This window comes from Balaenoptera borealis, assembly GCF_965194805.1.
Source record: "Balaenoptera borealis genome assembly, contig: HAP1_SCAFFOLD_1286, whole genome shotgun sequence".
Classification (NCBI taxonomy): Eukaryota; Metazoa; Chordata; class Mammalia; order Artiodactyla; family Balaenopteridae; genus Balaenoptera; species Balaenoptera borealis.
In genome coordinates this window covers 1-72,089 of record NW_028122933.1, presented here as the reverse complement: position 1 = coordinate 72,089, position 72,089 = coordinate 1, and the positions used below count along the sequence as shown (strand labels likewise).

The window sequence follows — 72,089 nt, the reverse complement described above, 5'->3', positions numbered from 1 at the left end:
ACTATCACTACTTCCTGAGAAACCCAAAATCAGACAGTTGATGATGGCTGTAAGGACTGAGCAGTTTTCCACTCTTCTCTATTAACTGCCTGTGCTCCCATCTTGGGCACAGACGGGCAGAAGAGCCAAGTGGTGTGGTTCAGAGATTGTTCTCTAGGCTGGAAGCAACCTTCTCCCTGCCCTGTCTTTCCCTTCAGCCTGCACTCGTATTGACTTCTATGCTATTTCCTAGACTGGAAGCATTTTAGAACTAGGAGGCCCTTAGAGAACTTCGATGTTCTCAGTCTCATTTCGTGAGTAAGGAAACTGAGGCTCAGAGAGGTCGGGTTGACTTGTTCAAGTTCTCTCATTATGTTAGTATCATTACCAGGTTTCAGAACCTAAGTATCCTGACTTCCTTGCCAGGACTCCACTCTGAGCATGATACTGCCAGAAAGCAGGAGAAATAGAACTTATAATATAGGCATTTTTTTTGTCCATTAGAAAACAGTACGGCTATTACCATTGTCGTCTTCGGTGTCTCCCTTTGCTTGTGCAGTTCCCACGCTATTACCTAGAGGTGACGTACAGCTCAGTCCAACTGGTGAATTGAAAGAGTCATTTTTGCCCTCTTCAAGCCCGGTTTCTCATCCTACCTCAAAATGATTACCCGAAAGTGGATTTCTTAAGTGCTTTTGGAAAGGGAAAAGTTATCTGATTACTTCAGATTCCTCACCTGTAAAGTGGTTATAACACCACCACCAATAATAATAGCAGTAATAATTAATAGATGAATAAGCTGATCTATTGCGTATGATTTATATGGAGGAAGATACAATAAGTTCTAGAAAGACAAAGAAAAATCATGACAAGCATATTACGTTAACGAAAAAGAAATCCATAGATATTAATGAAAACTGGGGTATGTGGCAAGTATCGAAGCCTAATGAATTTACTGACAAATGGCATTCTGTACTATCCATGCAATATTATGAAAGTGAATTTTGCCCACTCTAGTTTAGTGAATACTATTAACCAGAAAACACGATGGAGGTGATAGAGGTGAATGAATTCCTAGCCAATGCATACAGACAGAGAAGGTATGTCAGTAAAAAATGCATAACAAGCAACAGAATGCAATAAATGTGCATGTATAGGTAGCCACAACACATATAGACAAGTATTTCAATGAAAACCGGTACGAAGCAGACAGCAAAATAATAAGTGTAAAAGAGTTTCATTATTGTGCTCCTTCATATTTTTACCCAGCAAGTAAGAGGTATTAAGCCTAGGAGAAATATATATTTCAATGAATATAGCTTATATAATAAGCAGAAAGGAAGCTTAAAATGTATCAGGAAGGTTTTTGGATTTATCCTAGAACTTAGATTAGAATCATCTTCAGCATCCAAGAAGATGGCATCCCAAAACCTCAAAAAACCATCATGCCTAGAATCCAATTAAAAAAGATTTTCAAATGTAAGAAAATCCACAGGACTCCACAATATGGTTTTCGATAAACGTGGATGTTTGTTTGTTTTGTTTCTTTGGCCGCGCCGCGTGGCCCTGGCCGTGAAAGCACCGAGTCCTAAGCACTGGACCGCCAGGGAATTCCCTAAGTGGGGGGAATTAGAGATGTGGGGCTTGACTTTTTCTTCTTCTTCTTCGGTAGCTAAGCTCTACAAGCGAACGATGGCTGTTGATCAATGTGCTCTCTGTGTTAGGAAGGAAATAACTGTAAAAATGAAAAGCAGCCTTGCCTTAGAACCTACATATCACACCAAGGAAAATAGTCCTTCTGATTCAATTTAGAAGATATCACTTAAAATGTTGAATTGGTGAAATGTCTACCTAGTTTAAAAATTAGAAAGAATAAAACACTGAAAAGCAGCCCCCTAGATAACCACTGTGGTTGCTTGTTTATAGGAGGCATCATTTCTAAAACGTATTTCTAAAATGTTTATATTCAAAACTGTCAAGTGGCCAACTGTATTCAGAGAGGCAATAAAAGAAAGAAAACGGAGTATGACTTTTCTGATAAGCTGCCTTTCCTGGTGATCCCCTGTTCTGGCCTTACTTTCCTTCTTAGTCTGTTAATGTAAGGGTTTGCTACCATCAACTTGGTTTTGCCCTGCTCTGAGCAGGTTTCCCTCTGTGCTGTTTCTGCTTTAATTGAAAATCTTTGGTTCCCATCAGCATTCCATTGCAAACTCCGTTTTTCTTGAGAGCTCCTCTATGCTTTCCCTCTTCATTCTTACATTTTCTCCCATCTCTTGGTGCCTGTTGGCCTGTGCTAATGAAAACCGTCCTAAACTTCCTTACGCTCGACTCTGTGCCTCCCTGTAGAGCCCAGTACTCTCCATCCTCTCTCCCTATTCTCTCTTTTCAACTAGTCGAAATCCTAGTGGAGGGAGACCATTAGAGATGAAACATCTTGGTATATATTGCTAGTTTTCTATGTCCCCTGGCTTTTCTATGTTTCTGTTGAAACACTCTTGAGAAGTGTCTGATTTCGTTTTCTACATGGGTACCCTTTAAGGCTCAATACTGGAAAAGAAGGGGATCAGAGTGATCAACCCAACGTGGTATCCTAACGTAACAGTTAAGGAAAGCAACAGGCTTTGTGAGACAGCCAGTGATTTGTCCAAAGTCACACAGATAGTAAACGTCAAAGTCAAAAGTGAAATTAGGTCTCCAGACGTGTAGTTCAATACTTTCCCTCATTATTCCATGCTATTTTGAATCTCCTACTCAATTTAGGGGCAAAAGAAATCGAACGCAAAACTTTCCAAAGTTTCTTTTCTTACCTGACATGGTCAGAGAAGAGGAAGCATCCACTGCAGGTACAAGGGATGAGGAGACAACACTAGAGGATGTCTGAGTGGCTGCAGCTGAACGGCGCACGTGTCCAGTACAGAGGTCACTGGTTACTGGTCCAAACAGCTCCACGGAAACCCCAAGACTCTACCAAGTGGTAGTAGGTTTGGTAGGAGAGTGATGTCACAAAGCAGGCAGTTGAAAGGTATGAGAGAGCCAATAGGGAGGTCCGATCCCCAACAGGAAGGCGGGCTTGGGTGAAGAGAGTGTAGGAGAGCTAAAACAACACCTGAGTTTCTGAGCTCTGGGGAGGAAATCCTAGAAGACAGATTTACCTCCCCCAGGCTCTTCCATTAGGGAAATCATTGCCACATTTCTTACAGACGTTCATTAATACACTGAACTAAGAGTTACTTATATTCTACAGAGTATTCTATTTTATGTATCATATACTTAGAGCTATATAGATCTTCTTTAATTAATAATCCTTAGGAAGGAAAGAGCCATCTAGTTTGAACTATTACAGTTGTTCTGAAATCATATGTGTCTAATGAGTGAACTGATAGCAGCTTTTAAGGAGCCAAAGTAGGGATTAAGAAGCTCTTTTTGTAACTTGGTTCAAGAGTAGGGTGAAGTTTGTTGAGTGTACCTTGTGGAGAATGTTGTGGTCCAAGGCTCTTCTCTTTTAGTTTCTTCTCCTTGACTCCTACCTTCCTTGGGCTGGGCTAGGCTGGGGGCCAGGTTGGACTTGCGACTTAACGTTTCTCTTCCGCTTTCTCTTTTTTTTTTTTCTTCCATTATGGGCATTGCTTTGAGGACAAGCCTTGATCTTGCATTGGACGTTACTTCCTGTCAACTTCAGCAGCAGGAGTCTTCTTTTCAGTGCTTGATGCTTCACAAAATAGACTCTGCCCGTTGGCAGCAAATACCAGAGAGCTAGGAGACAGAGCTGGTTGCAGACCTTTCCTCTTCCAGCCTTTGGTTGCAATTGTTTGGCCCATAATTTGCTAGCTCTAGTTCCTTGGGCCACACAGGTATCCTGCCATCTCCAGCTCTTGTTATATGTGAGAGACATTCTGAACACTGTCCCTTTTTCTTTGCACAGAAGTATATACAGTGTGGCAGTTACTGTAATCTCCTCCGCCTTGCAAACAGCCACTCTAGAATCTTGGACCTCTAGGACTCTCTGTCTTGCATGCTTGGGGGCAAGGCCAAGCAAAATGAAGAGGAGAATAATTAGAGAAAGAGGAGGACGTTGGTGGAGAATTGGGAGCAGGTAAGGTGAAAGGGCACAGGAGAAAAGAGATGCATGTAGACTTTTTGGTTTCTGTGGGAAACAGGTTGACACACTTGGGCCTCATTTGGTATTAACAGAACAGAGAGTTAAAGATCTAAGTAGCTAGATAGTGTGCAGCAACTGCCATGAAGTCTGTACACTGAAGAGAAGAGTCTCACATCTAGTTTTCATTTTGTTTTATGTCATAGTACCTTATTTATAGCATTCACTGGTGTGTTTGTAGAATACAGATGTTTTCAAATGCTCTGGTTTTGTCTACATGGTTATCTCCTTGTCCTGTTTGTAAGGAATCCAACATTGTAAGACATATTGCATGTTTTTCTCTTGACGATTGTTGACCTTGAAGCGTCATGAACTGACTTGAGCTGTTGGATTCTGTGGAGAAACGTTCAAAAGGGTCTGTGAAAAAGGCACTGTGGTGAGTCGCATTATGCACCCGAGCGTAAGGAGCAAGATATCTGCCACCAGCCCAGCTTGGCCTGGATTGCCTCTGTTTTAGTTCCCCTGGTTAGTGCTTTTCTCCCTAACCACTCTTGTGACTGTGATAATGTGAGTAAGGGCTGAGTTGCTAATGATCTATGTGTGAGGTAAGCTGGTTTGAGGGAGGAAATCTATGGACCTAGTCATTTTCCTTGGTGGTAAGCTTTCAGGGGTGCAGAGATTGATCTTCCTGGGGCCTTTTCTGGTCCCAGGAAGATATCGCATAGATGGGACCTCCCAAGACACACATTGAATCTTTAGGCCTGTTTTTCCTATTATGAGGTACGAGTTTCTTCACTGATGGGGATGATGCTTATCTGAGAAGAAATTGTGAAAGGTGGTGTAGTGTAGAGGTGTGGCTTAAGCTTTTAAGTTTTCCTCCAGGTTTTTCCCCTAAGCTTCCTACTTCGGACGGCCTACTTACATGATACTAGTAGGTGATGTCCGGCTAACAACTTCCTAAATACCTGCAAGCCAGATCAGTGTCTCTTTTCTCTGTATTCCCATGGAAATCAAGGGTCCCGCCGAATTTTCCATCGAAACAGTTGATTTGTGTTGTCTCTAGGAATTCTAAAGGGCGTACCGTTGCTTCCTAACCGGTGTCATTTGGGAGATCCACCTCTGTACGTTCAAATGATTAATTTTGAGACTTTGCTCATGTGTGCAGTAAACCCTTGAATTCCCTAAGACCTTCCTTTCCTCCATCTCCTACCCCATTAAGCCCGCTTCAGTTCATCTCCTGAATTTCTTTGGAATCTGTCAGCTCTTCCTCAACATCCTAATACTGAACTTGCCTGTCTGTTGCGATTAGGTCCTAACTAGCGTCCATATATCTTGTTTCCTTTCAATCCATTCTTCACACAAGAGACCTTCAAAGCAAGTTGGAACGTTGCTCATAAACATCGCTCACAAACATTGTTTTGAGAATAGAAAACACACTGTTGGCCTTTAAGACTCTGCGTGGTCTAGAATCCTCTCTGCTTCTCTAGTCCCATCTTTTGCCACTTTTGCCCTCACTTTCTATGCTTCAGATACACTGAATTAACCTTAGTTCTCACTCATCTGACAGAAGTCAGTTCAGATACTATTTTTCACTGTGATTCCTAGCATTAAGGAATTTGATTATCAGGTTTTGTATGAGGACTAAAACTAAACTGGGAAGTGGAAGAATTGAGTTTCAACTGTTTCAGTCAACACGCATGAATTAATGATACCTAAGTATTGAACACCGGGCTAGGTTTCATCAGGGATACAGAAGTTCTGGCCATCTCTGGTTTTGGATATCCCTTATTTGTTGAGACCTTTGCGTTGTTTGGTTGCCTTTTGTCTGTTTTCCAGATGGGAAAACAGGAACAAGGGAAGTATAGGTTATTACTAGGTGGGGTTGAGCAAGTGGAGCAGCAAACTGCAAAGCAGAAAGAAGAGGGACGTACTATAGAGGGATATGATTTCCATCCTCAAGGCGCCTGCATCCTGTGCAGGGAGACAGCCTAACATAAAATGAGCCTAACAACAAATATATTGACTTCTTACTAAAAATCTCCAGTTCATAGAACCGAGGGGTTTGTACCTTCTCCTTTAAAAGTGATAGTCCTGGGACTTCCCCGGTGGTCCCGTGGTGAAGACTCTGCGCTTCCAATGCAGCAGGCGTGGGTTCAATCCCTGGTTGGGGAGCTAAGATCCCACATGCTGCGCAGCCAAAGAAATTTTTTTCAAAAGTTATACTCCTGTATTATTGGATTTAGTGGTTTAGATTTTGTTGTACTGTTAAGAAGATTTCAGTTTATTTACCGGGAACAAACAACACATAATGTAAAAATAGTTTCCCAGAAACGATTTCCATCATTCTCTTCTTCCCTTTCTCCCGCAGACTGGTGTTTCACCTTGACAAGTTCTCTGTCATTCCATAGGAAAGCTGTCTGGCTTGGAGGTTGCAATCCCAGGGAATTTTTCATCAGCGGGGAAGTCTCCATCACTACAGAGGAATCAAGGGAGAAGTCAGTCCCTGGTAAGTGAGATGCTCCCCCTAAACACCAACACAGCAGTCGTGTACCTTTCAAGGGGTTCAGGGGCAAGATGGGCTAGGCATTTCTACTAACTCTTCTTAAGGATCATGGACAGTGCCCTATGCTACGAGGTAAGCGGTGACTGCTGTAATTCTTACTGGTGATCCTTTCCTGTCACAGATTCTCGGCTTTCTTTGTATTTCATAGGACTGTTGTAAGTCCAATACAAAATGAGTCTTATTTTTAAAAACCTGAAATGTTTTACAGAGCCTAGCATTCTCATATAGGGTCCTTTCCATTCTCCCCACTTTCCCGAGAGGCTAAGAACACTTCACACCATGAAGTAGGAGAGGGGGTAGAGCCCTTTTTGATGAAATACATCAACAAAGACAGAGTCTTAGCCTGCTTGCTCTCTGGACAGGATCTCGGACCACAAGGTCTTCAATCCTGGTATAAATGAAGGAGGTGAGGACAGTTCAACTGGCACTCTCATAACAAGAGTTCTGAAACACCTTCCAAAGAGACTATAGCAGTAGATGAGGGAAGGGAGTGCTACAGTGTGGTAGTACAGGGGGAATGATCGGCTACAGCAGTGAAAAGTGTGGTACCGATTGGTGTGCTCTCGGGGTTCTTGTACATGTAGCATAGATGACCTCTACAGTGGCCCTCCCACCTTCCCACCTGCATTAGGTGTTCTTTTTTTTGTAATTTATGTTTATGTATTTATTTATTGTTTGAACTTACTTATTCTACGTATTTATTTTTTTGGCTGCACTGCGTCTCTCATTGCTGTGCACGGGCTTTCTCTAGTTGGCGGCTAGCGGGGTCTGCTCTTGGTTGTGGTGTGCGGGCTTCTCCTCGCGGTGGCGTCTCTTGTTGCGGAGCATGCGCTCTAGGCGCGTGGGCTTCGGTAGTTGCGGCTCACGGGCTCTAGGATGCAGGGTCAGTCGTTGTGGCACATGGGCTTAGTTGCTCCACGGCATGTGGGATCTTCCCAGACCAGGGCTCGAACCCGTGTCCCCCGCATTGCATTGGCAGGCGGATTCTTAACCACGGCGCCACCAGGGAAGCCCTAGGTGTTCTTACATAGAGTCTAAAAACAGAGAGCACTGAGAGAAGGTAGTGGTTATTAAAGGCTCAGGATCTAAATTCTACCTGTCTCTACACCCCTTCCCAGCTGTCGATTTGACCCCATTTTTGAATGCCGACCTCATTCTTCAACTTTCTCTGCCGTTTGTGTACTCACCTTGAAAACTTGTTTCTGTGATGCGTTGAGCAGACACAGGGTGGCAGATTGCAGAGGTGGAAGCTGGTGGTCGGATATTTGTGGGCTGAATCTCCTTCAGTCCCATTCCCATTTCTGGTTGCACAGAGGCCCTACTTCCTGTGTATGACACAGAGCCATAGGATTGCGGGCAGGAGCCAAGTTCTCCATACAGTAAAGACCCCAGTGTGCCTTGGTTATAGTAATATACCTGGCTTCCTTCCTGGTAGGTAAGTGACAGGCGGCTCTGCCCCTGATTTGGAATCTGAGATGGTGTTCCCTGAGCAAGGCTGGCAGAAAGCGATGGATGTAGAGGGACCATGTTATTGGCGTCTGAAGTTTTATCATACTGGGCTGCCAGAAACATGGAGGAGGCAGCTGTGTGGCGGTCAGTGAGTGCCAGAGTAAAGTCTCCGAGTGAAGAAGAATTCTTTTCAGTGCTTGCTGTGATGTCCCACTCAAGAACACCTGGATAGGAAGCAGCTGAAGTGGAGATCTGGCTGTGGTCAGTAACTCCAGATAACATAGTCGTGCTAGAATGTTGGTAAAGGTAGGCACTACCCATGAGTGTCTGGAAAGGGGTACCAGTAGCCGATGCCGAACTGACGGCAGGGGCAGAGACTCTGGAGAAGTTGCAGACGCTTCGTGTTAGGGAAGTTGCATTGCTACAACAGATTTTTAAGCAACAGAGCAATCCAGCCAAGTTTATATTTTAGAGAGAGAACATCTTCCATGTGGAGGATCAGTTGAAATAGAAGAGATTGTTAGAATTGTAGGGCGGTAGTATTCCAGGCAGGAGATGACGAATGCCAGACACCACCTAGTCACAGACATAGCTTTTGCAGAGATCAGCTACATGTTGTTGTTTTTTATTTACTCTCTCATATAATTTTTTTTAAGTCCTGGACCGCAAAATACTGTGGCATCGTTGGAAAAATCTGAGACTCGATTCTAGTCTTTTTTCTGTTTGCCTGCTCTGCAGCTTGGGCTTACGTTCTCAAGCCTTACTTTTTCATTGTGAAATAAGAACGGTGCTACTTAACCCGAGAACTCCCCAGGCACATAGACCCGTGGCGTGTGAGGAGCAGTGAAGGAGAGAAGGAATGGAAGTGCTTTGGGGACCCCAAGAGCCCTTCAGAAACCGTTTGTTCTTTTTAATATTGAGCATTAAAAGTGAAGGCATTCCATTTGTTTCACTCAAAAACAAATTCTGTTCTTCTGATAGCCTGTTTTTTTTTTTCCACTCCCTTTTTCTATAGTCAGATCAGTTCCTGATGGGCATTCTCCAGTCCACACTATTGCATCTGATTGGAGGCTATGCAAAATTTCCCAGAGACAATGAATTTTGACTGTATAGTAGTTAATTCTTTATAGTACGTTCCTGCAAAAACACTCTTTTCTTCAGAGTTTTTCCTTTTCAGGATAGTGGTAGTGTTGTGGTAACTAATAAAGGCTACTCTTCAGAAAATTGTATAACTCGTTTTTAGTGTATCTACTTCGCTTACTTAATTCCATATTCCCTGTTTTCTAGACAGACTTCTTGGTGTCCACTGTACCCATGGTTTCAACAGGACTGGCTACCTCATGTGCAGGTGAGTTGCCAACCCCAAGAGGCAGAGCATGTTTAAATTGTTCTGTTTACAATAGTAATGTAAGCTAATGTAAGCTGAATGCAAAAAATGCAGTCAGAGAAGTGTATGAAGTGGAAGGCAATTTTGCCCCCTACTCAGATGTTACCACCAGTAATAATTTAGCACATATTTTTTCAGACGTAAAAAATGCAGATATAAGCATATACAGTGGTCCCTTGGTATCTGCAGGGGGATTGGTTTTAGGACTCCCCATGGATCCGAAAATCCTCGGATGCTCAAGTCCCGTATGTAAAATGGTGTAGTACAGTCGGGCTTCCATATCTGCAGGTTATGGAACCGTTGGATATACAGAACTGACTGTACCTGTGATTTAATGGTATAGTGTTTTAGACATTCTGGTTTATAATTTAATATATGGAGGACATCTTCGTCTGACAATATTTGGAGACCTCATTCTTATTTATTTATTATTCTTTTTTTTCCTCCAAATTTGCTTTATGTAGTTGGATATAAATAAATGAGCACAAACTTAAGCAAGATACATGTAACAATTTAATAGAACCTGATACTCTTAATTCTTTCAGTGTTTCTCCAACTCATCATGGGGCTCGTAAGAAAAGTAACCAACATGGATACTACTACAGTTGAATGTCAAATCTTTAAGTGCTTAGGACATACTAAATCCTTGTATAATGCACTTATGAGGAACCCTTCAAGAGACTTGTGTTTTGTATGTAGCAAAAAGTGTTAAGAGTCAAATATTCAACTCAGTATAAAATAATAAGAAACACTTCTGATTTGTTAGGTTGAGATTGCTTCTCCTTTTACTAATGAATGATTGTTTTAGCTGTAATATCACTGAGCTGAACAAATATGTCACCTTGGAGTACATAAGGAAAAATAAACACATGCTAAATGGGTAAAACATTACAACTACATCTTTACTAGACCATCTCTACTAACGCTTCAGAAACTTAGAGATTTAGAGTGTTCTTACGTTAATTGCAAGAAAAATAGAAAGAGAGAAATTCCTTCTTTTTTGAGATCACAGCTGTGAAGTCGTGATTATACAAATTCTTCATTTGTGTGCAAAACATGAAACACATTTCTCTTAATTCTCCCTGCTTAGAATTGTCAGTCAACTAGCAGGACTTTCCTTCCAAGAAACAAGAGACTGAGATGTGTTTTATATAACTTCAATAACCTCAGCACTACAGTAAGAAGACATGCAGTATCCTTTTGCTGTGCTTCAAGACAACAGGGAAGGAGGTCACAGGAAAGAAGAAATCAAAATGGTTACAACTGAGAAACTTTTCTCAGTGTAACCATGGTGCCACTTTCATTTTTACATAAGCATGGTGGCATAATTCAAGCTCAATACATCAGAATTCTTAATATTTAAAATTTACCTTGACTTTTAATTATCACCATGTTAACAACCAAAATAATTTGACGAAACTCATAAGAAAGGGTAATGTTAATAAACCCCACTTTACTAGAGTTAGTTTCTGGACACATTAGCTCATTTTTTTTATAGAAGAGGGACAGTGAATCTCAGTTGGCTTACAAGCTAGGAGATCACTTTGAATTCTGCATTTCTTAACTGCAAACAGATATAGCACTTGTAACAGGTTATAACTGGTTTTCAGCTGGTTTTCAAGCACAGAGCCAGCCCCAACAGTAATAGTACACTATTGAAAAAGACCTAAGGCAATGAATTCCATTTCCAGTGGAAAGAAAGAATCGTATGGTCTTGGACAAACAATTCTGATGGTTTACTTAACAGTCACTTAGTAGTTCTTCCTTGCTCATAGAGCTTTATGACTTTTTTGAGGAGTGAAGCATTCAGCTTGAGTGGATAAATCCTTGTTAGGCTAAGACAATCATTATCATATCCCTCTTTGCCATGAATTGTCTTACGAATGGTCATATCAGTCTGTTTTGGCAAATGAGTAATTAAGGGAAGGCTGTTATTGTGCTTATGAGAATGATATTTTTCTCTGAGAAAAGATAAATAGGCATTAGGAAAATGACCATTTGGGCTCTTTTTCTGCTTCCTCCTTGTTTTGTGAGAATATGATATTTGGTTTTACAGCAGCCATCTTGTGACCCTGAGATGATCATATGCCAATAATGACAAATGGTAGATTAGAAAGAACCAGCAAAGACAGAAAACAGCAACATCAATAGTAACAACAATCACAGCAAAAGAACAATGGGACCTTAACTTGTGGAGTTCCTATAAAGTAAAAAATATAAGTGCTCTATGTTTATTCTAAAACAAAAAAAGAACTATGCAAACCAGCTTAAAACTCCTTTTTTTGTGCCAGTGTTCTAAAATGTGGCTTTTCATAAAACCTTGACCCAAATGCCAGCAACTTCAGAAAAGAATTTGGGTAGGGGGAAGAAGAAAGTTATCTCACTTAGGAAAAACAACCACTATCTTTATCCTAATCTTTGGCACACAGTTGAAACATATATAGCTGCTGTAACACTTTACACAATTCCTATGTACTGGAGGAATAACAAGATCTAAATAACAATTATATTTTTCAACACTGGGTGAAGGCTTTACATAAAAATACCATCCTCCTTTTTCCCCCTAAATTTCTAAAATATCACGTGCTTTTCCCCAACATCTGCAGCCGTTCAGGAATTTTTAGGAAACTTTCATGCATGATCTTAATTCCTAATCCCTGGCTCTTTGGGCTCAACCACAAAAGATCAAAACCACCAAAAATGATGGTTCACTTGAAGTCAGGTGAGAGACACTGGCTCAGTTAGTCTCGTAGGACAAAAGCAGTGCTGCATCAACTGTCTCCATGCAGGAGGGGCACGTGAAGGATCTCATCAGCCAGTCATCTGTACAGCCCAGGTGATCTGCATACACAGCAGAAATCAAATTGGGTTCTCATAAACAAAGTGCATCATACAGATCACACACTCCCCGATCTTTTTTTTAAATATTTGTTTTATTTTATTTATTCATTTATTTGGTTGCGCCGGGTCTTAATTGCAGTCGGTGGGCTCCTTAGTTGTGGCATGCAAACTCTTAGTTGCGGCATGCATGTGGGATCTAGTTCCCTGACCGGGGAACGAACCCGGGCCCCCTGCGTTGGGAGTGTGGAGTCTTTAGCCGCTGCACCACCAGGGAAGTCCCCCGGATCCTTTTTTCTGATCCATTTCTTCCAGGGTCATAAACTCCTTCAGGCTGATGCTGTATGAGGCCTATTCTTTGAGCTATCCTAATTTGCTCCTCTCAGCTGAGGTGCTAGGCGAGTCTGACTAGGTGTTGGATGAGAGACCAAAACTGGAACTTGATCCAGATATGGCAGCAGCAGCTCCTGATCCAGCTCCGTCCCCTTGCCAAAGCTAGCCCAGTCGGATTGAGACTTGTGAGGCAGGGAGATGTCATCCGAAGTGGGGGACTTAAGGCAGTTCCCCATCTTCCGGGGCTTGAGTGTGTGATCTGTGTGCTGTTTTGACAGTCTCCCAACCTCATTCTTTTTTTTTTTTTTTTTTTTTTTTTAATTAGTTTATTTATTTATTTATTTTTGAATTTAAAAAATTTATTTATTTTTTATACAGCAGGTTCTTATTAGTTATCTATTTTATACATATTAGTGTATATATGTCAATCCCAATCTCCCAATTCATCTCACCACCACCGACCCCCGCCCTGCCCCGCTTTCCCCCCTTGATGTCCATACGTTTGTTCTCTACATCTGTGTCTCTATTTCTGCCTTGCAAACCGGTTCTTCTGTACCACTTTTCTAGATTCCACATATATGCATTAATATATAATATTTGTTTTTCTCTTTCTGACTGACTTCACTCTGTATGACAGTCTCGAGGTCCATCCACGTCTCTACAAATGACCCAAGTTCGTTCTTTTTTATCGCTGAGTAATATTCCATTGTATATGCGTACCACATCTTCTTTGTCCGTGCACCTGTCGACGGGCGTTTAGGTTGCTTCCGTGACCTAGCTATTGTGAATAGTGCTGCAGTGAACATTGGGGTGCATATGTCTTTTTGAATTATGGTTTTCTCTGGGTATATGCCCAGTAGTGGGATTACTGGGTCATATGGTAATTCTATTTTTAGTTTTTAAGGAACCTGCATACTGTTCTCCATAGTGGCTGTATCAGTTTACATTCCCACCAGCAGTGCAAGAGGGTTCCCTTTCCTCACATCCTCTCCAGCATTTGCTGTTTGTAGATTTTCTGATGATGCCCATTCTAAGCGGTGTGAGGTGATACCTCATTGTAGTTTTGATTTGCATTTCTTTAATAATTAGTGATGTTGAGCAGCTTTTCGTGTGCTTCTTGGCCATCTGTATGTCTTCTTTGGAGAAATGTCTATTTAGGTCTTCTGCCCATTTTTTGATTGGGTTGTTTGTGTTTTTAATAGTGAGCTGCATGACCTATTGATATATTTTGGAGATTAATCCTTTGTTGATCGGTTTATTTTTTTTTTTAAGGCTGCATTGTTCCTTTGCTTACTGATGAACATGTACAAGTCAGAAGTTTTTGATATTATAAAACATCAAAGTAATGAACATTCCTGTGTGAACATCTTTGAATATATATGCTTTGTCTCAGTTAACTTCACTCAGAATGGGACTTCTGCATCAAGGAGTTTATGCCCTTATGCTTTTTGTGGGTGTTGCTACACTGTACCAATGTATGGTTGTTCATGCAGGAAATACGTATTGAGCATCTGTTATGTTTAAGCACTGTGCTGGGTGCTAGCAAAAAGACTTGAGAAATTTTGTGAGTGAGGAGACTTGACCTGCCTGCCCTTTGTGAATTCTAGCAGTCCAGAGAGGGAATAGCTATTCAAGAATCACACTCTGCATGTAGAATTACAACTCTGACAGGTGCCAAGGAGAGGGACATGGTACCATGAGAGCATATTTTAGGGAGGATTTGATCTCATCATGGAGATTAGAGAAGGTTTAGGGATGTTTCAGCTGATATCTGAAGGATGAGTAGGTATTAACCAGATAGGGACGTTGGGGAGAGATTTCTGAGCATAAGGAATAGCAAAAGACCCTCTAAGAGGAAAGCATATGCTGTGTTGGAGGAACTGGCCAGGAAGGTGGGGCCGTTGGGGGAGCATGTCATTATAATGGAGCTGCAAGTGTGGGTAGGAGCTCGATCGTGCAGGCTTATGTTTAAGGTTTCAGACTTGAAGAGTAATAGAAAACCATTGAACTATTTTTGTTGAAGGTGAGTGTGTGGAACATACCCAATTGCATTTTCAACCTATCGTTTTGCTACCGAGTGGAGAATACACTGCAGGGAGAAAGAGTGGAAGCGAGGAAGCAAGTTAGGAGACTTGTGTAGAAATTGGGCATAATGGTGGCTTGGACCAGAGTATGGTGGTCATTTTGGTGGAAAGATGTGGACAGATTCTAGAGGTATGTAGGCAGTATCATTGTCAGCACTGGTGGTGGGTTGAGGATGAGGGTGAGGGAGAAATAGCTGTCAGTGATGGTGATTCCTAAGTTTCTGGCTCCTGTGGTTGGTTAGATAGGGTTTTTTAGATATGATGTTAATATTTGTCCTAATTTGTCTTTTGTTATTTGTTGGTTCTTGATGAATACTCTTGTCATATTAAGTCTCCTGTTTTTAGTGTACAAAGCATTTTGACCGAAACTGACCGTTGTATGTTATCAGATAACTTTTTAACATCTGCCAGTTTGGTCCTGTATTTTATTCTCTTTCATTTATTGATTAAATTGTTGTATTAATGTAAATAACTATATTAATAGATTTTCTAAAGTTGCGTTATCCTTGCATCCTTGGTCCTTGGAATAAAGCCTGTTTTGTTTTTTTTTTTTTTTTTTTTTTGGCTGTGTTGGGTCTTTGTTTCTATGCGAGCGCTTTCCCTAGTTGCGGCAAGCGGGGGCCACTGTTCATCGCGGTGGGCGGGCCTCTCACTATCGCGGCCTCTCTTGTTGCAGAGCACGGGCTCCAGACGCGCAGGCTCAGTAGTTGTGGCTCACGGACCCAGTCGCTCCGGGGCATGTGCGATCTTCCCAGACCAGAGCTCGAATCCGTGTCCCGTGCATTGGCAGGCAGATTCTCAACACTGCGCCACCAGGGAAACTCCGGAATAAAGCCTTTTTGTAGTCATGGTATGTATCATGCTTTAATAATTATTGATTAGATATGCTGATATTTTCTTAGGATTTTTCTATCTGTATTTGTAAAGCACAATTGGACCTTTTTTTGCAAAAACTTGATTTTCTTTCCTTTTTATTTACAAATGACTCGAATTTTGTTGTTTTGTAGATATTTGATTGATGTAGAAGGCATGTGGCCAGATGATGCAATTGAATGTAAGTATAAGGGTTGTCACTACTTTTCCCTTGTTATAAAATTTGAAGGGAGAAATGTAAGGGAATTTCTCAAATTTTGGAAAAATAGAAAAGTCTGTAATTCATTTGTTCTGACATACGATAACCTTTTACCAAAAGTTTATAAAGGGATGTATCTGGAAATAGCAAGATATAATAGCCTGAATAATTAGTCAGTGGATTTCAGCATTTTTTTTTCTTTTTTAAATTTATTTAATTAATTAATTTACTTTTGATATTATATCCACTGCCCCACCAAGGAAGTCCCTTTTTCTTCCTTCCTTCTTTCCTTCCTCCCTTCCTTCCTTCCTTCCTTTAAAGCTCCAAGTCATTTAAAATACATGACTTCTTACTAAAAATCTCCAGTTCATAGAACCAAGGGGTTTATAACTTCTCCTTTAAAAGTGATATTCCTGGGACTTCCCTGGTGGTCCAGTGGTGAAGACTCTGCGCTTCCAATGCAGCAGGCGTGGGTTCAACCCCTGGTTGGGGAGCTAAGATCCCACATGCTGCGCAGCCAAAGAACTTTTTTTCAAAAGTTATATTCCTGTATTATTGACTTTAGTGGTTTAGATTTTTTTTTTAATGTTTAGAGGATTTCAGTTTCTTTACCAGGAACAAACAAAACGTAATGTAAAACTAGTTTTGCAGAAACGATTTCCATCATTCTCTTCTTCCCTTTCTCCTGCAGACTGGTGTTTTATCTTTACAAGTTCTCCGTCATTCCATAAGAAAGCTGCTCGTCTTCTGGTTTCATAAGAGATGGTGAACAGTGGTAAAATATCCAGTTGACCGAAATTTCTAGAGTACACTTCAGGGAGCGAATGATGGGGTGGAATGTTGGGGCAGAGTGAGAGATACAGATTCTGGTGAGACTGAGAGTCATGCACAAAAATTACTGGGCTGTGGTGAAGGGAGAACAAAACTAAATCAGGTTCCTGCTGGTGGACAGGAAGCCAAGATGAAGAAGAATGGTGCGTAGCTGGGCAGTGTAATTAGGCCCCTAAGTGCTGTGTCTCCTGATAGTAATTATGAACAGAAACCAAATAATAGTTACTAATAACATGGAGGTGACCAATCCTTGAGAGCTGAGGCAGAGAGAAGGAAAGATGGCATTATGCCTTGTCTCTGGTGCCTTGAGTTTCCCAGGCTGGTTTGTGACCAATCTTGGGTGAAATCATAACTAAGTCATTTCTGCTAAGGTGATCAGCTTTCGTGGGGTCCTTTCTCTGCACTCTGTCCAATGGTAAAGCCCACTGGTTTATGCCTCCTGGAAAACAGTTATTCCAAAGCAGTATAAGTGAAGCATTGATGAAACAGCCATGAAGAACATGTTTCCACATGGCCTCGCACCACCTTTTCAAAGTGCTGTAAAACTTTTTTCATCCAAAAATCAGTAACAGAAAAGGATTGGGATCAAATCCCGTACAGAGGTAGTGTAAGAAAAAAGAGAATAAGGAGCAGAATAGCATGTCTTCAGACAATAAAATCAAGTTGGAAAAGACAGGTCCACAAAACAGATCAAAACTGTAACCTATTATTTCAAAGTGGGCTAAAAGATGTTAGGAAAAACAATGCGAAAGATGAAAGAACATGGATCGAGGAGGGAATGGGAAGTTATTGTTTAGTGGCTATAGAGTCTCTGTTTGGGATGGTGGAAAAGTTCTGGAAATGGTAAATGCTGATAAATGCCACCTATGGGTGTTTGGTTTTAGTTGATCTTCTTCCATGAAAGGGTTTGGAGAGATTCAGAAGCTATGCTGCTGCCTCCATCTTTCTGATGTCCTGCTCAATCTTTTGACATAATTATTTTGAATTTGCACAGTGGTGATGGTTGCACAGCATTGTGAATGTATTTAATGTCACTGAATTGTATACTTGAAAATGGTTGAAATAATAAATTTTGTTTTATGTATATTTTACCATAATAAAAAAAAGATGAAAGAACAGCATAAACCAGAATTAGGTAAGATGATAGAACTCAAGACAGAATTCAAAATAAAAGAAAAAAGTTTCAGAAATGAGGACTAAATTTAAAATAATACAAGAGTGGGGACTTCCCTGGTTGTCCAGTGGTTAAGAATCCACCTTGCAGTGCAGGGGATGCAGGTTCGGTCCCTGGTTGGGGAACTGAGATCCCACATGCTGCAGGGCAACTAAGCCCGCACGCCGCAACTACTGAGCCCACGTACTCTGGAGCCCACGCGCCACAACTGGAGAGCCCACGAGCCGCAAGGAAGAGCCCACGCACTGCAACAAAGAGCCCACGTGCTGCAACTAATACCCGACACCTCCAAAAATAAATAAGTTAATTAATTAAATAAATTAAATAAAATAATACGAGTGAATGAACATAATGGATAATGCCTTAAGAGAAACAAACAAGAAGAGGAAAAAATTTTTTTAAATCAAAAAGAAGATAAAAAGAATTTTAGAGAAATGGCAAACATAACAGATAGGCAAGAAAGAGTCAGGACAGCTCTGAAAAGAGAAATATAAATACGTATAAGGGGCTTTCCTGGTGGTGCAGTGGTTAAAAATCCTCCTGCCAATGCAGGGGATATGGGTTCGATCCCTGGCCCAGGAAGATCCCACATGCCATGGAGAAGCTAAGCCCGTGAGACACAACTACTGAGCCTGTGTGCCACAACTACTGAAGCCCACGCGCCTAGAGCCCGTGCTCGGCAACACGAGGAGCCACCGCAATGAGAAGCCCGCTTGCCGCAACTAGAGAAAGCCTGCGCACAGCAACAAAGACCCAAAGCAGCCAAAAATAAATAAATAAATACATTAAAATATATATATATATATATATATATATATATATATACGTATAAGAATCTGTTATACCATAAAAGTGACATTTCAAATCAGTGGGACAGATTAGTCAATAAGTTGTGATACATAAATGTTGGGGTATAAATATTTCTCTGGAAGGATCCACAGCACGGCCAAAGCAGATGTCTCTGAGGAGGGAAATGTGTGGCTGGGGAACGTGGGGAAAAGGGTCACTTTTCATTGAATACCCTTGTGTACCTTTTCTAGTGTTCTGTCATGTGAATCTATTACCTCTGAAGTTTGCCTGAGTTCAAACCCCAGTTCCCCCAATTGCTAGCTCTTAATCTAGGGCAAACTCTTCACACTCTCCAAGCCTCTTAATCTGTGAAGTAAGGTCAGTAACTCAGCCTGGTGCTGCCTGGCACAGAATAAACTCTCAAAAAATGGACATTATTAGTGAAAAAAACCCAAATGCCCATCAGTGGATGAATGGATTTTTTAAATGTGGTGGATATGTGAAATATTATACAGCCATAAAAAGGAATGAAGTACTAACACATGCTACAACATGGACGAACTTGAAAACATTATGCTAAGTGAAAGAAGCCAGAGACAGCGGTCACATTTGTATTATTTCATGAAATGTCCAGAAAAGGCAAAACCATAGCAACAGAAAGCAAATTAATGGTTGCCAGGGCTGAAGGAAGAGGGGATGAAGAGTGCCTGCTGATGCTTAAGGGGGCTTCTTTTTGGGGTGATGAAAACGTGATGGGTTAGATGCCGGTGATGGTTGCATAGGCTTGTGGATGTACTAAATGACACTGAATTTGCAGTTTCAGAAGGTGAATTTTATGGCATGTGAATGACATCTCAAAAAAATAATTTTGAAAATGAAAATTGCCCATTTTCCCATAGTCACTATCCACTGTCTCCATCTCTCCCTTCTCCCCACTGCATTCCTTTTCACGCCCAGCCCTGCCGCTCTCTCCCATCGTCACTCCCTCGAGCTGCCCCACGAGGCCTCCCAGGGAGCCTCTGAACCCCTGGGCGCCTGCGTCCTGTGGCTGTTGGAGCTGCTGCCCAGTGCGCATGCCCCCACCACTCTCACCCGTGAGAGTGGACGCTTCCGTCGGATTTTTTCTCATGCGTTTCAGTAGATGGTGATGTTTACAAAAGGCGGCACGTGCCCTGCCCAATGGAGGAAGCCCCTCAAGTTAATATTTAGGCGCGTGCAGAAGTTTGATCTCGTCCACCAGTAACCTCAGGATGCTGTGCTCTGAAAGCCAGGTTGGCCGCCTACGGGCATCTGCAAATACAGAGGACTTCAGAGGCATTTGGGCCTCAAATTGAGTCCTTGTACCTCCACATGGGATGTGACCTCAGCCCTTTGCTGCACCTCTGTAAGTGAAGTGGCACAGGAATACCGGCCTTGCCTGTCTTTGCCAAGGTTAACTGAAGAGCGCATTCGCTCCCCGCGTGCTTAGGTGTTGAGTACATCGTGATTTACATACCAGGCCCTATTCGTGGGCCTCCTGATGCAGCAGTTCCCTTGGCTCTGCCCCTGTCGTCAGCTGCCCCTAGGATAACTCTGAGCCCTAGCCACTTCTCTGGTAGATTTCCCTATTCCCCCACTATAGTCACACCTGAATAAGGCAACTCAGACCTTTCAGAGATGTGTCCTGAACCTCTTGTTTTCTGAAATACCTATCTGGTGGTTGTGAGACTTAAGGCCAGCGTCCCCGAGAGACTTTTTCTATTTCTCCTAGTAAACCTAGACTCATCTTCTGTCACCTTCAACTCTACTCCAATTGTGTTCTTTCAACCCAGACCTCTGACCCTGCTTTTTACTTCTGCCATTTCATCCTCGCTCCTGCTTCCTTTCCTAAATCCATACGTCTCTTTTGGCCTTCCTAGCCCTGGGCCAAGTTCCTTCCTCTTTGCTCAGTTTTTACCCCTTTCCTTCATTCTCCCATCCAACTTTCAGTCCTTCCTTTCTCACGCCCCAGTTAGCAGCATCTCAAAATTCTTAAGGTTTATTACTCATCTATTAATTGTATTCCATTTACTTATTCAGTTCTATACCTATCTTACCTATGTATGGAAGAACAGCTGGTAGCCAAGGTGGCACCAAGAATCCTAGCAGCTCTCACTTGACGTATCCGTAGTAGACAGCAATTTCCATTTCTTTTTCCCTCTCAGTGAAAAATTGCAGCTTCCCCGAAGAGGTGTATCTGGCAGCATTCTCCCGTTGTTGTTGAGCCCGCCTCTTCATGGCCTCTCGCTCTGGCCTCTGCTCTTGTTCGATGGGCTTTGACATGACTGGCTCAGGCACGTTGGGTTCCCTCCATGGAACTCGTTGCTTGCTGAAGTCTTGGCATAGAAGTTGGGTTTGGAGCTTGGATGGGGACTGGCGCTTAGTCACAGCAGGGGGAACAGGCTTCCCGCTGGAGAGAAGCGCCAGATGAAGTTTTGTAGGGTGCAGGCCTAAGAGCAGCAGACTGAGGGGACACGAGGCTGGGTATGGTTGGTCCAAGCCGGTTGGGTTGGGTTGGTCACAGTTGGCTGAGCTGGTTTGGCGGGACCTGGCAGAGAGGCAGGAACTGGCTGGGATGAATTGACTGCAGCAGGTTGAGCTGAGTCAGTAGAACCAGGCTGGGCACGGTAAGCCCCAGCAGGCCAATGTGAGGCCAGAGACTGTGGCCTCCGAGGAGCGGGTCGAGCTTGAGGCTTGTCCCAGGCAGAAAAAGGCAGAGGTATCAACTTGACCTTCCCAGGAGGAGGCCGCTCATACTGGGATGAGGATAGACACTCTGTTTCAGCACTGCTGACTGGTTTCTGGGCTTCGACTTGAGTTTTCTCAGCACTCTTACCCTCATGTGGGGTATGCCGCCATGGCTGGATGGCTGGGGGTCTTTGGGGTTGCTTGAATTTCCCAAGAGCCGACAGGAAGAGAGCCCAGTTTTCTTATCATCCTTCTTCCCCAGCGCATGAAGAACCTTCACAGACTCCAGCATGCGCATGCCTAGGGAGGTTCGAGGCTTTTTAAAGCTCAGTTTGGTGTTTTTTTCGCTTCGTCTCGGGAATTGTTGGCTTCTCTTCTGCCTTGACTTTGTTCCCTGACTGCTTGTTCTCTTCAGCCTTGTTTCTTCCTCTGGTCCTTTTGGTCTTTTCCTGCCCGTGGCTCTTAGTTTTGCTGATCTTTCTGGATGCAGCTTTCTGAGGTTTGCCTTGAGAGTGCTTGGCCGTGTTCACAGGAGCCCTGTCACTGACTGCAGCGTGGCATGTAACCACTTCTCCCCCTAACAGGCACTCTGGATTCTTTGGCTGGATTTTGGCCTTGGGAGCGCCACTGATAGGCTCAGAGGCTTTCTGTTTGTTCTTCCTGGGTTGATCAGAGGGAACCTTTATGACACTTGGCTTTTCCTGCACCTGATTCACCTTAAAGGCTCTGGCATCTTTGGCTTTGATCCCGTTGGGACCTTGGGATTGATCAAGATCTTTCAAAGAACTAAAGAGCTGGGGAAGGTGAATATCCTCCGCCAGTGTAGTAATGTCTGCAAGACCACTGCTGGATTCGATCCCATTTTCGAGTGTCCCTAGGTCCTCACGACTCAGGCTGTTCTTTCCCAGATCAGCATTTTCAGAACCAGGCTGCTCCTCTTGGCTGAGGGGATCGGTGCAGGCCAGCGGCTGGTGAATATCAGGGATTCCTAAAGGGAGTAGTGGAGGATCTTGGTTTTCTTTTGGGATGTGTTAGGCATCCAGAATCTTTGAAAGCTTGGTTTTAATATCATCCACGTTCTTACTCTCTATTTGTCCCTGGCTTGGAGCTGGAGGCAGGGCCAGGAGACGCCTGGCACTCTGGACTGGAGCTGTCACTGAAATGTCCCCAAGTTCAGATGCTGGGTTACTCTCAAATATGTGACTGTTTCTGCTACTGCAGGACTTGGGGAGTTCTTGAGTTTGTGTCACACAAAATGTCTGGCTTGGAGGTTGCAATCCCAGGGAATTTTTCATCACCAGGGATGTCTCCGTCACTACAAAGGAATCAAGGTAAAAGTCCAGTCCCTGGTAAGTGAGATGCTCCCGCTAAACTCCAACACAGCAATCATGTACCGTTCAAGGTACATGATTGCTGTGTTGGTGTTTAGGGGCAGGATGGGCGAGGCATTTCTAGTAACTCTTCTTAAGGATCATGGACAATGCCCTGTGCTACGAGATAAGCGGTGACTGTTGTAGTTCTTACTGGTGATCATTTCATGTCACTGATTCTTGGCTTTCTTTGTATTTCATAGGATTGTTATAAGTCCAATACAAAATGAGTCTTATTTTTAAAAAACTAAAGTGTTTTACAAAGCCTAGCATTCTCATGTAGAGTCTTTCCAATTCTCCCCACTTTCCTGAGAGGCTAAGAACACTTCACACCATGAACTAGGAGAGGGGGTAGAGCCCTTTCTGATGAAATACATCAACAAAGACAGAGTCTTAGCCTGCTTGCTCTCTGGACAGGATCTCGGACCACAAGGTCTTCAATCCTGGTATAAATGAAGGAAGTGAGGACAGTTCAACTGGCACTCTCATAACAAGAGTTCTGAAACACCTTCCAAAGAGACTGTAGCAGTAGATCAGGGAAGGGAATGCTACAGTGTGGTAGTACAGGGGGAATGATCGGCTACAGCAGTGAAAAATGTGGTACCTATTGGTGTGCTCTCGGGGTTCTTGTACATGTAGCATAGATGACCTTTACAGTGTCCCTCCCACCTTCCCACCTGCATTAGGTGTTCTGTTTTTTTTTTTTAATTTGTTTATTTATTTTTTGAACTTATTTATTTTATGTATTAATTTTTTTGGCTGCACTGGGTCTTCATTGCTGTGCACGGGCTTTCTCTAGTTGCGGCTAGCGGGGGCTACTCTTGGTTGCGGTGTGCGGGTTTCTCATTGCAGTGGCTTCTCTTGTTGCGGAGTATGGGCTCTAGGCGCATGGGCTTCAGTAGTTGTGGCTCCCGGGCTCTAGAATGCAGGCTCAGTAGCTGTGGCACATGCGCTTAGTCGCTCCACTGCATCTGGGATCTTCCCTGACCAGGCCTCGAACCCGTGTCCCCTGCCTTGGCAGGCGGATTCTTAACCACGGCGCCACCAGGGAAGCCCTAGGTGTTCTCATATAGAGTCTAAAAACAGAGAGCACTGAGCGAAGGTAGTGCTTATTAAAGGCTCAGGATCTAAATTCTACCTGTCTGTACACCACTTCCCAGCTGTAGATTTGACCCCATTTTTGAATGCTGACCTCATTCTTCAACTTTCTTGCTGTTTGTGGGGCTTGCACTTTGGCATTTTCTTAAAAGCTAAACATAAACTTACCATATGACCCAGCAATTCCAGTCCTGCGTATATATGCAAAAGAAATGAAAACCTATGTCCACAGAAAAACTTTTACAAAAATGTTCATAGCAGCATGATTCACGTTATCCGGAAAAAAAAAAAAAAAATGAAACAATCCAAATGTCCAACAACTGGCAACTGGATAAACAAAATGTGGTAGAGACATACAATGGAATACTAACCAGCAATAAAAAGGAGTACTGGTACACACTATAACAAGGATGAATCTTGAAAACATCATGCTAAGAAGCTAGATGCAAAGACTAGATATTATATAATTCTATTTACATGAAATGTGCAGAAAAGGAAAAAGGCAGATTGGAGGTTGTCTGGGGCTGGGAATGTGGATTGATTGCAAACAGGTATAAGGGACTTTTCTGGGTAACAGAAGTGTTCTAAAACTGGATTGTGGTGATGATTGCACAGCTCTGTAAATTTACTAAAAATAATTGAATTGTATACTTAAAATGGATGTATTTTATGGTATGTAAATTAAACTTCTATAAAGTGTTTTAAAAATCTCTGTAAAGATATGCCAGAACAAGTCACACTGAGTAGCTCTGGAAAGGAAAGATGGGTGCCTGGGAAACGGGAGAGGGAAGACACTGTATCAAATACTCCTTTCTATATTTTTAATTTTGTACCATGTATTGTCAGTTTAAGAAATGAGAATAAACAAAACAAAAACTTACAAAGAAGAGTGTGGCAATAAAGGTTTAATGGCTTTGGTGAGTTCAATAGGAGTAAAACATATGTTAGGCCATAGAAATGTTCTAGCTTACAGAAAGGAAGATGATAAATCCTCTGTCACCATCTGAAGCACAACATGCTTAGTTCAAAGGGACATGCTTAAAAACAGGATGTCAACAAATAGACCCAGAAGCTGTCAACTTAGGAAAGGGGAGTAGAAAGGATGACCTGTGAGAAACGGTTCAAAGAGTGAAGACCTGAGGGAAAATACTTCAGGGAAGGAAGTGGGGACCTGAGAGGTAGAAGATTAGGTCTCTTTTGTGCCTTCAGAGAGCAGAACTGGAAGCAGAGCCAGGAAATCTAGTACAGGCAGATTTTGGATCTTTTTAAGTTTTAAAACCTTTGCCAGCTGGAGCCTTAGACAAATGGAACAAGTTGCCAATGAGCGGCAAGTGAGTGGTGGAGCTGTTGAAGCAGAGGCTGGAGCACCCTGTGGAGCAGAGGCAGCGGAAGTGTTGACGGTCCCTTCCGAGAACGAGTCTGAGAACCTCTGGCACTTCCAGAGGACATGGTATGCACCGCTGGGTGTAAAGCACACACGTTTACATCTGATTAAATGAGGGAGGAGCCTTGGTGTGTGTGTTTCTGCTTCTAGTTTCAATCTTTCTGATTAAGTTCATTCCTGCCTATAAAACGGTAAACATTTAAAAATAGAAAATAGTCTAAAAATAAATTCTTTCTCAACAAAATGTATCTAGTTAGCCCTCTAGGATGGTGAAAATCAAAAGGACAGACGCCAACAAGTGTTTTCAAGGATGTGGAGAAATGGGAACCTTCATACATTGCTGCTAGGAATGCAAAATGGTAACAATACTTTGCATAACAGTCTGGTAGTTCCCCAAATGGTTAAATATAGAGTTAACTGTATTATCCAGAGTATATCCATTCATCGGCATATGCCCAAAAGAAATGTAAAATACGTCCACACAAAAACTTGTACATGGATGTTCACAGCAGCTTTGTTAATAGTAGCCAAGCAGTGGAAGAAATGCAAATGTCCAGTAACTGATGAATAGATAAGTGAAATATGTGCATTCATACAGTGGAATATGATTTGGCCATAAAAAGGAATGAATACATGCTACAGTGTAGATGAACTCTGAAAATATTAAGTGAAAGAAGCCAGTCACAAAAGATCACATGTTGTATGATTCCATTTACATGAAATGTCCAGAATAATGAAATCTATAGAGACAGAAAGCAGATTAGTAACCACAGCCGGGGCAGGGGCTGGGGCAGGGGTGGGAGATTGGGAGAAATGAGTGACTGCTAATGTACATAGGGTGTTTATGGTAGGTGTTGAAAATGTCTTAAAATTAAACTGGGGTGATGGTTGCACAGCTCGGTGAATACACTGAAACACACTTAACTGTACGCTTTAAATAGGTGACTTTTATGGTATGTTAAGGATCTCAAGAAAGCTATAACAATGTGTTTATTCATGTACGCAAACTAAAATACATGTCGATTATGAAGCCTTATTTGGAGAAAAAAGCTTCTCGGGCTCTCTGTTCTTACATCTTCTGTTACTGAATCAGGGGTACAAGAACAATGGAAGGTGACCAACAGCGTCATTTCCATTTAACAGTGGACAGTCCCAACAAAAATGTGGGCGCTGGGTATTGTACGTTTGGTGCAGTGCTACACACACTACGGCTAGCACTAAGTGCAAACCGTCAGAACCGTGCCGTCACGCTAATTTGACTTCCACAGATTCAATCAATAACCACAATTCACAGGTCTGCACTGTGTGTGACAATTTGTGCTGAGGACCCACCATGGGATAGAACATAGAACTGTTGCTGAATTCATTTACAGATGCCGTCGGTAAACCACAACAATCCACTTTCCTTAGTCCGTGGGAGAGTCTCAGGCATTTCCTCTAATGATCTCATCATCCCTTAGCGCCTGGATGTGAATCAACCCACTCTGTTCTCTGCAACTGGGCTTACGCATAAAGATTGAAGTGACTACAAGTCAACTCACATTATCAGCTACCATGATTTAAGCTTTCTGTTGCAGAGAGTCTTGAAAGGAGATACACACTGGCTGGCTTCTTCTGTTATAATTTCTATTATTGTGAGAGTAAACTCACCTGTTAATGCCTTATTACAACTGGGGAAAAAGTAACTGCCACCATCTCAGAGATGTTTCAGGCTTTTTGTAGTACTTTTTAGTTTAATTAAAATCTAGGTGAAATTCATTCCCGTGTTCATTGATCAGACAAACCATCATAGAGACCCAGGGGGGGAAAAAGAAAAGCTTTTCAATTAAATAATGACTTTTTAGGTGGAAACTGAACTTAGGAAAACATCTCTAATATAGGAAAAAGGCTGTATTTTCTTACATCACCTTATACAGCTATTCTTCATGTATGAAGATTGTTATTGCTGACCTTCTGCCGGCAAGGTGCCTGCTGAAAGATGCTTTTCTTTCAGAAAAATGGGTTTATGCTCATTTATTTATAACCACTAAAGTTTAGGACCAGAGATACACATTGATAAGACAGAGTCAAAATTAGAAATACAGTCGATGGCACCAAAAGACAGTCTTTTCTTGTGAAAAGTTTTTAGATATGCACCGTTCAAACTGGCAACTGGCGTTTCAGTACGAAAACGTACTAGCTCGTCTGCCCCCAAAATAACATTTTGACGTAGATTTAATTCTGAAAGGCAAGATTAGAACTTCTAAAAGCAGGAACTAAGGTGATAACTGTCTAGTAGTCACCATCAGAAAATCAGAACTGGTCAATTACTTCTGCAAGTATGGTAGATGATAACTCTAATATATCCTCCCCCTCAAATCAAAAATGCATTGCGCCTGCAGAATGGTCCTCAGAAAATTTCTTTTCATACATGAATGAGTAAAGATTGCAGAGACATAACGAATCTGAATAATGCCAAAATTCCAAGTATGGCCATGAGACTGTAGAGTTAAAATGTAATGGAAGTACTTGTCATTAGAACCGAGGTCAAGAAACTAACAGGATGGTAAGGTTCCCAGATAGTGGCTGGGTTTGGGGTAGAAAAGAAAGAAAATCAAGAGCTAAAGTCCTCAATTAATATACAGGAAAAACTGGAAGGTTAGCAAATGATCATTAAAATCTTGTAGAGGGTGGTAGAGCTAGATGACTTAAGTCCCAAAGGATTTTCTATCAGGTTTGAAAAATTATGGTCTGGAAGTGACCCTCTCACTCTCTTTGCTTCTCTGCATTCTCTGAAATCTTTCCTCTTAGCTTTAGTATTTGTGAGGATTATGATCACCTTTTTTACATGGATGGCTCTAAAATCTTTATTCCACTCATGACATACTCATGAGGTCATACGTAGCTATGTTTTTAGATAGTTTCACTTGGATGTTTTGATCTAACTTCAACTTTAATCAATAAAACTCCTTCATATTTCAGTCAGAATTAGTTTCCTCTTCCAATCTCTCCATTTTGATAAGGTGTTTGCATAGTATTTTAGTTGCTTTGGGTAGAAATTTCAAAAGAACCACGGCTATTAATTACCAAGTCCAAGTGATGAGAGTCCAGCTTAGTTTCTTCTCATAAATTAATTGATGAATATCACTTTCTTATTTAAAAATCTCTGCTGACAATTAGCTAAACATTTGGCAATAAAATTATATCTAGACACACAAAATAAATTCCATGTGGATTAAGTGTTTAAATGCATTGCCCTCCACCCTAAATAAGTATTAAAAAAAAAAAAAAAAAAAAGGAGAATACTTTTTTATAATCTTGTGGTTGGGGACATCTTTCTTAGCATGGAAAAAAGAAATAAAGAAGTTGAGTACACAACAATGCTATTACACTATTAATACAATATCAATAATGCTCAAGAATTAATAAGAAAAATTCTTCAGAGAAAAATGGGCAAAGGATATAAGCAGCTAATTCTCAAAACAAGAAATGTAAAGAGCAATCTCTGAAACCTAATATTTAAAAAATGCAATTTAAAGCAATGAGTTTTTTCACACATTAGATTAGCAAATATTAAAAAGACTGATACTACCCATAGTTGGCAAAGGAATGAAGAAACACGTCCTCTCATACTTTTGGTGGGCACATATATTTGTACAAAATTCCCGGAGGGCACATAGTTAGAGGTGGGGAGGTCTACAGATTACTGACAGTCTTTTAAATTTCTATTATTAATGATCTACTTAGGATTTAAAACTTCTTGGTCAACTCTGTTAATTTATATTTTCTTAGAAAATCACCCATCTAATTTCGGTTTTAAAATATATCAGCCTAGGGCTTCCCTGGTGGCGCAGTGGTTGAGAATCTGCCTGCCAATGCAGGGGACACGGGTTCGAGCCCTGGTCTGGGAGGATCCCACATGCCGCGGAGCAACTAGGCCCGTGAGCCACAACTACTGAGCCTGCGCGTCTGGAGCCTGTGCCCCGCAACAACAGAGGCCGCGACAGTGAAAACCCCGCACACCGCGATGAAGAGTGGCCCCCGCTTGCCACAACTAGAGAAAGCCCTCGCGTAGAAACGAAGACCCAACACAGCCAAAAAAATAAAATAAATAAATAAATAAAATCCAGCCATTCATATTAAAAAAAAAAAAAAAGGAAAAAAAAATATATATATCAGCTTAAAGTTGCATACAGTAATCTTTTTAAAAAAAACACTTCTTTGACTGTGGTTATACCCTTCCATACTATTAGTGTTGATCCTTTTCTCATGGTCAGAATAACCAGAGATTTGGTCTATTTTTTTTTTGAAAGAACCAGATCTTGGTTATATCGATCAATTCTGGGGACTGATTTATAGAATGCTTATTTCAATTGTTTCCTAGTTGAGTTTGTTGAACTAAAATATCATTGAAGGCTATACATTTTCCTCTCAATATAGATTTAGTCACATCCCGTAAGTTTTGGATATGTGCTTTTACTGTCATTAATGAAAAAAATTCTATAATCTCAATTTTTAGTTCTCCTGTAGCCCAAAAGCTTAGACTGTTTTAAAATGTTTATTTAAGGAAAAAGTTATAGTTGTTAAATTCCAACCTTATTGTACTGTGGTTAGAGAATATAAGCTTAGTTAGAAATGTTCTACTTTGCGGATTTATCAACATTTTGCCTAAATGTACAGTTAATTTTTGTAAATATTCCGTGGGCATTTGGAACAACTGTGGCTGCTGTGTTTTGGGAATAAAGTTTTCTATAGATACTTTAAATCAAACTTCTTAATATTGCTATTAAAATCTTCCATATCTTTTATCTGTTATATGTCAAAATCTGATAAAAACAATGAAAATATCCCATTCTTGTACTTTTGTCACGTTGTATATTGTAATTATGTCTGGATGAACATATGAATGCACTCTGGTTGAAAGCACAGCAGTAATTTTGGAAGTCTCTGAAAGACTCTTTCTTCCCTTGGAAATTACAGAGTGGAGATAGGGTAGATTCTCAAGACAAGTAACATTTAATTAGAAATGACCCCAAAACGCTACCTTTCCATGGTATAGAAACTTGTATTTCTAATCCGGAAAAACTATAAATTATTGGCAGAAAGGTGGAAGTATAGGAATTTTCATGCATTGCAGGTAGGAATATAGACTGGAAATTAATTTGGTACTAATGTAGAAAATTAAGTATACATATAGCTTATGATCCAAGATTTCCACTTCTGGGTCTGTGCAACAAAGGTAGTCTCACAAGGTCCATAAGGCAATATGGACAAGGATGTGCACTGCTGGTGTTTTGCCTTGTTGGGAATTGACGGCGACCTGGGTGTCCATTACAGGGCAAGTGCATAGGTAGATTGGTAGATGCACTCCATGGAGTACTATGCAGTGATCAGAAACCTGAATTAGACGTATGTATAGCAATGTGATGAATCTTAAAAATACAAGCTTAGTGAAAATAACAAAAGTAATGACATACCTTTTATATACATTGAAAATACATGACAACACAGAATACATATTTTGTAAGAACTCTTGTAAGCCAAAAGATATTTACATAACAAGGCCAGTTCCGACGGGAGGACAGGAATGAGGATGGGATATGGGAATGAAATTTTAAAAAGAGAGGCCATGAACCTAGGAGTATACTTAACTCAACTCTTGGCAGCTGAAGTTAAAAAAATTTTTTTAACTTTATCTTGGCATAGAAACTGCGTACTAATTCTATGCTTTCGCTCTGCTTCTAGAAGGATTTGTTATGACTAGATTGGAGGTTCAAACAGGTACTTTAGGCAGAAACTAGAACACAATGAAAAGCTTGAGAATTCTCTCTTCCAGCTCATAACTAACGTTTTATGTTTGATCAGTCTGGCTGAGGTCACTTTTTAATTAATGTCACAAAGAAATTTTTATGGTTTCATAGTAGAAAAGATGTGCTTCTTGTTTAAAAAAAAACATGAAAAATTTTTTTAAAAAAAAGTATAATCCCATAATCTTAAAATAATCTGCTAATATTTAATTTTGATCCAGTCATATAAATACATGTAAATATTATATCTTGCTTTTTACCTCTTAGCATATAATGAAATGTATCCTTGGGTTCCAAGATACTGCTTTGGACTGTTGTTTCTCTCCATATATGTGTGATTGTGAAGAGTGATACGAAATTAGCCTGTTTTATAAAAATGTAAGAAACACTGGTAAACATTTAATTAAATATTACTAAAGCTCTCATTTTATTCTCTCATGGAGGTCTCTTTGTTTGGTAGTTAGTTTGTGTTGTTCATTTGCCCCACTGCTGAAAACGTGGGCAACTGGAAATAATGAGAGGTCAAAAATACAGAGAAATTATTCATCTTCAGCTTTTTCTCTGTAAACAAAAACTGTTAAATATGGCTTCTTTTGTACTGACAGTAGTAAACTATCCCTTTTCTTTGATCCCAGTATACACCCAGACATTGAGAGAAAAAGATGGGAAAGGGAGGGGGAAAGAAAGAAAAAACAAGAAGGAGAGAGAGAAAGAGCACAGAGACAAACACAGCAAGAACATGAGAGAAGGAGAGGAGAAAAGGAGTAAGCAGAAGAACAAGAGAGCTACACAGCAGAGACAGTGAGACAAGAGACAGCATGGGGTGGGGTGGAGGAGAGCACAAGTGCACAGAATGCGGGTGCACAGAGGCAGAGAGAAAGAACACAGAAGCAGACAGGGTGCAAAGACACTGTAATAAGAGAAAAGCATGAACTATAGAGCCTGGGGACAGCCTGCATAGACACAGCAGAGAGAGGCACAGAAAGAATGAGTCAAAGAAAGAGTAGGTGTAATCAAAGGAAGAAGGGAAGAACAAGCAGGCAGTTGCACTTATTCCCTTATATTCACTCTTAACCCCTCAAATGTACATGTCCTGGGTACACATGTTCAGGGGGAAAAAAGCATTAGCATATCTAAGGAAACCTGGGTTAAAGATAAGATAGGCAGTTCCAAAAAGAAGAAATACGGTCGATCAACACACAAAAGAAACTAAAAACTCCATGTGATTAAAGAAACGTGGATCAGGATAGATACCATATTTCTGGCCAATGTGGCAAGTATTAACAAGGATGCTGTTGGCAGGTATTGACCAAAATATTATTGCACATTACTGGTGAACAAATAATTGAATCAACATTTCAGAAGGACAATTTAGTAGTGTGGCTTAAACATTTTTAATGTGCCTACTTGGTAACCCAGAAATTCCATGTTTAGAAATGTTTCTCAAGGAAATTGAAAAATTCAGAAAGATGTAACAAGACTACCCATCGAAGTGCAGATTATGATAAAGAAAAATTCCAAAAAAACTTAAATATCTGTCATTAGGAACTAACTAAATATTATATTTATACAATGGAACCCATAAAGCTATTAACAATGACTACATAAATCTTTATTTACTGCATAGAAAGATGTCTATGATATACTAAGTGCAGAGCTTCAAAACAATACATATATTGTATTCATACATATACATAGTATGTATTCATACATACGTATTCATACATATACATAGTATGATTTCATTTTTTTGGACTGTTGTTTCTCTCCATATATGAACATGATTTTGAAGACTGGTATGAAATCGGCCTGTTTTATAAAAGTGTAAGAAACACTGGTAAACATTTAATTAAACATTAATAAAGCTCTCATTTTATGCTCTCATGGAGTTCTTCATTTGATATTTAGCTTCATTAGATTGCAGACCTAATAAAATAGATCCAAGATAGGCAGTAGGTATGTGAATCATAAAATATAAACCTGGAAGCTTATCTGTAATGTTAATCACGACTATTTCAGGATGGTGAGAATTATGGGTGATTTCCAAGGTCTTTATATTTTATATATTATCTAAACTCTTTATATTTAGTTACCTTTTTACTTTTATACTCAAAAGTAATAAAATATCTTTTTTGACCAAAGTATTTAGTAATAAAGAGAAGAGAGAGATGTAAAGTGGTAGAAGCATCAACCACAGGCAAGCCCTCCACTCCCCAGTCTATGATAAGGAGAGACATAAGCATGGTTCTAGCTGAGAGGAAGGAGCCTACAGAAAAGGAAGAAATGGAATATAAAAGAGAGAGCGAAAACAAAACTGAGAAAACAGATAATGGATTTTAGAAAATATGACAGCACAGAGACCTTAATGAACCTTTTCTTTCATAACTGAAAGACACAAACAAAAAACATCAAAAAGTAAAAAAATAGGGCTTCTCTGGTGGCACAGCGGTTGAGAATCCGCCTGCCAAGGCAGGGGACATGGGTTCGAGCCCTGGTCAGGGAAGATCCCACATGCCGTGGAGCAACTAAGCCCGTGTGCCACAGCTACTGAGCCCATGTGCCACAACTACTGAAGCCCACATGCCTAGAGTCCGTGCTCCACAACAAGAGAAGCCACCACAATGAGAAGCCTGCGCACCACAACGAAGAGTAACCCCCACTCGCCACAACCAGAGAAAGCCCGTGCACAAAGCCCCAAACGCAGCCAAAATAACTAACTACATAAATAAACAAATTTATTAAAAAAGTAAAAAAATATTCAGAATCTAGGGAACAGACTCAACTCACACCACAAAATCCCAGAAATAATGTCTAAAGAAACAACTGGGAATAAATATAAGGAGCCACCACAAAGCTCTTCCTACACAAAGGACCATACAGCAGAAGGGTAAAAGGTGAGTCAACAATTCAAAATATCCCACTGGTATCTCAGAAAAGGGACTGAGGTAATAAGTGGCCCAGGAGAAAGATAAATGTCCCAATTGGAGACACGTTCCCTGTGAAAAAATAGCTCCTTATGTCCTTGCCAGAATGGTTTACTGTATGCCTACTCTGGCCAGGAAGAAGTCAGAAAAAGGGATGGGAAATAACCTTTTAAGTCTAAATGTCTTAGTTTTATTACTAAGATTTGCTAGAAAAAAATAAGGCCTCAGCCATATCACTGCCCACACGACAATGCTATGAAAGCAGCTGCCAGGTGACTTTACAGTAGTGTAATAGCAAAACCCCAAGGGCATGTCCTATAGAACAAGATACTTTCCTCACCTCCACACTTGATAAGGTGGCCATCAATTTATGAGTTTCAAAACAATGGCAGAGAAAAATGTCACCTACTGTAGCTGTCCAGAGTCCTAGAATCAATTACTATCTTTCTGCCTTTCCCAAACTCTGAGGGGCAAAAGAAATACAAGCCATACACAATGAGCCTTCAAGTTCATGTCCTAGGAAGGGGACTCAAGCAGTATCTTGTAAATAGGTAATAAGGTCATCAAATGTGATCAAATAAATGGTTGTGATCAAATAAATGGCTTCCACAGAACTGTTTTGAGACAAAGGTCATCTGAAAACAAAAGAGAAGGATTTATGAAAATATTCTATAGCATTAAAATGGAAGAAAGGGGGCTTCTCTGGTGGCGCAGTGGTTAAGAATCCGCCTACCAATGCAGGGGACACGGGTTCGAGCCCTGGTCTGGGAAGGTCCCATATGCCGCGGAGCAAGAAAGCCAGGGTGCCAGAATTACTGAGCCTGTGCTCTAGAGCCTGCGAGCCACAACTACTGAGCTCACGCGCCACAACTACTGAAGCCTGTGTGCCTAGAGCCCGTGCGCCACAACAAGAGGAGCCACGGCAATGAGAAGCTCCCGCACCACAATGAAGAGTAGCCCTCGCTCACCACAACTAGAGAAAGCCTGGGCGCAGCAATGAAGGCCCAATGCAGCCAAAAATAAATAAATAAAATAAATAAATGTATAAAGAAACAAGTGGAAGAAAGGAAGGAAAAAAAGAAGGGAAAGAGAAAGAATTTATTTTGCCAGAAGGTTTACCCATTTTAGTCAATGAAGAATTTGTACTCTCACTCTAGAGAAAATTTAAAAAGAACATGGACTTAATGAAATGGATCCAAGATAAGCTAGGACAATACAGGGAGACTAAAAGGTAGTTGACAAATTAACACACTTCATCCAAAAATTAATGAATGTCTGCCATGTGTTGGAAAACCAAGGACAGGTACCAAAGGAAAAAAACTGACAGAAATGAAGGGAGACATAGACAATTCAATAGTAATAGCTGGAGACTGCAATAGTACACTTTCAAAATGGATAGAAAAACTCGACAGACCAATAAGGAAATAGAAGGCTTGAACAACACTATAATCCAACTAGACCTAAAGACATATACATAATACTCCAACCAACAGAAGCAGAATACACATTCTTCTGAGGGAACATAATAATGTTCTCCAGGAGAGACCATGTGCTAGGCCATAAAACAAGTCACAATATATTTACAAACTATACAAAGTATGTTTTCTGACCACAATGGAATGAAACTAGAAATCAATAAGGAAATTTGGGAAATTCAAAAATATAGAGAAATTAAATGACACACTCTTAACTACCAATGTTCAAAGAAGAAATCACAAGGGCAATTAGAAAATACTTTGAGATGAATGAAAACGAAATCAAAACATCCCAAAACCTTTGGGATGCAGTGAAGGCAGAGCTTACAGATATTTGTATCTGTAAATGTCCATATTAAAAGAAGAAAGATTTCGAAACTATAACCTCACCTTCAACCTTAAGAAACCAGAAAAAGAAGACCAAATAAAACCCAAAGCAGGCAAAATGAAGGAAATTATATAGATTAGAATGAAAATAAATGAATCAGAGAATCAAAAAAAGAGAAAAATCAAAGAAATCAAAAGTTGGTTCTTGGAAAAGGTCAACAAAAATGGACAAATCTTTAGCTAGAATTCACCAAAAGCAAAAAGGGGAAAACTCAAATCATTTACATTAAGAATGAACCAGGGGATGTTACTACCAATCACACAGAAATTAAAAAGGATCATAAGGGAATATTATGAACAATCACATGTCAACAAATTAGGTAACCCAGATGAAATAGACAAATTCCTAGAAAAACAACCTAGCAAAACTGACTCAAGCAAAAATAGAAAATCTGAACAAACCTATAATAAGGACAGAGGCTGAGTCAGTAATCAGAAAACACCCCCCAAAGAAAAGCCCAGGTCCAAACTGGTGAATTCTAAAAAACATTTAAAGTAGAATTAACAACAACCATTCACAAACTCAAAAAACAACATCATCATCAAAACAAAATGAGAAGAAGGATTACTTCCCAATTCTTTCTATAAGGAGATTATTACCCTGATAAAAAAGGCAAAGATACAGTAAAACTACAGACCAATACCCCTTATGAATATAGAAGGAAAATCCTCAACAAAATACTAGCAAACTGAATCCAGCAACACAGAAGAGGGATTATACATTAAAACCAAGAGGAATTTATCCCAGGAAGGCAAAGTTGGTTCAATATATGATTATCAATCAACGTAACACACCATCTTCATAAAGAAAACATAGGATCATTTCATTATACGTAGAAAAAGCATATGGCAAAACCCAAAACCCTTCCATAATAAAAACACTCAACAAAACAGGAATAGAAGTTCCTCAACCTGATAAACGGCATTTATAAAAAAAACTCACAGCTAACATCATGCTTAATGACCAGAAAGATTTCTCCTTAAAATCAGGAACAAGGGCTTCCCTGGTGGCGCAGTGGTTGAGAATCTGCCTGCTAATGCAGGGGACACGGGTTCGAGCCCTGGTCTGGGAGGATCCCACATGCTGCGGAGCAACTACGCCCGTGAGCCACAACTGCTGAGCCTGCGCGTCCGGAGCCTGTGCTCCGCAACAAGAGAGGCCGCGATAATGAGAGGCCCGCGCACCGTGATGAACAGTGGCCCCCACTTGCCGCAACTGGAGAAAGCCCTCGTACAGAAACGAAGACCCAACACAGCCATAAATAAATAAATAAATAAATAAAATTAAAAAAAAAAAAAAAATCAGGAACAAGACAAGGATACTCATTCTTAACACTTCTATTCAACACAGTACTGGAGGTTCTAGCAAGGGCAACTAGGCAAGAAAAAGAGATAAATGACATGATATCGGAAAGAAGAAGGAAAACTATCTCTCTTTGCAAATGACACAATATTTTATATAGAAAACACTAAGGAACACACAAACACAAATTACTCAAACTTATAAGCAAGTTCAGCAAAGTTGCAGGAACCAAAATACATACAAAAACCAGTAATATTCCTGTACCACAAGGAAAATTCCCAAAATGAACTTAAGAAACCAATACTAGTTACACTGGTATCAAAAAGAATGAAATACTCAGGGATACTTTTTTTTTTTTAAACATCTTTATTGAAGTATAATTGCCTTACAATGGTGTGTTAGCTTCTGCTTTATAACAAAGTGAATCAGTTATACATATACAATATGTTCCCATTTCTCTTCCCTCTTGCATCTCCCTCCCTCCCACCCTCCCCATCCCACCCCTCTAGGTGGTCACAAAGCACCGAGCTGATCTCCCTGTGCTATGCGGCTGCTTCCCACTAGTTATCTATTTTACATTTGGTAGTGTATATATGTCCATGACACTCTCTTACCCTGTCACATCTCACCCCACCCCCTCCCCATATCCTCAAGTCCATTCTCTAGTAGGTCTGTGTCTTTATTCCCGTCTTGCCACTAGGTTCTTCGTGGCCTTTTTTTTTTTTTTTCCTTAGATTCCGTATATATGTGTTAGCATACTGTATTTGTTTTTCTCTTTCTGACTTACTTCACTCTGTATGACAGACTCTAACTCCATCCACCTCATTACAAATATCTCCATTTCATTTCTTTTTATGGCTGAGTAATATTCCATTGTATATATGTGCCACATCTTCTTTATCCATTCATCTGTCGATGGACATTTAGGTTGCTTCCATGTCCTGGCTATTGTAAATAGAGCTGCAATGAACATTTTGGTACATGACTCTTTTTGACCTATGGTTTTCTCAGGGTATATGCCCAGGAGTGGGATTGCTGGGTCGTATGGTAGTTCTATTTGTAGTTTTTTAAGGAACCTCCATACTGTTCTCCGTAGTGGCTGTATCAATTTACATTCCCACCAACAGTGCAAGAGTGTTCCCTTTCCTCCACACCCTCTCCAGCATTTATTGTTTCTAGATTTTTTGATGATGGCCATTCTGACCGGTGTGAGATGATATCTCATTGTAGTTTTGATTTGCATTTCTCTAATGATTAATGATGTTGAGCATGCTTTCATGTGTCTGTAGGCCATCTGTATATCTTCTTTGGAGAAATGTCTATTTAGATCTTCTGCCCATTTTTGGATTGGGTTGTTTGTTTTTTTGTTATTGAGCTGCATGAGCTGCTTGTAAATCTTGGAGATTAATCCTTTGTCAGTTGCTTCATTTGCAAATATTTTCTCCCATTCTGAGGGTTGTCTTTTGGTCTTGTTTATGGTTTCCTTTGCTGTGCAAAAGCTTTTAAGTTTCATTAGGTCCCATTTGTTTATTTGTGTTCTTATTTCCATTTCTCTGGGAGCTGGGTCAAAAAGAATCTTGCTGTGATGTATGTCATAGAGTGTTCTGCCTATGTTTTCCTCTAAGAGTTTGATAGTGTCTGCCCTTACACTTAGGTCTTTAATCCATTTTGAGTTTATTTTTGTGCATGGTGTCAGGGAGTGTTCTAATTTCATACTTTTACATGTACCTGTCCAATTTTCCCAGCACCACTTATTGAAGAGGCTGTCTTTTCTCCACTGTATATGCTTGCCTCCTTTATCAAAGATAAGGTGACCATATGTGTGTGGGTTTATCTCTGGGCTTTCTATCCTGTTCCATTGATCTATATTTCTGTTTTTGTGCCAGTACCAAACTGTCTTGATTCCTGTAGCTTTGTAATATAGTCTGAAGTCAGGGAGCCCGATTCCTCCAGCTCCATTTTTCGTTCTCAAGATTGCTTTGGCTATTCGGGGTCTTTTGTGTCTCCATAGAAATTGTGAAATTTTTGGTTCTAGTTCTGTGAAAAATGCCAGTGGTAGTTTGATAGGGATTGCATTGAATCTGTAGATTTCTTTGGGTAGTAGAGTCATTTTCACAATGTTGATTCTTCCAATCCAGGAACATGGTATATCTCTCCATCTATTTGTATCATCTTTAATTTCTTTCATCAGTGTCTTATAATTTTCTGCATACAGGTCTTTTGTCTCCTTAGGTAGGTTTATTCCTAGATATTTTATTCTTTTTGCTGCAATGGTAAACGGGAGTGTTTTCTTAATTTCACTTTCAGATTTTTCGTCATTAGTGTATAGAAATGCAAGAGATTTCTGTGCATTAATTTTGTATCCTGCTACTTTACCAAATTCATTGATTAGCTCTAGGAGTTTTCTGGTAGCATCTTTAGGATTCTCTATGTATAGTATCATGTCATCTGCAAATAGTGACAGCTTTACTTCTTCTTTTCTGATTTGGATTCCTTTTATTTCTTTGTCTTCTCTGATTGCTGTGGCTAACACTTCCAAAACTATGTTGAATAATAGTGGTGAGAGTGGGCAACCTTGTCTTGTTCCTGATCTTAGTGGAAATGGTTTCAGTTTTTCACCATTGAGGACAATGTTGGCTGTGGGTTTGTCATATATGGCCTTTATTATGTTGAGGAAGGTTCCCTCTATGCCTACTTTCTGCAGGGCTTTTATCATAAATGGGTGTTGAATTTTGTCGAAAGCTTTCTCTGCATCTATTGAGATGATCATATGGTTTTTCTCCTTCAGTTTGTTAATATGGTGTATCACATTGATTGATTTGCGTATGTTGAAGAATCCTTGCATTCCTGGGATAAACCCCACTTGATCATGGTGTATGATCCTTTTAATGTGCTGTTGGATTCTGTTTGCTAGTATTTTGTTGAGGATTTTTGCATCTATGTTCATCAGTGATATTGGCCTGTAGTTTTCTTTCTTTGTGACATCTTTGTCTGGTTTTGGTATCAGGGTGATGGTGGCCTCGTAGAATGAGTTGGGGAGTGTTCCTCCCTCTGCAATATTTTGGAAGAGTTTGAGAAGGATAGGTGTTAGCTCTTCTCTAAATGTTTGATAGAATTCGCCTGTGAAGCCATCTGGTCCTGGGCTTTTGTTTGTTGGAAGGTTTTTAATCACAGTTTCAATTTCAGTGCTTGTGATTGGTCTGTTCATATTTTCTATTTCTTCCTGGTTCAGTCTCGGCAGTTTGTGCATTTCTAAGAATCTGTCCATTTCTTCCAGGTTGTCCATTTTATTGGCATAGAGTTGCTTGTAGTAATCTCTCATGATCGTTTGTATCTCTGCAGTGTCAGTGGTTACTTCTCCTTTTTCATTTCTAATTCTATTGATTTGAGTCTTCTCCCTTTTTCTCTTGATGAGTCTGGCTAATGGTTTATCAATTTTGTTTATCTTCTCGAAGAACCAGCTTTTAGTTTCATTGATTTTTGCTATTGTTTCCTTCATTTCTTTTTCATTTATTTCTGACCTAATCTTTATGATTTCTTTCCTTCTGCTGGCTTTGGGGTTTTTTTGTTCTTCTTTCTCTAATTGCTTTAGGTGCAAGGTTAGGTTGTTTATTCGAGATGTTTCCTGTTTCTTGAGGTAGGCTTGTATTGCTATAAACTTCCCTCTTAGCACTGCTTTTGCTGCGTCCCATAGGTTTTGGGTCGTCGTATCTCCATTGTCATTTGTTTCTAGGTATTTTTTGATTTCCCCTTTGATTTCTTCAGTGATCACTTCGTTATTAAGTAGTGTATTGTGTAGCCTCCATGTGTTTGTATTATTTACAGATCTTTTCCTGTAATTGATATCTAGTCTCATAGCGTTGTGGTCGGAAAAGATACTTGATACGATTTCAATTTTCTTAAATTTACCAAGGCTTGATTTGTGACCCAAGATATGATCTATCCTGGAGAATGTTCCATGAGCACTTGAGAAAAATGTGTATTCTGTTGTTTTTGGGTGGAATGTCCTATAAATATCAATTAAGTCCATCTTGTTTAATGTATCATTTAAAGCTTGTGTTTCCTTATTTATTTTCATTTTGGATGATCTGTCCATTGGTGAAAGTGGGGTGTTAAAGTCCCCTACTATGATTGTGTTGCTGTCGATTTCCCCTTTTATGGCTGTTAGTATTTGCCTTCTGTATTGAGGTGCTCCTATGTTGGGTGCATAAATATTTACAATTGTTATACCTTCCTCTTGGATCGATCCCTTGATCATTATATAGTGTCCTTCTTTGTCTCTTGTAATAGTCTTTATTTTAAAGTCTATTTTGTCTGATATGAGAATTGCTACTCCAGCTTTCTTTTGATTTCCATTTGCATGGAATATCTTTTTCCATCCCCTCACTTTCAGTCTGTATGTGTCTCTAGGTCTGAAGTGGGTCTCTTGTAGACAGCATATATATGGGTCTTGTTTTTGTATCCATTCAGCCAGCCTGTGTCTTTTGGTGGGAGCATTTAATCCATTTACATTCAAGGTAATTATCGATATGTATGTTCCTAGTCCCATTTTCGTAACTGTTTTGGGTTTGTTATTGTAGGTGTTATCCTTCTCTTGTGTTTCTTGCCTAGAGAAGTTCCTTTAGCATTTGTTGTAAAGCTGGTTTGGTGGTGCTGAACTCTCTCAGCTTTTGCTTGTCTGTAAAGGTTTTCATTTCTCCATCACATCTGAATGAGATCCCTGCTGGGTAGAGTAATCTTGGTTGTAGGTTTTTCTCCTTCATCACTTTAAGTATATCCTGCCACTCCCTTCTGGCTTGCAGAGTTTCTGCTGAAAGATCAGATGTTAACCTTATGGGGATTCCCTTGTGTGTTATTTGTTGTTTTTCCCTTGCTGCTTTTAATATGTTTTCCTTATATTTAATTTTTGACAGTTTGATTAATATGTGTCTTGGCGTGTTTCTCCTTGGGTTTATCCTGTATGGGACTCTCTGTGCTTCCAGGACTTGATTAACTATTTCCTTTCCCATATTAGGGAAGTTTTCAACTATAATCTCTTCAAATATTTTCTCAGTCCCTTTCTTTTTCTCTTCTTCTTCTGGGACCCCTATAATTCGAATGTTGGTGCGTTTAATGTTGTCCCAGAGGTCTCTGAGACTTTCCTCAGTTCTTTTCATTCTTTTTTCTTTATCCTGCTCTGCAGTAGTTATTTCCACCATTTTATCTTCCAGGTCACTTATCCGTTCTTCTGCCTCAGTTATTCTGCTATTGATCCCATCTAGAGTATTTTTAATTTCATTTATTGTGTTTTTCATCGTTGCTTGGTTCCTCTTTAGTTCTTCTACGTCCTTGTTAAATGTTTCTTGCATTTTGTCTATACTATTTCCCAGATTTTGGATCATCCTTACTATCATTATTCTGAATTCTTTTTCAGGTAGACTACCTATTTCCTCTTCATTTGTTAAGTCTGGTGTGTTTTGACCCTGCTCCTTCATCTGCTGTGTGTTTTTCTGTCGTCTCATTTTGCTTATCTTACTGTGTTTGGGGTCTCCTTTTCACAGGCTGCAGGTTCGTAGTTCCCGTTGTTTTTGGTATCTGTCCCCAGTGGCTAAGGTTGGTTCAGTGGGTTGTGTAGGCTTCCTGGTGGGGGGGACTAGTGCCTGAGTTCTGGTGGATGAGGCTGGATCTTGTCTTTCTGGTGGGCACGTCCACGTCTGGTGGTGTATTTTGGGGTGTCTGAGGCCTTATTATGATTTTAGGCAGCCTCTCTGCTAATGGATGGGGCTGTGTTCCTGTCTTGCTAGTTGTTTGGCATAGGGTGTTCAGCACTGTAGCTTGCTGGTCATTGAGTGATGCTGGGTCTTGATGTTGAGATGGAGATCTCTGAGAGATTTTTGCCGTTTGGTATTACGTGGAGCTGGGAGGTCTCTTGTGGACCAGTGTCCTGAAGTTGGCTCTCCCACCTCAGAGGTACAGCCCTGATGCCTGGCTGGAGCACCAAGAGCCTTTCGTCCACACGGCTCAGAGTAAAAGGGAGAAAAAATAGAAAGAAAGAAAGAAAGAAAGAGGCTATAATATAGTGAAGTAAAAGAAAGCTATTATAAAGCAAAGCTATACAGACAAAATCTCACCCAGAAGCATATACATATACACTCACAAAAAAAGGAAAAGGGGAAAAATTAATATATCCTGCTCCCAAAGTCCACCTCCTGAATTTGGGATGATTCGTTATCTATTCAGGTATTCAACAGATGCAGGCACATCAAGTTGTTTGTGGAGTTTTAATCCGCTGCTTCTGAGGCTGCTGGGAGAGATTTCCCCTTCTCTTCTCTGTTCGCACAGCTCCTGGGGATCAGCTTTGGATTTGGACCCGCCTCTGCGTGTAGGTCGCCTGAGGGCGTCTGTTCCCCGCCCAGACAGGACGGGGTTAAAGGAGCAGCTGCTTCGGGGGCTCTGGCTCACCCAGGCCGCGGGGAGGGAGGGGTACAGAGGAGGCGGGGCGAGCCTGCGGCGGCAGAGGCCGGCGTGACGTGGCACCAGCCTGAGGCGCGCCGTGCGTTCCCCCCGGCGAAGTTGTCCCTGGATCACGGGACCCTGGCAGTGGTGGGCTGCACAGGCTCCTGGGAGGGGCGGTGTGGAGAGTGACCTGTGCTCGCACACAGGATTTTTGGAGGCGGCAGCAGCAGCCCCAGCGTCTCACGCCCGTCTCTGGGGTCCGCGCTGATAGCCGCGGCTCGCGCCAATCTCTGGAGTTCGTTTAGGCGGCGCTCTGAATTCCCTCTCCTTGCGCGCCGCGAAACAAAGAGGCAAGAAAAAGTCTCTTGCCTCTTCGGCAGCTGCAGACTTTTTCCCGGTCTCCCTCCCAGCCAGCTGTGGTGCGCTAACCCCTTCAGGCTGTGTTCACGCCGCCAACCCCAGTCCTCTCCCTGCGATCCGACCGAAGCCCGAGCCTCAACTCCCAGCCCCGCCCGCCCCGGCGGGTGAGCCGACAAGCCTCTCGGGCTGCTGAGTGCTGGTCGGCACTGATCCTCCGTGCGGGAATCTCTCCGCTTTGCCCTCTGCACCCCTGTGGCTGCGCTCTCCTCCGTGGCTCCGAAGCTTCCCCCCTCTGCCACCCGCAGTCTCTGCCCGCGAAGGGGCTTCCTAGTGCGTGGAAATCTTTCCTCCTTCACAGCTCCCTCCCACTGGTGCAGGTGCCGTCCCTATTCTTTTGTCTCTGTTATTTCTTTTTTCTTTTGCCCTACCCAAGTACGGGGGGAGTTTCTTGCCTTTTGGGAGGTCTGACGTTTTCTGCCAGCATTCAGTGGGTGTTCTGTAGGAGCAGTTCCACGTGTAGATGTATTTCTACTGTATCTGTGGGAAGGAAGGTGATCTCCGCGTCTTACTCTTCCGCCATCTTCTCTTCTCCCCCCTCAGGGATACTTTTAACAACAGAAGTGCCAAACTACAAAGAAGTGGAACCCACAAACATCGTTGAAGAAATTAAAGATGACCTAAATAAATGGAAAAACACCCCAGTTCATGGATTAGAAGATTTAATATCGTTATGACAGCAGTACTCCCTAAATTTTTCTACAGTTTCAATGCAATCCCTACCCAAGATTCAAGTTGTCTTTTTTTTTTTCTTTTTGGCAGAAATTATTGACAAGCTGATCTGAATATTCCTATGACCTAAGAATAGATAAAACAATCTTGAAAAAGAAAAAACAAAGTTGGAGGAGTCACACTAATTAGACAGTGTGGTAGTGGCATAAAGAGTGACATATAGATCAATAAAATAGGGTTTATAGTCTAGAATAAACCCTTACATTTATAATCAATTTTTTAAGTTTATTTTTATTTTTCTGATTTTTTTTTTTTCTTATGATCAATTGATTTTTGCCAAGGGTGCCCAGACAATTCAATGGAAGAAAGAATAGTCTTTGCAACAAATGGTACTACGACACTGGCTATCCACAGGCAAAAGAATAAAACTGTACTACCTCAATGCCACATACAAAAGTTAACTAAAAAATGATCATAGAACTAAAAGTAAGAACTACAATTATAAAACTTTTAGAAGAAAATAAAGAGTAAATATTTTGTAACCTTGGGTTAGACAATAGTTTTAGATATGACATGAAAAGCACAAGTGACAAAAGAAGAAACAGACAAATTGTACTTTGTCAAAATTAAAACTTTTGTACCACAAGTAAAGTCATCAAGAAAGTGAAAAGGATGGCACAGAATGAAAGAACATGTTTGCAAAACATATCCTAATAAGGGACTTGTATTCAGAATAGACAAAGAAACAGAACTCAGTAATAAAATGACAAATAAGCCAATTTTAAAATGGGCAAAGGATTGGATTAGACATTTCTCTAAAGGTAAACATATGGCCAATAAGCATATGAAAAGATGCTCAACATCTTAGTCATTAGCGAAATGCAAATTAAAATCATTAAAAAGTGAGATACCTCTTCACACCCATTAAGATAGTTATTATCAAAAGACAGACAACAAGTGTTGATGAGGATGTAGACAAACTGAAATATGATCCAGGTGGGAATATAAAATGGTGCAGCCACTTTGGAAAACACTTTGGCAGTTACTCAGAAGCTTAAACAGAGTTACCATATGATCCAGCAATTCTACGCCTAGGTATATACGTAAGAAAATTGAAGGAACATGTCCACACAAAAACCTGTGCATTAATGTTTACAGCAGCATTTTTCATAATGGCCAAAAAAGCAGAAACAATCCACATGTCCAACAACTCATGAATAAACATGTTGTATATGTATTTGAAATACTGTTTGTTACTGTTCATAACAAACAACAAGTACTGATTCCTGCTACAAAATGGATGAACCTTGAAAATATTAAGTAAAAGAAGCCAGACACAAAAGGCCACATATTGCATGATTTGCTTATAGAAAATGTGCCCAATGGGCAAATCCATAGATACAGAAAGTAGATTAATGGTTGAAGGCTAGGAAATGACTGTGAAGGGGCACAGGGTTTCTTTTTGGTATGACAAAAAGTTCTGGAATTAGTGGTGACAGTTGTATAACCTCCTCTGAATATATTAAAAACCACTGAATTGTATACTTTACAAGAATGAATTGTAAGGTATGTAAATTTTATTTTTAAAAAATCAATAGAGATTGACCAACGCTGAGACATACCCTGGGAAAGTAAGAAAACTTAAATTTTAAAAACCCAACAACAATCCAGGATCCAATAGGGAAAAAATATTAGGGTTGCCTCTGGCACAGAAATATTAATTGTATGTGCCCAGAAAGGGGGAGCAAATCTGACTGAGTTTTGAATTAAAGATTATTATTCAAAAGTTTTATACCCAAACAAGTTGTTATTCCTATACAAAGGTTACAGAATGATAATCTCAAATTTATAAGAACTGAAGAGATGCTCACTCCTGAACAACTGTTGAAAAATCTAGCTAAATAATAAAATTATTTAAATTAATAAACTCACAAACAGTTACACTGAAAAGACTGATGATATTGACCCCCTTTAAAAAACACATAAAATGGTGATTTTGCTTATAACATGGAAGAAAAATGCTATACTTCTTAAAAATAAAGCTAATCAATACAGTAGTAATACTACCATAATGAATTGAGACAACATTCACAAAATTAACGAATATTGTTATGTTGGGGGAAGTGTGTGTAGGTGGAGAGTGGGGAGAAGTAGGGCAAGTGCAACCAGTTTCTTAATTTTTTATATAATGGAGTCAATAGATACTATTTCATATCTGAGTGGTACATTGAGACAGTGGCTTAAGCATATTTGTTAATTACATGGCTGCTAAGTTAGCAAAAAAAAACAACTCAAAGAAAATCATATAGCAATAAAAAAAATGGAAAACAATAAGAAATCATTAAAAATGATAAGAAACCCTGAAGAACCAAAACAACTTTGAAAGAGAACAACAAAGTTGGAGGATTCACACTTCCTGATTTCAAAACAGTAATACAATAACACTGTGGTACTGGCATAAAGATAAATAGATCAATGGACTAGAATAGAGAGCCCAGAAATAAACCTTTGTGCCACATGGTCAAATGATCTCTGACCCTTGACAAGGGGCCAAGACCATTCAACAGGAAAAGAGCAGTCTCCTTAACAAATGGTGCTGGGAAAACTGGATATGCACATGCTCTTAAAAAGAATGAAATGGGGAAAAAAAAAAAAGAATGAAGTTGGAGCCTTATCTTACATCGTATACAAAAATTACCTCAAAATGGATTAAAGACCTAAAACCATAACATTCTTGGAAGAACACACAGGGGAAAAGCTTCATGGCATTGGACTTGGTAATGACTTCTTAGATATGACACCAAAAGCACAGGCAGCAAAAGTAAAACTCGACAATTGGGACTACATCAATATTAAAAATTTCTGGGCATCAAAGGACACAATCAACAAAGGTGAGAAGGTAACCCACTGATTGGGAGAAAAATTTATAAATCATATATCTGATAAGAGGTTAATACTCAGAATATGTAAAGAACTACTACAACTCAATGACCAAAAAATAACGCGATTCAAGAATGGGCAAAGTACTTGAATAGACATTTCTCCAAAGATGATATACAAGTGGCCAAGAAGTATATAAAAAGATGCTCAATATAATCATGAAAGAAATGCAAGTCAAAAACATATCACTTCATACACACTAGGATGCCACTATAAAAAAAAAACAGAAAATAACAAGTGTTGACAAAGATGTGGAAAAAGTGGAACCATTGTGTGCTGTTGGTGGGACTGTAAAATGGGCAGCTGCTGTGGAAAACAGTAGGGTGGTTCCTCAAATAATTAAAAATAGAACTACCATATAATCCAGCCATTCCACTTCTGGATATGTAACCCCCAAAATTGAAAGTAGGATCTTGAATGGATATTTGTACACTCATGTTCATAGCAGCATTATTCACAATGGTCTACAGGTGGAAGCAACACAAGTATCTATTAACGGATGGATGAATGAATGAACAAACAAAATGTGGTATATACATACAACGCAGTATCATTCAGTCTTAAAAAAAAGACAATCCTGTCAGATAGTACAACACTGATGATCCTTGAGGACATTATGCTAAGTGAAGTAAACTTGTTACTTAAGGACAAATACTGTATTCCAATTACGTGAGGTACCTAGAGTAGTCAAATTCTTAGAATGGTGGTTGCCAGGGGCTTGAGCATAAGGTGGAATGGGGAGTTGCTATTTGAGTCAATGTAGAAATTCAGTTTTGCAAGATGAAAAGAGTTCTAGAGATGGGTGACGGTGATGTCTGCCCAACAATATGAATGTATTTAATACCATTAAACTACACCATGCACAAAAACAAATTCAAAATGGATTAAAGACTTAAATGTAAGAACTGAAACCACAACCAAAAAAAGAGACAAAACTTCTTGAAGAAAACACAGGCACTAAGCTCTTTGACACTGATCTTAATAATTTTTTTTTGCATATGTCTCCTCAGGCAAGGGAAACAAAACCAAAAATAAACAAATGGGACTACATCAAACTAAAGAGCTTTTCCACAGTGAAGGGAACTATCATCTACTGAATGGGAGAAGATATCTGCAAGCAATCTATCTGATAAGGGGTTAATACCCAGAATGTACAAAGAACTCATACAACTCAACATCAAAAACCCAAACAACCTGATTTTTAAAAATGGGCAAAGGATCTGAATAGACATTTTTGCAAAGAAGACATACAGATGGCCAAGAGGCACATGAAAAGATGCTCAACATCATTAATCATCAGGGAAATGAAAATCAAAACCACAATGAAATATCACCTCCCACTTGTCAGAATGGCTATTAGCAAAATACAACAAGTACTGGCAAGGATGAAGAGAAAAGGGAACACTCGTGCACTGTTGGTGGGAATGTAAATTGGTGCAGCCACTATGGAAAACAGTTTGGAGGCTCCTCACAAAATTAAAAACAGAACTATCACATGATCCAACAATTAACATATGGGTATTTTTCTGAAGAAAACAAAAACACTCATTCGAAAAGGTATATACACCCCTATGGTCACTGCAGCATTATTTACAATAGCCAAGATATGGAAGCAACCTAAATGCCCATGGATAAAGAAAATGTGGTGTATATATTTATGAAATGGAATATTGCTCAGCCATAAAAAGAATGAAATCTTGCCATTTGCAACAACATGGATGGACCTAGAGGGTATTATGCTAAGTGAAATCTAAAAACCAAAACAAACAAACATAACAAAACAGAAACAGAGTTATAGATAGAAAACAAACAGGTGGTTGTCAGAGGGGAGGTGGTGAAGGGAGGAAAGAAATAAGTGAGGGAGATTAAGAAGTCCAAACTTCCATTTGTAAAACAAATGAGTCTCGGGTATTAAGTGTACAGTGTGGGGAATACAGTCAATAACTATGTAATATCTTTGCATAGTGGCATATCGTAACTAGATTTACCGTGGTGTTTGAAATGTATAGAAATATCAAATCACTATTTTGTGCACAGGAACTAACAGAATGTTGTAGATTAATTATACTTCAGAAACAAGATAACAAACTCATAGAAAGAGATCAGATTTGTGGTTAACAGAGGCAACGGGTGGGGGGAGGGAGTGGGAATTGGTTGAGGGCAGTCAAACTTCCAGTTATAAGGTAAACAACTCTTAAGGATGTAATGTACAACATGATAAATAAAACTAACACTGCTGTATATTATAGATGAAAGTGGTTAAGAGAGTAAATCCTAAGAGTTCTCATCACAAGGAAAATATTTTTTTCTATGTCTTTAATTTGGTATCTGTATGAGATGATAGATGTTCACTAAACTTACTGTGATAATCATTTCATGATGTATGTAAGTCAAATCATTATGCTGTACTCAAACAAACAGTGCTGTATGTCAATTAAATCGATAAAACTGGAAGAAAAATAAATAAACTAGAATTACAAAGAAAAAATGGTTAAGATGATAAATTTTGTTATGCATATATTACCACAATTAAAAATAATAAAGAAAAAGAAAGAAAACACGAGAATCAAATACTTAGGAATGAATTTAGACAAGAAGGTATAACACTTGTACATTGGCAACTACAAGACCTTACTGGAAGAAATTAAAGACCTAAATAAATTGAAAAACATCCTGTGTTCATCGGCTGGAAGACAATGTTGTTAAGATGGCAATAAACCCCAAAGCAAGCTACATATTAAATGCAATTAACATAAGATTCCCAACAACCTTTTCAGCAGAAATGAAAAAAAGCTGATCCTAAAATTCATATGGAGACACAAGGGCCCTGATTGGCCAAAACAGTCTTTAAAAAGAACAAAGTTGGAAGACTCATACTTCTCAATTTTAAAACTTACAACAAAGCTCCAGTAACCAGATCAGTGCAGTAATGGCATACAGATCGGCATATAGATCAATGGAACAGAACTGAGAGCCTAGAAATAAACCCTCACATCTATGGTCAACTGATTTTTGACAAGGGTGCCAAGACCATTCAATGGAGAAAGAACAGTCTCAACAGCTGATTTTGGGACAATTCCATGTGGAAAGAATGTTTGACCCCTACCTCATACCATATAAATAAATTAACTCAATATACATCCAAGATGCAAATGAAAGAACTAAAAGTATAAAATTCTTGAAAGAAAATATACGGACAAATCTTCATGACTTTGGATTTGGCAATGGTTTCTTAAATATGACACCAAAAGCACAGGCAACAAAAGAAAAAATAGGTACACTGGGGCTTCACTGAAAGTAAACTGCTGTGCTTCACAAAACAGTAGTAAGTGAGTGAAAACACAACCCAGAGAGTGGAAGCAAATATTTGCAAATTACACATCTGATAAGATTCCACAATCCAGAATATATAAAGAACTCTTACAACTCAAAAACAAAAAGGCCAAACAACTTAATTAAAAAGTGGGCAGGGACTTCCCTGGTGGCTCAGTGGTTAAGAATCCACCTGACAACGCAGGGTTCATGCCCTGGTCCAGGAAGATCCCACATGCCACGGAGCAACTAAGCCCAGGCGCCACACTACTGAGCCTGCACTCTAGAGCCCACGAGCCACAAGTACTGAGCCAGCAAGCCACAACTACTGAAGCCCACGCACCTAGGGCCCGTGCTTTGCAACGAGAGACGCCACCGCAATGAGAAGCCCACACGCCACAACGAAGAGTAGCCCCCGCTCGCCACAACTAGAGAAAGCCTATGCACAGCAACGAAGACCAAATGCAGCCAAAAATTAATTAATTAATTAATTAATTAAATTTTTTAAATGGCCAACAAGCACATAAAAAGATACTTAACATCATTAGTCATTATGCAAAGGGAAAGGCAAAACAAACCACAATCAAAATGACAATGAGTGTGAGATACCACTTTGTACCTACTGGGATGGCAAAAAAAAAAAAAAAAAAGTAAACAAAGAGTGTTGGTGAATGTGGAGAAATTGGAACCCTTAGAAATTGCTGCTGGGAATGTAAAATGGTGTGGCCACTGTGAAAAACAGTTTGATGGTTCCTAAATAAGCTTAAAATAAAACTACCAAATGACCCAGCATTTTCAACTCTTACATGTATACCCAAAAGAACTGTATGTAGCTGTTCAAATAAAAACTTGTACACAAATGTTCATATCAGGTCTATTCACAATAGCCAAAAGGTAGAAACAACCTAAATGTTCATGAATGGATGAACACATAGACAAAATGTGTCTAAACATATAATGAAATATTATTCAGCCATAAAAAGCAATGAAGTACTGACAGATGCTGGGACATGGATAAATCTCAGAAAGATTATTCTAGAGTCAAAGAAGACTGACACAAAGGCCACATATGATATGATTCCAATTAAATGAAATAACCAGAATAGGCAAGGTCACAGAGGCAAAAAGTAGATTAGTGATTGACAGGGGCTGGTAGGAAGGGGGAATAGAGAGTAACTGCTTAATGGGTATGAGGTTTCCACTAGGGTGATGAAAAAGCTCTGGAACTAGATAGTGGTGATAGTTGTAAGACACTGTGAATATACTCAGCGCCACTGAACTGCATACTTTAAAATGATAAAACTGTAAACTTTGTTACGTATATGTATTCTAGTACACACACCAAAAACCCCTCTATCTGCATCCTTTCCCCCTACCTCCTCTATGGAACAAAAAGCCTCAATCTGTGTCTGTCCCAATTTTTGGCTTACTTTAAAAAAGAGTCTTATTGTACTATTTATATGTGTAATTACTGTCATTTAATACCTACCAAAAAGTCAATTGAGAAATAATATTTATGGTTAAATGTCTGAATGTTTTGTGCCTTCTTTCAGCTAAACTAGTGGTCTCCAAATTGTTTTGATCATGGGGTCCCACTGATAAAATATTTTTGAGTACAAACTACTAAAGTAGATACTTATTTATAAATTATATATTATTGCTGTACTCATGCCCTGTAAAACATATACAAAAATATAAATTTTAAAAGGTTCATACTCCAATGAACCATTTTGCAAGTATCCCTATTTGGAGAGCACCTCTCCAAATCAATTTTATCTTGGGTTAAAGTAATGGTCTGCATTTACTGACCCCTTGAAATCTGCCTTTATGGAATTCCCTAAACTAAGGCCCTATTAGCCTTACATGATTGTTGTTACTGAGAATGTACTGTAAGGACGCCGTTGAGGATTTTGTTACACCACAACGCCTTCTTTATGAGGACAGACGAGAGAAATTTAAGAAGTCTCAGTACCAGAAATATCTGTAATGCTTTTGAAAATTTCGCTTGCTTTTATATTCGAGTTATGTAAGTGATCACAAAATTCTAGCAACACTAATTGCTAGACAACATAAAGCAAAATTTGTGGCTCATTTTTAGCAACCACATCCACAAGGTATCAACTTGCCTTCCCGTCACTCTTAATTCTTCATGTATTTATTTTTCAAATCATGTTGTAGCTCACCCCTCCCTGGCTTCAGTCTAATTTTCCATCATTCCAATTCTTCATTTACTTAAAAAACAATCATATCATATTACTTATATATGTATGTGTCTGTGTGTGTGTGTGTGTGCGCGCTTAAAAGCACCTCAAAATTTCTTAAAAGACAGGAAGGAATGAATAAACAAAAACCAACAGGCAAAAAAACCAGGCAATATTGTTCAGAATGGAGGTCATTCTAAACTTGAAGCTCCCCTGTACCAAAGGTATAGACTTTGCAGATTTTGAAGCATTTAGCAGCAAAGCCTTTCATCCAAAGGGTAATTCGTAAATGAGTGTTGATGAAAAGCATGACGACTCAAACAGCATTGTACTACACTTTCTCACTCTTTTCCAGCTGGTAAGAAATGTTATAGTGAGGAAAGGGCAATTGGCTATTTTTCACCTGTGTGCAAAGCTTAACTAAAAAGTCCATGAAAAATGCAGTCACATTGCCAGATGGAATTTGTAGCCATGTACCTGGATGTGTTTCCTTCTGGTGTGCTCTGAAGTAATTTGGGGGTAACCTGTATTCAATGGTTTCTTGTTTTTCTCGCTCCGCTTCTCAAGGTATCTCCTCTGATGGTCGGTGATGCTGCTGTCTAGTTTAATTCGCCTGGGTGACAAACAAACTCTTTCATGGCCAAAAGCATGGCTCAGTCAGTCGGGCAGTATCAATGGTGGAAATAGAGCTGCCCCTCTCATGCAGAGTCACTTCCTTATCTGTTTGGGTCAATATATCTGATTCCACAGAAGTGGTGGTGGAAAGGATGTTGGCGGCAGTATCTGTGAGCAGCTCACTCTCCTCTGAGTGTCTAGAATCTGAAGAAGTGTTATTTATATAATGAAAACCTGGCTGTTTTCTCAGAATATATTTATCAAATTTAATCTGTTCAATTGTAATCTGATTGGCCCTCCCAGCTTGATGAGTAGAAAGAACCTTGTTTTTTTTTTAAGATCGCCTGTGTTTTTACGGCATTTCTCCAGGCTTTTATACCGTTTGTTTTTCTGAAGCTTGTTGTTCTGCTGTTGCTGTCTACCACTCCATTCCTTAACATCTTGTTCCCCCTTGCTATCATCCTGTGTACTTTCTGAGGGCTGGAGAGAATGTGTGATGGGACGCTGAAGAAGTTTAGCCAAACGATCAAGTCGCTCCACCAAGGAAAGTTCCTTCTTGGCACTGAACTCAGGAGGTTTCTGTTGCCTCTGTCGCTCCTGATACCTGTTCCAGAGTTCATTTAAACTCACAGTGTGCTGAGTTGTTAACTCTGGGGTGGCCTTATGATCCCTTTTTAGGTCATTAACTTGTTTGTCATATTTTGGAAAATCTCTAGCCTGACTTTTAGTAGTATGCTGTACTTCTTTGTTTTCCAAGCTTACATTGATACTGAGGCTCTCTATTCTGGTATAATCTGACTTTGTCTTTGCCACATTTTGATAAGAGGAAGGAAGACAAGTGTGTTCTCTTTGTTTGTCTGGATGATGCTGAAAGGAATCTTTCCAAGAATGCCTCATGAAAACTCTTCTTCCTAAGGATTCATGGCAAAAATCTTGATCACTTGGTAGGTGCACTGGATGATGAAAGTAAAACTTAGCTGACCTGAAGACAGAATGGGTGGTATTTTCAAATTCTGAATGACATCTGGACTCTGAAAAGGTGAAAAAAAAAAAAAAAAAGATTTTGAAGGACTTTCAAAATATTTGCATTCCCTTTAGAAATAGTATTCACATTTAATTCTTTAGATACAAAACAAAGACTGAAGGAAAGAATGGTCTATATAAAGATTCAGAAAATTCACTGCCTGGACAAAGGATTCATGCCTTGTGCCTAGTGGCTAGATTGGCATGGTAATAGTTTAAGAGACTCAGGATCAAAAGACCCAGATTCTGGGCTGGATTCTGCCACAGACTGGCTGTATGACCTTGAGGAGGGCATTTAGGTTCTTGGGATTGTAACAGCAGCTGCTATGTATTACTGCTTGCTATGTGTGGGCTATTATGATATATGCTCTATATCTGTTTTTTCCCCTCTTATCAAACTGAGAGAGAGGTATTATTAATCTCATTTTCAGCTAAGAAACCTGAGACTTTATTTTTATCATCAGTAATTAAATGGATGGAATTTTTAAAACTCCAACTCTTTGTATGTTTTAGAGCCTTGAAAAATTCTTTTTTCTGAACCATCTTCACACCCCCTCCATTTTTTTTATTGTGGTAAAATACACCTACTATAATTTACCATCTTCCATCTTCACATTTTGACAGTCATTCTATATCAAAATAGGCATTTTAAGATGTAGAACATCTTAACAACTATAAACCATAATTGCAAACGTTAATTCAGTTTCCATACACATTTTTAGAGTTCTAAGTCATGGAAGAAACAGACATACATATGAAACACAGTATCACTTGTAACTATGGGATCCATTTTACCTTCTCTATAGATTATTGGTAATCAGAATTTTCACAAAATACTCTGGGAATCCCTAAGACAATTTCCCGAAAATATAGTGGGATACATGGAGTCTGCTTTTATATCTAAAGGATAAAAAGACTCTCAAACCTCCCAATGAACAAAAGTCCAGGACCAGGTGGCTTCACTGCTGAATTCTACCGAATACTTAAGGAAGGATTAATATGAAAGATTCTCAAACTCTTCCAATAAGCAGAACAGGAGAGAACACTTCCAAACTTATTTTATAAGGCCCACATTACCCTGTTATCCAGACGTTACCTAGATACCCAGTGTAGATACACTACAAAAAAATTACAAGCCAATATCCCTGATGAACATAGATGCAAAAAGAAACCAAACAAAACATTAGCACACCAAATTCAATAATATATTAAAAGGATTATACACTATGATCAAGTGGGATTTATTCCAGGAATGCAAGGATGATTCAACATCTTACAAATCAATCAATGTGGTACATGACACTAACCAAATAAAGGACAAAAATCATATAGTCAATAGATGTAGAAAAAGCATTTGAGAAAACTCAAAATCCATTCATGATAAAAACTCTCACCAAAGTAGGTATACAGGAAACATAGCTCACGACCATTTCTGACAAGACCATAGCTAACATACTCAATGTTGAAAAATGGAAAGCATTTCCTCTAAGATCAGGAACAAGACAAGGATATCCACCGGCATCACGTTTATTGAACACAGTATTGGAAGTTCTAGCCAGAGCAATTAGGCAAGAAAAAGAAACAAAAGGCACCCAAATCAGAAGAGAAGCAAAATTGTCACTATGTGAAAATGACATGGTTTTAGATATAGAAAACCCTAAAGACGCCACCAAAAAAACTGTTACAACTAAAACATTCAGTAAAGTTGCAGTATACAAAATTATTTAACAGACAAAGATCTGTTGCATTTCTATACATTAATAATAAACTGCCAGAAAAACAAATTAAAACAATCCTGTTCATAATTGCATCAAAAGAATAAAATACCTAGGAATAAATTTAACCAAGGAGGTGAAAGACCTGTATACTGAAAACATTGATGAAAAAAGCTGAAAAAGACATGAACAAATGGGAAAATATTCTGTGTTCACAGATTGGAAGAATTAATATTGTTAAAATGTCCATACTACTCAAAACAATCTACAGATTCAATGCAATCCCTATCAAAATTCCAATGGCATTTTTCACAAAAATTGAACAATCCTAAAATTTGTATGTAACCACAAAAGACTCCAAATAGCCAAAGCAATCTTTAAAAAGTAGAAGAAAACTGTAGGCATCACACTTCCTGATTTCAAACTATATTACAAAGCTACAGTAATCAAAATGGTATAGTACTGACATAAAAACAGACATGTAGATCAATGGAAAAGAATAGAGAGACCAGAAATAAACTCACACATATAAGGTCAATTACCTTATGACAAAGCAGCCAAGAATATACAATGGGGAAAGGATAGTCTCTTCAATAAATGGTACTGGGAAAACTCGATAGCCACATGCAAAAGAATGAAACTGAAGCGTTATCTTACACCATACACAAAAATCAATTCTAAATGGATTGAAGATTTAAATGTAAGGTCTGAAACCATAAAATTCCTAGAAGAAAACATAGGCAGTAAGAGCTTTGACACTGGTGTTAGCAATAATTTTTTGAATTTGACGCCCAAAGCAAAGACAACAAAAGCGAAAGTAAATAGTAGGAGTACATCCAACTGAAAGGCTTCTGCACAGCAAAAGAAACCATCAGACTACTGAATGGAAGAAGATATTTGCAAATGACATATCTGACAAGGGGTTAACATCCAAAATAGACAAAGAATTCAACTCAAATAAAAACAAACAAACAAACAACCCAATTAAAAAATGAGGGCACAGGATCTTAATAGACATTTTTGTGAAGAAGACATACGAATGGCTAACAAATACAGGAAAAGATGCTCAGCACCAATAATCATCAGGGAAATGTAAACCAAAACCACAATGAGATATCACCTCACACCTGTTAGAATGGCTATCATCAAAAAGACAAGAAATAACAAGCATTAGTGAGGTTATGGAGCTAAAGGTTCCTTTTTCTGTGCACTGTTAGTGAGAATGTAATTGGTGTTGCCACTATGGAAATCAGTATGGAGGTTACCCAAAGAGTTAAAATGCAACTACCATACGATCCAGCAATTCTGCTTCTGGGTCTACACACAAAACAATTGAAAGCTTGGTCTTGGAGAGATATTCGTAGATCTGTGCTCACTGCAGCATTATTTAAAATAGCCAAGACATGGAAACCACCTAAGTGTCCACTGATGGATGAATAGATAAGGAAAGTGTGGTATGGGGGGGGGGTGGGAGGAATTGGGAGATTGGGACTGACATATATACACTATTGATACTATGTATAAAATAGATAACTGATGAGAACCTACTGTATATAGCACAGGGAATTCTACTCAATGCTCTGTGGTGACCTAAATGGGAAGGAAATCCAAAAAAGAGGGGATATATATATATATATATATATATATATATATATATATATATGTATAGCTGGTTCACTTTGCTGTACAGTAGAAACTAACACAACACTGTAAAGCAACTATACTCCAATAAAAATTAAAACAAAACAAAAAAAAAGAAAATGTGGTATAGAGGAAAGTGGGCAAGATGGCAGAGTAAAAAGACCTTGAGCTCACCTCCTCTCACAAGCACACCAAAATCACAACTATCCGCAGAGCAACCAATAAAAAAAAAACGCACACACACAAAACACTGGAACCCACCAGAAAAGATCTCCTACACCAAAAGACATAAAGAAGGAACGGCAACAAAACCGGTAATAGGGGGAGACTCACAATATAATCAAATTCCATAACCCCTATGTAGGCAACGAAAACTGGAGAGTAAATATATTCCAGAGGTTCTCCCAGGTTGGGGGTCTGGCATTGTTGAGATGAGCCCACAGAGCATTTGGCTTTGAAGGCCAGAAAGGCTTAATTGCAGGAGCCCCACAGGACTGGGGAAAATAGAGATATCACCCTTAAAGGGTGCACATGAAATCTCATATACCCTGGGACACAGGGCCAAAGAAGTAATTTGATAGGAGCCTGGGCCAGACCTACCTGCTCGTCTTGGAGAGTCTCCTGGAGCGGCAGGGGTTGGGGGAGGGTGGCTGCGGCTCACCCTGGGGACATAGACACTGGTGGCAGACATATTGGGGAACACTGTTGGTGGATGACATATTGGCTCATTAGCTCCAAAACCTGGCCCCACCCAACAGCCTGCAGGCAACAGTGCTGGGACGCCTCAGGCCAAAGAACTAACTGGGTCAGGACACAGCTCCACCCATTAGCAGACAGGCTGCCTAAAGACAAAAAAGCTCACAGCTGCCTTTGGACTAGCCCCTAGACATGGCCCAGCCCACCAGAGGGCCAAGACCCAGCACCAACCACCAGTAGACAGGCACAGGACTCTCCCACCAGGAAGCCAGGCCAAGCTTCTAGACCAGTCTCATTCACCAGGATGCAGGCACCAAAAGCAAGAAAACTATGATTCCTCAATGCAGGCCAGAGCCTACCCTGGGACCAGCTGGGCCTTGGACTGGCCCACTAGCAGGCCAAGGAAACCTTCAGGACACTCCAGACCCTGTACCCAACTGTGTCAGGAACCGACACCACCCCCTCAACAATCTGAAATGAGCTCTGGGATCCCAGGACCCTGCAGCTGGACTCCAGGGACCAGCTCTGCCTGCCAGTAGACCAGCACTAACCCCATGATCTGGCTTCAACTACCAGTGGGTAGGCAACAACCCTAGGGTCTTCAGGACCCTGACTCCACCCACCAGTGAGCCAGCATTAGCCCCGGGGCCCCTAGCATTCTGCAACCAGCCACGTTGTGACCAGGCCCTGCTAAACAGCAGCCAGCAGCATCCACACAAGGCAGGATCTGGCAACCAACCAGACTAGGGGCCTACCAGACTGCCCACATAGTTAGCCCACCACAACAGAAGGCCCAAGTAGCCCTCTTAGGGTGAACCCCTAGAGCACACAGCTTGGGTAACGAGAGGGGAGTGTGCTGCTGAAATGCACAGGACGCCTCCTACAGAGGGCCACTTCTCCAAGGTTGACAGATGTAACTTACCTACTACATACATAAAAATACAAATAGCAACTTATTGACAAAATGAGATGGCAGAGCAATATGTTTCAGATGAAGGAACAAGATAAAATCCCAGAAGAAGAACTAAGTGAAGTGGAAATAGGCAATCTACCCAAGAAATAGTTCAGAGTAATGATCATACAGATGATCAAAGAACTCAGGAGGAGAATGGATGCACAGAACGAGAAGTTATAAGTTTTAAGAAAAGAGTTAGAAAATGTAAAGAACAACCAGAGATGAAGAATACAATAACTGAAATGAAAAATACAGTGCAAGGAATCAAAGTAGACTAAAGGATTCAGAAGAATGGATCAGTGAGCTGGAAGACAGAGTAGTGGAAATCACTGCCACTGAACAGAAAAAAGATTTAAAAAAGAAAAGAAATGAGAACGGTTTAAAAGATCTCTGAGACAACATCAAGAGCACTAATATTCGCACTACAGGGGTCCCAGAAGAAGAGAGAAAGAGCCCGGGAACATATTTGAAAGAAAGAGCTCAGGAAAATATTTGAAGAGATAATAGCTGAAAACCTCCCTAACCTGGGAAAGGAAATAGTCATCCAAGTCCAAGAAGCGCAGAAAATCCCATACAGGATAACCCAAAGAGGAACACACCAAGACACGCTGTAATCAAAATGTCAAGAATTAAAGATACAGAGAATACTAAAAGCAGCAAGGGGAAAGCAGCAAATAACATACAAAGGAACTCCCATAAGACTATCAGTTGACTTTTCAGCAGGCACTCTGCAGGTCGGAAGGGACTGGCATGATATATTTAAAGTGATGAAAGGGAAGAACCTACATCCAAGAATACTCTACTCAGCAAGGCTCTTGTTCAGATTTGACAGAGAAATCAAAAGCTGTACAGACAAGCAAAGGCTAAAAGAATTCAGCACCACTAAACCAGCTTTACAACAAATGTTAAAGGAACTTCTCCAGGTGCAAAAGAAAAGGCCACAACTAGATATAAGAAAACTATGGAACAAAAAAGCTCACCAGTAAACATACAGTAAAGGTAGGAAATCATTCGCAAACAAAGCTAGCAGGAAGATTAAAAGACGAAAGTAGTAAAATCATCTGTATCCACGATAAGCAGTTAAGGGATACACAAAACAATTTGATGTAAAACATGACATAAAAAACAGTAATCATGAGGGGAGGAGAGTACACATGGAGGGTAATGGCAAATGCATTTGAAATTAAGACATCAGCAATTTAGAAGAATCACCATATGTATACAGAGACTGCTATACAATAACCTCAAGGTAACCACAAGCCAAAAATCTGTAACAGATACACACATACACAAAAAAGGAATCTAAACATAACACTGAAGATAGTCATCAAATCACAAGAGAAGAGAACAAAAGAAGGGGGAAAAAAAGACCTACAGAAACAAATCCAAAACAATTAACAAAATGACAGTACGAACATACATATCGATAATTACCTTAAACGTAAACAGACTGAATGCTCCAACCAAAAGACACAAACTGGCTGAATGGATACAAAAATAAGACCCGTGTATTTGCTGCCTACAAGAGACTCACTACAGATCTAGAGACACATACAGACTAAAAGTGAGGGGATGGAAAAGGTAGTCCACACAAATGAAAATCGAAAGAAAGCCAGAGTACCAATATTTATATTAGATGAAATCAACTTTAAAATAAAAACTGTCACAGGAGACAAAGAAGGACACTACAGAATGATCAAGGGATCAATCCAAGAAGAAGATATAACAACTGTAAATATATATGCACCCAACATAGGAGCACCTGAATACAGAAGGCAAAATATTAATAGACATAAAAGGAGAAATCAACAGCAGCACAATAATAGTAAGGACTTTAACACCTGACTTACATCAATGGACAGATCATCCAGAGAGAAAATCAACAGGGAAACACAGGCCTTAAATAACACATTAGACCAAAGGGACTTAACTGATATTTATAGAGCATTCCACCCAAAAGCAGCAGAATGCACATTCTTTTCAAGTGCACATGTAACATTCTCCAGGACAGATCACATGTTAGGCCACAAAACAAGCCTTGGTAAATTTAAGAAAACTGAAATCATATCAAGCTTCTTTTCCAACCACAACTCTATGGAACTAGAAATCACCTACAAGAAAAAAAACCTGCAAAAACCACAAACACGTGGAGGCTAAACAATATGCTACTAAACAACTGATGGATCACTGAAGAAATCAAAGAGGAAATCAAAAACTACCTAGAGACAAATGAAAACGAAAGCACGATGATCCAAGACTTATGGGACGCAGACAAAGCAGTTCTAAGAGGGAAGTTTATAGTAATACAGGCTTACCTCAGGAAACAAGAAAAATCTCAAATTAACAACCTAAACTTACATCTAAAGCAAGTAGAGAAAGAAGAATAAATAAAAACCAAAGTTAGTAGAAGGAAAGAAATCATAAATATCAGAGCAGAAATAAATGAAATAGAGACTAAAAAAAAAATAGGAAAGATCAATGAAACTAAAAGCTGGCTCTTTGAAAATATAAACAAAATTGATAAACCTTTAGGAAGACTCATCAAGAAAAAAAGGGAGAGGGCCCCAATCAATAAAATCAGAAATGAAAAAGGAGAAGTTACAACCGACACCACAGAAATACAAAGGATCATAAGAGACTACTATGAGCAACTACATGCCAATAAAACGGACAACCTAGAAGGAACTGATGAATTCTTAGAAAGGTACAACCTCCCAAGACTGAATCAGGAAGACACAGAAAATATGAACAGACCAATTACCAGAACTGAAATTGAATCAGCAATTTAAAAATTCCCAACAAAGAAAAGTCCAGGACCAAATGGCTTCACAGGTGAATTCTACCAAACATTGAGAAGAGTTAACACCCATCCTTCTGAAACCCTTCCAAAAGTTTGCAGAGGAAAGAAAACTTCTGAACTCATTCTAGGAGGCCACCATCACCCTGATACCAAAACCAGATAAAGATATTACACAAAAGAAAACTACAGACCAATACCACTGATGAACATAGATGCAAAAATCCTCTACAAAATACTAGCAAACCGAATCCACTAATAAATTAAAAGGCTCATACACCATGATCACGTGGGATTCATCCCAGGGATGCAAGGATTTTTCAATATCTGCAAATCAATCAGTGTGATACACCGCATTAACAAACTGAAGAATAAAAACCATATGATCGGGCTTCCCTGGTGGCACCGTGGTTAAGAATCCACCTGCCACTGCAGGGGACACGGATTCGAGCCCTGGTCCCGGAAGATCCCACATGCCGTGAAGCAACTAAGCCCGTGTGCCACAACTGCTGAGCCTGTGCTCTAGAGCCTGTGAGCCACAACTACTGAGCCCGCGTGCTACAACTACTGAAGCCTGTGCGCCTAGAGCCTGTGCTCCGCAACAAAGAGAAGCCACCGCAATGAGAAGCCCGCACACCGCAACAAAGAGTAGCCCCCGCTCGTTGCAACTAGAGAAAGCCCGCACACAGTAATGAAGACCCAACACAGCCAAAAATAAATAAATAAAATAAATTTATTAAAAAAAAAACATATGATCATCTCAATAGATGCAGAAAAAGCTTTTGACAAATTTCAACACACATTTATGATAAAAACTCTCTAGAAAGTGGGCACAGAGAGAACATACCTCAACACAATAAAGGCCATATATGACAAACCCACAGCTAACATTATACTCAATGGTGAAAAGCTGAAAGCATTTCCCCTAAGATCAGGAACAAGACAAGGATGTCCACTCTCGCCACTTTTTTTCAACATAGTTTTGAAGGTCCTAGTCACGGCAAGCAGAGAAGAAAAAGAAATAAAACGAATCCAAATTGGAAAAGAAGAAGTAAAACTGTCAGTTTTTACAGATGACATGATACTATAAAATCCTAAAGCTGCTACCAGAAAACTACTAGAGCTCATCAGTGAATTCGCTAAAGTTTCAGGATATGAAATTAATACACAGAAATCTGCTGCATTTCTACATACTAACAACGAAAGCTAAGAAAGACCAATTAAGCAAACAATCCCATTCACCATTTAGAACTAATAAACGAGTCAGCATCGTTGCAGGATAAAAGTTAAATATTAAAAAAATCAATTGTATTATGATATACTTGCAATTAACAAACTGAAAATGAAATTAAGAAAACCATTCTGGGGGAATTCTCTGGCAGTCCAGTGGTTAGGACTCTGCAATTCCACTGCAAGAGGGCATAAGTTAGATCCCTGGTTGGGGAACTAAGATCCCTCAAGTCAAGCAGCACAGCCAAAAACAAAAAGAAAAGCAAAAGGAAACCATTCTGTTCACAACAGCCTCAAAAAAATTAAAATATTAATGTAAATTTAACATAAGAAGAGAAAAACTTCTACTCTGAAAGCTACAAAAAATGACTGCAAGAAATTAAAGAATATCTAAATAAATATCTAAATCAATAAATATCTATCTAAATCAAACATCCCAAGTCCACGGACTTACTGTTAAGAAAGCAATTCTCACCAAAGTGATCACAGATTCAACACAATCCCTATCAGAATCCTAGCTGATTTCTTAGTAGAAATTTTGCAAGCATATGGAATTGTCAAGGACCCAGAAGAGCCAAGACAATCATGAAAAATAAGGTCATGTTGGAGGACTCATACTTCCCAATTTTAACTCACAGAATGGGAGAATATATCAAAATCAAAATTTTGATAAGAATGTGTATCTAGAATACATAGAACTCTTAAAACTCAATAAAAAAGAGAAATAGCCCAAATAAAAACCAGGCCAGGATCTGAATACACATTTCTCCAAGGATAACACACAACTGGCCAATAAGCACACAGAAAGATGTTCAACATCATAATCAGGAGGCAAATGCAAATCAAAAGCAAAATGAGATACAACTTCACATCCACTAGAATAGATCCAATGAAAAAGTCAGATAATAAGTGTTGGTGAGTTAGTAGAGAAATTGAAATCCTCATACATTGCTACTGGGAATGTAAAATGGTGCAGCCACTTTGGCAAACAGTCTGACAACTCCTCAGATGATGAAATATAAAGTTATCACATGATCTAGGAATTCCATTCCTGGGTACGTACCCAAGACAAATGAAAACATATTGTCCATATAAAAACCTGTACATGAATAGAAAAGCATTTATATTTTATAAATATAAAATCATTATTTTATAAAAGCATTATTCATAGTAGCCAAAAGGTGGAAACAACCAAATGTCCATCAACAAACAGATAAACAAACTGTGATACATACATACGATGAAATATTATTGAGCCATTAGAAGGAATAAAATAATGATACAAGCCCTAACTTGGATGAACCCAAAAACATCATGCTGAGTTACAAGAAGCCAGTCACAAAAGTCCACACATTAAATGATTCCATTTGTATTAAGGTCTAGAATAGGAAAATTTATAATAGAGACAAAGTAGATCAGTGGTTGACTTAGGGCTTGGGGGGAGGTGGGTGATGAGGAAATAGAGGGGTGATAGCTAAGGGGTATAGAGTTTCTTTCTGAGGTGATAAAAATGTTCTAAAGTCAACTGTGTTGATGGTTGCACATATCTGTGAATAGGGTAAAAATCATTAAATGGTACACTTTAAGTGGGAGAATTATATATGTGCATTACATATTAAAAAAGCTGTTTGAAAAAAAAATGTTCTATGAGCATTTGAAAGGTTGTGTTTTAAAAGCATACAAACATTTATACACATCAACCTCAATATTTCCAGATGTTTCTCTAACTCTGCTTTTTTTTTTTTTAATTTCATTTCTATGGTCTGTCATGGGCTAAGTATGTGTGTTCAAGCTCTCTAGTGTTCTGTATTATCCATTTCTCCTTGAGGGTCCTCTAGGGCAGCGGTCCCCAACCTTTTTGCCACCAGGGACCGGTGTCATGGAAGACAATTTTTCCACAGACGGGGTTGGGGGGTGGGGGGATGGTTCAGGCGGTAACGTGAGGAATGGGGAGCGATAGGGAGCTGCAGATGAAGTTTCTCTCGCTCGCCCGCCCGCCGCTCACCTCCTCTGTGCGGCCTGGGCTAGAGTATGCTTCTGCAGGTTATATTTCCATCTTTCTTTTCCAAGCTATGTCTCCTAGACTACCCACTGCAGAATTGCAATGTTGTTTTTTCATCTTACACATTCTTTTTTGTGTGTGATAAACACAGAAGATTAAATTTACCATCTTAACCAATTTTTAAGCATACAGTTCAGCAGTGTTAAGTATGTTCACACTGTTGCACAACAGATCTCTAGAACATCTTCATCTTGCAACACTGAAACTCTATACCCAATAAACATGAACTCCCCCTCCTTTCTCTCCCCAGCCGTTGGCAGCCACTTTTCTACTTTGTTTCTATGATTTTCACTATTTCAGATACTTCACGTAGGCGGAATATACAGTGTTTATCTTTTTGTGACTGGCTTATTTCACTCAGCACAAGGTCCTTGAGATTCACCTATGTTATAGCATGTGACAGGATTTTCTTCTTTTAAGGCTGCATAACATTCTATTGTATAGATATCACATTATATTTATCCATTCATCTGCTGATGGACGTATCTTGATTATCGTGAGTAATGCTGCAATGAACATGGGTGTGCAGATATCTGTGAGATCCTGCTTTGAATTCCTTTGGATATACACCCAGAAGTGGGATTGCTGTATCATATCGTCATTCTATTTTTAATTTTTTAGGAACCTCCACACTGTTTTCCATAATGGCTGTGCCGTTTTATATTTCCACCAGCAGTGCACAAGGGATCCAATTTCTCTGCATCCTTGACAACGATTGTTATTTTCTGTTCTTTTGATACTACCCATCCTAATAGGTGTGCAGTAGTATCTCATTGTGGTTTTGATTTGCATTTCTTTGATGATTAGTGATATTAAGCATCTTTTCATATACTTGTTGGCCATTCATATATACTCCCTGGAGAAGTGTCTATTCGAGTCCTTTACCCATTTTTAAATTGGGTTTCTTTGTTGTTGACTTTTAGAAGTTCCATATATAATCTGGATATTGGTCACTTATCATGATTTGCAAATATTTTCTCCTATTCCACAGGTTGTCTTTTAACTCTGTTGATTGTGTCCTTTGAAGCAGAGTTTTAAATTCTGATATAGTATAATTTATTTATTTTTGCTTTTGTTGCCTATACTGTTGGTGTCATAGCCACGAAATCATTGCCAAATCCAATGTCATGAAGCTTTCCCCCCATGTTTTCTTCTAAGAGTTTTATAATTTTAGCTCTTCTGTTTGGATCTTTGATCCATTTTGGGTTAATTTTGTATATGGTAAAAGGTAATGGTCCAAATTAATTCTTCTGCATGTGGATATCCAGTTTTCCTTTGACAGCTAGGTAGTAATGGCTTGTGTCCTATACACTTTTCTTTTATGTTATTAGAAAAAGGGGGCCATGGGTGAACATAAATAGATTTGATCTTGGGTCTTTTTTATTGTAATTTTTTAAAAGTTTGTATTGAGATTCTTTCTGTCTTTGTCACAGTCATCTGGAATGCCTTAAGCTTTCCCTCCCCTGTTTCAGTGTTGAGACATGATACTTCACTTCTAATACTATCAGCCTTGGGTATTTAATTGTAATTTTGTTTCTAAATTGCCAGTGTCTTTTCCCAGAAGTAACAATTATCTTACAAATAAATACATACATCCACACAGACAAAGAAGCACTGAAGTGATATGCATAAGAAAGCAAAAAATAAAAAGATGGAACTCTGTTTAAATTGTGAGACTATAGTCTCATCAGAATTAAGTGGAAACACGTAGACACAGGCGTTTGCGTGTGCATGCTCTCTCTCTCTCACACCCCCTACCCCACTCCCCATTACCTGCAATATCTATTTGCAAGGATTTCTTCTCTTCGGGCCAGGCTTCCTTAGGAACGGTCCTCTTACTGTGGATCTCCCCTTTCTGTTTAATGGCTTTAGTGTCTGCTAGATTATCAATCTTCGTGTCTTGTAGTTGAGCTGACTGCTCTGAAGCAGCAGCAGCCCTGGAACCTAAGAGAGGGAAATCACGATTCAGACAGGAAGCTGACAAAAATTATTTTAAAATACCTCTCAAGCATCTACTAGTGTGAGAAGAGAGTTACACTGGATAAACAGTGAGATGGATGCAGGACGGGAATAAAGACGCAGACGTAGAGAACAGACGTGAGGACACGGGGAGGGGGAAGGGGAAGCTGGGACGAAGTGAGAGAGTGGCACGGACTCATATACTACCAAATGTAAAATAGATAGTTAGTGGGAAGCAGCCGCATAGCACAGGGAGATCAGCTCAGTGTGGTGTGACCAGCTAGAGGGGTGGGATCGGGAGGGTGGGAGGGAGATGCAAGAGGGAGGAGATATGGGGATATATGTATATGTATAGCTGATTCACTTTGTTATAAAGCAGAAACTAACACACCATTGTCAAGCAATTATACTCCAATAAAGATGTTTAAAACAAAACCAAAAAAACTGAGATGGAAAGAGAAAAGCATTTTGGGCAAAGGTGAATACATATGAAAAAAAATGGAATCAGGAAAGCAATTGAACATCTAAGAAACAGTGCAAGTATATAATTTATTAGATTATAGAATTTGTAAGGAAAAGAGAAAAATTAGCATTTGAAAGGTTCTTTGGGAGCCCATTCTACTGTTCTGAAAGACTAGGCTTAAAAAGTTTAGTTTTCATTCTTTTTCTTTAATAAATGTATTTATTTGTTTATTTATTTGGTTGCATTGGGTGCTCATTGCTGCGCGCGGGCTTTCTGTAGTTGCGGCGAGCGGGGCTACTCTTCGTTGTGGTGCGCGGGCTTCTCATTGCGGTGGCTTCTCTTGTTGCGGAGCATGGGCTCTAGGCTCGCGGGCTTCAGTAGTCGTGGCATGCGGGCTCAGTAGTTGTGGTGCATGGACTTAGCTGCTCCACGGCATGTGGGGTCTTCCTGGACCAGGGCTTGAACCCGTGTCCCCTGCGACGGCAGGCAGATTCTTAACCACTGCGCCACCACGGAAGCCCCTCTTGTTTCCTGTTCTTGTTCTATGTTATTTTGCTTATTTTATATACTCAACAATAATTTGGAAGACAGATATCTAGTTTTAAAATTCTTTTCGAGTTTCATTTTTTGGTAGCTTTTTTCCATTGTGGTAAAATATACATAAAATTTACCATTTCAAACATTTTTAAGTATACAAGTTAAGGCATTAAGTATATTCACATTGTTGGGCAACCATCACACCATCCATCTCCAGAATTAACTCATTTTCCCAAATGGAAACTCTGTACCTATTAAACAATAACTCCCTTTCCTCCTCCTCCAACCCTTTTGTGACTGGCTTGTATTACTTAGCACAATGCCTTCAAAGTCCATCCACAGTGTAGCATGTGTCAGAAATTCACTCCTTTTTAAGGCTGAATAATATTCTATTGTATGTATGTATCACATTGTATTGATCCATTCATCAGGTGGTAGACATCTGGATTGTTCTCACCCTTTGGCTATTGTTAATAATGCTGCTATGAACCTGGGTGTTCAAAATCTGTTCAAATCCCTGCTTTCGATTCTTTTGGGTATATACTTAGAAGAAGAATTGCTAGATCATATAGTAATTCTATGTTTCATTTTTTGAGGAACCACTACACTGTTTTCCACGGTGGCTATACCATTTTACATTCCCATCAGCAATACACAAGAGTTCCAATTTCACCATATCCCTGCCAACCCTTGCTCTTTTTTATTTCATAAAAGCCATCCTAATGGGTATGAAGTGGTATCTCTTTGTAGTTTTTATTTACATTTCCTTCATGACTAATGAAGTAAAACATCTTTTCACGTTCTTTTTGGCCATCTGTATCTTTCCTGGAGAAATGTCTCTTCAGATTCTGTACTCATTTAAAAATTAGATTGCTTTTTGCTGTTGTTGAACTGTAAGAGTTCTTCATATATTATGGATAGTCATCTCTCATCAGATATATGAATTGCAAATGTTTTTCCCAATTCTGTGTGCAACCTTTTTACTATGTTGATGGTGTTTTTTTTTTTTTTTTTTTTTTTTGGTGCACACAAGTTTTAAATTTTAATCAAGTCAAATTTATTTTTTATGAAAACTTCTTTAACCTATCTGATCACCAAGTCATGAATAAAATGACAGCTCTTTAGTCAAAAAGACAAAAAAATACAATTGTTTTTTCTTTTCATGCCTTTCATTCCAAAATTAACTTTTGGCATTTTTTTTTCCACCTTGTAACTAAATTTGCTATTTAGATGAGTGTTGTGTCAAACTGACTTCAAAGTTCACCACTGATCACTTTCAGCATTGCTTCATTTCTCTGTAATGAATTCTTCATTTTGATTCATCTCTTCAGCTGGGTGAGTCTTCAAGTGAATTTTTCAAGAAGGTACAGAGGTTGAATATACTTTCTAGCTGCTGTGTACTTGTGAAAATGTCTTTTCATTGTCATAGTGCTTAATGAAAATGCACTGGGTCCATAAATCCTTGAATTATATAATTTCCCCAATAAATACAGATTTGGTTCCATTATTTTTACATTTAGTATTTTAAATAAGCCTGATATCAGACTAAATTTTCTTCTCTTAACTTTTTTTTTTAAATTGTATATTTATGGGATTTTCTTCTATTTATTTTGACTCAAAAATCTTTTTCTGATATGTGTCTCAGTCTCTGATTTTTCCCTGGATTTTTATGGCAACTTTCAATCTGCATACAGTGTTCCCCTTTTCAGGAGGAGGATGTTTTATTCAATTAAGTGTTTGAATATTACTTTCTTCTTCAGCTGCAGATATAATTCTTGGTTTGGTTTACTTAGCTATGTTTCTTATGTCTCTCATCATCTTTCACAGCATTTTCATTTTCTTCTCCTTTTTCCTCTGTAATTTTGCAGACTCTCAGATTTGTCCTCATCACTAATTTAACTTCCTTCATGTTAATTCCACCCTTTCTTGCCTGCAAAATGTATTTTAAATCTGTTACCAAATCTTTACAGTTTTAGGCAGTCTTTTCCTTCATATGTTCATTCCTGCCCACCCCCTCCCCCACACACACACACTTTTTTTCTAAATTGAGACAAAACATGAAATTCACCATTTAAGGGTTCTGCCGCGGAGACACGTGAAGGTCGGTGACTTGGTGCGGAGTTTGTCTCGGCACGCGTGGCCGCGCTGGGATGGCGTCCTCCTCGTCTTCCTCCGCAGCGGGTTTGGGCTCGGTCGACCCGCAGCTGCAGCATTGCACGGAGGTAGAGACTCAGAAGCAGCGCTTCCAGCAGCTGGTGCACCAGATGACGGAACTTTGTTGGGAAATGTGCATGGACAAGCCTGGGCCAAAGTTGGACAGTCGGGCTGAGGCTTGTTTTGTGAACTGCGTTGAGCGCTTCATTGATACAAGCCAATTCATCTAGAATCGACTGGAACAGACCCAGAAATCCAAGCCAGTCTTCTCAGAAAGCCTTTCTGACTGACCTGAGTATTACCTCTCTGGAAAAGGAAGGTAGTTCAAGAAATGAAGAGCAGTTGATGGGATGGTTGAAGAAAAGGCTGTGGGGGGATCGGCTCCCACCTTTGTCACTCTTGGGACATCCTGTCATCTGAGAATGAATAAAGACCGATTTTTGTGTGTGGGGGTGGTTTGAGGGTCAAATGTGTTTGGGGTTGTGTTTTTTAATGCTAATCTTGGGAAAACAATTGACAGATGAATGGAAAACTCTACTAGGTGTATGTTACTGTATGTGGGACGATGCTTTCCTCATAGTCCCATTAACTGCTTCCTATAATTTTAATAGTGGAACTGCTCTATAATTTGATATGTGGGACCACATAGGTAATAATCTGTTATTTGTGTGGATTCCTTTCAGATTTCTGGAGAGATCGATATACATCTTTGTGTCTCTCAGAAAGGGCAGCAGTGGGGGAAAGAGTAATTTGGTACTTGACTGTAGGCCTCCTTATCTAGTGTTTGATTATCAGTGCTGGAAAAAAAATGTATGGAGTATTCATACAGTACATTTCACTTTTCTAGATTATCTCCCTCCCTTATACTGTGATTCACTTAAATTTCTATATATAAAGTACAGTCTTGAGCTAGTACAGGTAGCCTGAGAGTCTAGAGGACTTTAGTTAAAGGAATCTAGCCAGCGAACATAATTCTCATACTAAACTGCCACAAGGAAGACGTTAACTTACCCTGTATGTCAGGGTCCAAAAAAATTTAAAGATGTGCCTAAATGAAAAAATAAGTTATAAAGATTTAGGCCAGTCAAAAACTAACAGCAGTTTCAGGTAGAGGTGCATGCCTAACGTAAACCAGCATAGTTTCCATTTACTGCGTTCTTTTCATCACTGAAATAAAAACTTCTACAAGATTCAAAAAAAAAAATTCACCGATTAAAGTAAGTGTACAATTCACTAG

At 39.6% G+C, this 72,089-nt stretch overlaps 1 protein-coding gene, 1 long non-coding RNA gene and 2 pseudogenes across 14 annotated transcripts in view; 2 read left to right on the top strand and 2 right to left on the bottom strand.

The window, feature by feature from the left end:
• Window positions 1–17,716, top strand: part of LOC309621965 (RNA/RNP complex-1-interacting phosphatase homolog) — a 19,830-nt gene extending 2,114 nt beyond the window's left edge. The window contains exons 2-7 of one of the 11 annotated variants that reach the window (XR_014240354.1): window positions 6,444–6,581; window positions 9,379–9,435; window positions 10,565–10,906; window positions 15,406–15,579; window positions 15,737–15,783; window positions 16,493–17,716. Coding sequence is in view for 1 of the 11 variants with exons in the window: in XM_082409219.1 (XP_082265345.1) it covers window positions 6,444–6,581; window positions 9,375–9,435; window positions 15,737–15,783; window positions 16,493–16,560 (314 nt within the window). In the remaining 10 variants the exon portion in view is untranslated. Of the gene's footprint in view, window positions 1–6,443; window positions 6,582–8,460; window positions 9,436–10,564; window positions 10,907–15,405; window positions 15,580–15,736; window positions 15,784–16,492 lie in introns of those variants that run through there. The other 10 variants (XR_014240360.1, XR_014240355.1, XR_014240357.1 and 7 more) reach the window with 10 other exon arrangements.
• LOC309621966 (RING finger protein 11-like) lies at window positions 10,917–15,257 on the bottom strand (annotated as a pseudogene). The gene is made up of 2 exons: window positions 12,593–15,257; window positions 10,917–12,378 (listed from the first exon to the last, which is right to left on the bottom strand). The product of its transcript is annotated as an RING finger protein 11-like (transcript).
• A 36,645-nt stretch (window positions 17,717–54,361) lies between the features above and the next one.
• On the bottom strand, window positions 54,362–68,190 carry LOC309621964. Its single transcript, XR_014240353.1, has 2 exons — window positions 67,513–68,190; window positions 54,362–54,651 (listed from the first exon to the last, which is right to left on the bottom strand). It is a non-coding gene; the product is annotated as an uncharacterized lncRNA (long non-coding RNA).
• Window positions 68,191–68,974: 784 nt separating this feature from the next.
• On the top strand, window positions 68,975–72,083 carry LOC309621963 (mitochondrial import inner membrane translocase subunit Tim8 A pseudogene; annotated as a pseudogene). Its single transcript has one exon. The product of its transcript is annotated as a mitochondrial import inner membrane translocase subunit Tim8 A pseudogene (transcript).
• The last annotated feature ends 6 nt before the right edge of the window (window positions 72,084–72,089 follow it).